The sequence below is a fragment of the Arachis stenosperma genome, chromosome 5 (genome assembly GCF_014773155.1).
Source record: "Arachis stenosperma cultivar V10309 chromosome 5, arast.V10309.gnm1.PFL2, whole genome shotgun sequence".
In the NCBI taxonomy this organism is placed as follows: domain Eukaryota; kingdom Viridiplantae; phylum Streptophyta; class Magnoliopsida; order Fabales; family Fabaceae; genus Arachis; species Arachis stenosperma.
Genome location: NC_080381.1, coordinates 71,590,653 through 71,662,741, shown reverse-complemented (window position 1 = coordinate 71,662,741; position 72,089 = coordinate 71,590,653). Strand labels below are relative to the sequence as shown.

The following is a 72,089-nucleotide window of genomic DNA, read 5'->3' as shown; positions in this document are numbered from 1 at the left end:
TCCCAGTATTCGAATTGGGGCAGTTCTGGGAGGGCTTCTTGTGCTCTCCTCTTGGTTGAATCATCTTGTTGCTATTGTCTGACCATTGATATTCCAGTAATGGGCTTTTCAATTAGGATATATTCAGTTATTCCCATCTTTACTCCAGCATCTTTGCAAAGCATAGAAATTAGGCTTGGATAAGCCAATTTGGCGTCCTTAGAATTCCTGTTTGCTATTTTATATAGCTCACAGGAGATCAGCTGATGGACTTCCACTTCTTTTCCCAACATGATGCAGTGAATCATTACTGCTCTTTTAATAGTGACTTCAGAACGGTTGCTGGTGGGCAATATGGAACGCCCTACGAAATCCAGCCAACCCCTGGCTACTGGTTTCAGATCTTCTCTTTTGAGTTGAACTGGGATGCCAGTCGTGCTGGTGGTCCACTTGGCTCCAGGGATGCATATGTCCTCCAGAACCTTGTCCAGCCCTTTATTGACCCTCATCATTCTCCTATTAAAGGAGTCTGGGTCATCTTTCAGTTGAGGAATCTTGAATATCTCCCTGATCTTGTCAGAATTGGTATGAATGATCTTTCCTCTGACTAAGGTCTTATGGTCAAAGAGAGCAGCTCCAATGATTCTTTGCCTTTCTGTCTGCCATAGATTAGCATAAAATTCCTGAACCATGTTCTTCTCCACTTTCGTTTCAGGATTGGTCAGAATTTCCCAATTCCTGTTTCGAATTTGCTCTTGGATCTCCGGATATTCATCTTCTTTCAGATCAAATCTAACTTCCGGGATCACTGATCTGTGACTCATTATCTTGTAGTAATGGTCTGAATGTTCTTTAGTTAAGAACTTCTCTTGATTCCAAAGTGGCTTTGGAGTGCTTTCTTTCTTGCCTCTTGGGTTGGGTTGTTTCCCTTTAGGAGCCATGATCTTGAGTGGGTATGTTTTTGTGATCACGGATAAAACACACCAAACTTAGAGCTTTGCTTGTCCTCAAGCAAAAGAGAAGAAAGAAGAGGGATAGAAGGAGAACAAATGTGGAATGGTGATGATGAGGAGGGCGCCGAATATAATATATAGGGAGGGGGGGTGGGAGTTTTTCGAAAAATAAGAAAGAGATAAGATAGAAGATATGATTTTAAAAGATATGATCAGAAAAAGATATAATTTAAAAAAGAAAAAGATATGAATCATAATTTAAAAGATAAATTTGAAATTTAATTTTGAAAAAGATTTTTAAAAAAATTAATTAAGTTTTGAAAACAAATTTGAAAAGATGATGGATTGGATTGGAAAGCCATTTGTTCTTTTGGGTTAAGATATATCTGAAACATTTGCAACATTGGATTTTAGAAATTAGGATAAAAACTTTTGGAATTGAAAGTGATAATTTGAAATATGTTTATGCAAGAAATCATGAATTGAAACATAAAAATTTTGAAAAATTATGAAGAAAAACGAATTGTACCTCCTCCCATCATCCTGGCGTTAAACGCCCACATGGTGCATGTTTTGGGCGTTTAACGCCCAAATGTTGCTTCTCCTGGGCGTTCAACGCCCATCTGGTGCTTCTTTCTGGCGTTGAACGCCAGAAAGTCCTTCGTCACTGGGCGTTTTTTCTGAACGCCCAGGATGCTAGCAGACTGGCGTTAAACGCCCAGAAGGTGCATCTTTCTGGCGTTTAACGCCCAGAAGATGCTCCTTTCTGGCGTTTAACGCCCACATGGCTACCCTTACTGGCGTTAAACGCCCAGTGGGAGCTTCTTTTGGGCGTTTAACGCCCAAAGTATTTCTTACTGGCTTTTTCACGCCAGTGAGCTTCCAAATTTCCCTGTAACTCTGTGATTTCAACCAATTGCTATTTCACCTTTGAAGATACTTGGACTCAAACCTGTAAAGAAAAGAAAATTTATTTGATTAGTAAATAAACTTTGTAAATGGCTGGGTTGCCTCCCAGCAAGCGCTTCTTTAATGTCATTAGCTGGACTGTCACTGATCTTCAATGAAGTCTCAGTCTTGAGCATTCTTGCTCGAAATTATCTTCAAGATAGTGTTTAACTCTTTGTCCATTAACAATGAACTTTTTGTTAGAGTCACTATCCTGAAGTTCTATGTATCCATATGGTGATACCCTTGTGATTACATACGGACCTCTCTACCGGGATTTTAATTTCCCAGGGAATAATTTGAGCCTAGAATTGAATAGCAGAACTTTCTACCCTGGTTTAAAGACTCTGGATGACAATTTGTTATCATGCCATCTTTTTGCTTTCTCCTTGTAGATTTTTGCATTCTCAAAAGCATTGAGTCTAAATTCCTCTAGCTCATTTAACTGGAGCAATCGTTTTTCTCCGGCTAACTTGGCATCAAGGTTTAAGAATCTGGTTGCCCAGTAGGCCTTGTGTTCCAGTTCCACTGGCAAGTGACATGCCTTTCCATACACAAGCTGGTATGGAGAGGTTCCTATAGGGGTCTTAAATGCTGTTCTGTATGCCCACAGAGCATCATCCAAGCTTCTTGCCCAATCCTTTCGACGGTTAATTACAGTCCGTTCCAGGATTCTTTTGAGTTCTCTATTTGAGACTTCAGCTTGCCCATTAGTTTGTGGGTGATATGGAGTAGCTACCCTGTGGCTAACTCCATAACGTACCAGAGCAGAGTAAAGCTGTTTATTGCAGAAATGAGTGCCCCCATCACAGATTAATACTCTAGGAATACCAAATCTGCTGAAGATATGTTTCTGGAGGAATTTTAACACTGTTTTAGTGTCATTAGTGGGCGTTGCAATAGCCTCCACCCATTTGGATACATAATCCACTGCCACCAGAATATAAGTGTTTGAGTATGATGGTGGGAAAGGTCCCATGAAGTCAATGCCCCATACATAAAACAACTCAATCTCCAAGATCCCTTGTTGAGGCATGGCATAACTGTGAGGTAGGTTGCCGGATCTTTGGCAACTGTCATAATTAAGCACAAACGCTCGGGAGTCTTTATAGAGAGTAGGCCAGTAGAAGCCACTTTGGAGGACTCTTGTGGCTGTCCGTTCACTTCCAAAATGTCCTCCATACTGTGATCCATGGCAATGCCAAAGGATCTTCTGTGCTTCTTCTTTAGGCACACATCTTCGGATTACTCCGTCTGCACATCTCTTGAAGAGATATGGTTCATCCCAAAGATAGTACTTTGCATCTGTGATTAATTTTTTTGATTGCACCCTGCTGTACTCTTTGGGTATGAATCTTACTGCCTTGTAGTTTGCAATGTCTGCAAACCATGACACTTCCTGGATGGCAAACAGTTGCTCATCCGGAAAGGTTTCAGAGATCTCAGTGAGAGGGAGGGACGCCCCTTCCACTGGTTCTATTCGGGACAGGTGATCTGCCACTTGATTCTCTGTCCCTTTTCTGTCCCTTATTTCTATATCAAACTCTTGCAGAAGCAACACCCATCTGATGAGTCTGGGTTTTGAATCCTGCTTTGTGAGTAGATATTTAAGAGCAGCATGATCAGTGTACACAATCACTTTTGATCCTACTAAATAGGATCTGAATTTGTCAATGGCGTAAACCACTGCAAGTAGCTCTTTTTCTGTGGTTGTGTAGTTCTTCTGTGCGTCATTTAGAACACGGCTAGCATAGTAAATGACGTGCAGAAGCTTGTCATGCCTTTGTCCTAATACTGCACCAATGGCATGGTCACTGGCATCACACATTAATTCAAATGGCAATGCCCAGTTTGGTGCAGAGATGATTGGTGCTGAGACCAATTTAGCTTTCAGGGTCTCAAATGCCTGCAGACACTCTTTATCAAAGATAAATGGCGTGTCAGCAGCTAGCAGGTTGCTTAGAGGTTTGGCGATTTTTGAAAAATCCTTTATGAACCTCCTATAGAATCCTGCATGCCCCAGAAAGCTTCTGATTGCCTTAACATTGGTGGGTGGTGGTAATTTTTCAATTACTTCAACTTTAGCTTGATCCACCTCTATTCCCTTGTTCGAGATTTTGTGCCCAAGGACAATTCCTTCAGTCACCATAAAGTGACACTTTTCCCAGTTTAAAACCAGGTTAGTCTCTTGGCATCTTTTCAGAACAAGTGCTAAATGGTTAAGGCAGGAGCTGAATGAGTCTCCAAATACTGAAAAGTCATCCATGAAGACTTCCAGGAATTTTTCCACCATATCAGAGAAAATTGAGAGCATACACCTCTGAAAGGTTGCAGGTGCATTACACAGGCCAAATGGCATCCTTCTGTATGCAAATACTCCAGATGGACATGTGAATGCCGTTTTCTCTTGATCCTGTGGATCTACTGCAATTTGATTATAACCTGAATATCCATCCAAGAAGCAGTAGTATTCATGACCTGCTAGTCTTTCTAGCATTTGGTCTATGAATGGTAAAGGAAAATGATCCTTTCTGGTGGCTGTATTGAGTCTTCTATAATCAATACACATACGCCACCCTGTAACTGTTCTTGTAGGAACCAGTTCATTTTTTTCATTATGAACCACTGTCATGCCTCCCTTCTTAGGGACAACTTGGACAGGGCTTACCCAGGGGCTGTCAGAAATAGGATAAATAATCCCAGCCTCTAGTAATTTAGTGACCTCTTTCTGCACCACTTCTTTCATAGCTGGATTCAGCCGCCTTTGTGGTTGAACCACTGGCTTGGCGTCATCCTCCAGTAAGATCTTGTGCATGCATCTGGCTGGGCTAATGCCCTTAAGATCACTGATGGACCACCCAAGAGCTGTCTTGTGTGTCCTTAGCACTTGAATTAGTGCTTCCTCTTCCTGTGGCTCTAAGGTAGAGCTTATAATTACAGGAAAGGTATCACCTTCTCCCAAAAATGCATATTTCAGGGATGGTGGTAATGGTTTGAGTTCGGTTTTTGGAGGTTTCTCCTCTTCTTGAGGGATTTTCAGAGGTTCTATTATCTTCTCTGATTCCTCCAATTCAGGCTGAACATCTTTAAAGATGTCCTCTAGCTCTGATTCGAGACTCTCAGCCATATTGACCTCTCTTACCAGAGAGTCAATAATATCAACACTCATGCAGTCATTTGGGGTGTCTGGATGTTGCATGGCTTTGACAACATTCAACTTGAACTCTTCCTCATTGACTCTCAAGGTTACGTCCCCTTTTTGGACATCAATGAGGGTTCGGCTAGTTGCTAGGAAAGGTCTTCCTAGAATGAGAGTTGCACTCTTGTGCTCCTCCATTTCCAGTACCACAAAGTCAGTAGGAAAGGCAAATGGCCCAACCTTGACAATCATGTCTTCAATCACACCTGATGGGTATTTAATGGAGCCATCAGCAAGTTGAAGACATATCCTGGTTGGTTTGATTTCTTCAGTCAAACCAAGCTTTCTGATAGTAGATGCAGGTATTAGGTTGATACTTGCCCCAAGATCACATAAAGCTTGCTTGGTACAAGTACCCTCTAATGTGCATGGTATCATAAAGCTCCCAGGATCTTTAAGCTTCTCAGGTAAGCTTTTCAGAATGATTGCACTGCATTCTTCAATGAGGTAAACTTTTTCAGTTTCCCTCCAATCCTTCTTATGGCTTAAGATCTCTTTCATGAACTTAGCATAAGAGGGTATTTGCTCAAGTGCTTCTGCAAACGGAATCTTTATTTCAAGAGTCCTGAGATAGTTTGCAAAGCGGGCAAATTGCTTATCCTGTTCCGCTTGGCGGAGTTTTTGAGGATAAGGCATTTTGGCTTTGTATTCCTCAACCTTAGTTGCTGCAGGTTTATTACCTACAGAAGTGGGTTGGAAAGCCTTTTTAGAAGGGTTGTTATCAGCACTTGTATGTGACTGATTCCCCACTGGTATTTGAATGCCAGTGGTGGGAGCTGGGGTGGCGTTAGACGCCACTTCCTTGTTTGTTACTGGCGTTTGAACGCCAGAACCATGCTCCCTTTGGGCGTTCAACGCCGGATTCATGCTTGTTTCTGGCGTTAAACGCCAGGAATGAGCATGGTCTGGGCGTTCAGCGCCAGCTTTATTCCTCTCTGGGCTCTGATTGTCCTCAAAGGGATTTTGAGTATCCACCTGTTCATTTCTTGGTTTCCTGCTACTTTGAAGTGAGGTATTTAGTGTTTTCCCACTTCTTAATTGAACTGCTTGGCATTCTTCTATTATTTGTTTTGACAGTTGCTTTTCTGTCTGCTTTAATTGTACTTCCATGTTCCTGTTAGCCATTCTTGTTTCCTGTAATATTTCCTTGAATTCGGCTAGCTGCTGAGTTAGAAAGTCTAATTGCTGATTGAATTCATTAGCCTGATCCACCGGACTGAGTTCAGCAGTTACTGTTTTAGCTTCTTCTTTCATGGAAGATTCACTGCTTAGGTACAGATGTTGATTTCTGGCAACTGTATCAATAAGCTCTTGAGCCTCTTCAATTGTTTTTCTCATGTGTATAGATCCACCAGCTGAGTGGTCTAGAGAAATCTGAGCTTTTTCTGTAAGCCCATAGTAGAAGATGTCTAATTGCACCCATTCTGAAAACATTTCAGAGGGGCATTTTCTTAGCATCTCTCTGTATCTCTCCCAGGCATCATAAAGGGATTCATTATCTCCTTGTTTGAAGCCTTGGATGTTTAGCCTTAGCTGTGTCATCCGTTTGGGAGGGAAATAGTGATTCAGGAATTTTTCTGACAGCTGTTTCCATGTTTTTATGCTGTTCTTAGGCTGGTTATTTAACCACCTCTTAGCTTGATTTTTTACATCAAATGGAAATAGTAATAATCTGTAGATATCCTGATCTACTTCCTTATCATGTACTGTATCAGCAATTTGCAGAAATTGTGCCAGAAACTCTGTAGGTTCTTCATGTGGAAGACCAGAATACTGACAGTTTTGCTGCACCATGATAATGAGCTGAGGATTCAGCTCAAAGCTACTAACTCCAATGGAGGGTATACAGATACTACTCCCATATGAAGCAGTAGTGGGGTTAGCATATGACCCCAGAGTCCTCTTGTCTTGTCCATTCATACTTATTGTTGTAATGGGATACAAGAGTAATGATATGTATGTTGATATTATTTATTTTATAGTAGTGGAATAAATAAAATGGGATATATAAAAAAAATATTTTGAAAATACTTTGTGAAAATTTTCCGAAAAATTTGAAATTGAAATTTGGATTTTATATTAAAAATTTCGAAAAAGTAGTTTTAAAATTGGTTAGAAAATAAATTTTTTTGAATTTTGAATTTTATGATGAAAGAGAAAAACACACAAAAGACACAAGATTTAAAATTTTTAGATCTAATGTTCCTTATTTTCGAAAATTTTTTTTGGAGGGAAAACACCAAGGAACACCAAACTTAAAAATTTTAAGATCAAGACACAAGAAAAACTCAAGAACACTTTGAAGATTCAAAAGAACACCAAGAACACAAGAAAGAACACCAAACTTAAAATTTTCTAGAAAACCAAAACAAATTTTCGAAAATTAAAGAAAGATCAACAAGAAAACACCAAACTTAGAGTTTGGCACAAGATTAAATCAAGAAAAATTATTTTTGAAAAAGGATTTTAAAAAGAAAATGCCCAATTGTTAAGAACATAAATCCTCGCTATAATCAACTGAGCCAAAAATGCAATGTATTTTAAAGATGTGTTATTTTTATGGATAAAAGTTTAATTCTTGAAAGTTAATGTTTTGAAAAAGCACAAGAAAAACAAGGGAAGACACAAAACAAGAAAAATTTGAGATCAAACAAGAAAAATAAACAAGAACAACTTGAAGATCAATGAAGAACAAAGAACACAAGTCGAAAATTTTAAAGAAAAATATAAAATATGCAATTGACACCAAACTTAGAACAAGACACTAAACTCACGAAAAATTAACAATTAATAAAGAAAAATAGTATTTTTGAAAAGAAATTTTTGAAAATAAACTATCCTATCAAAATTTGATGACTCTATAACAACAAAAATAAATTATTCATAATCTAAGAAATAAAATAAGCCTTCAATTGTTCAAACTCGAATAATCCCCGGCAACGGCGCCAAAAACTTGGTGCACGAATTTGTGATTCGCACAACTAACCAGCAAGTGCACTGGGTCGTCCAAGTAATACCTTACGTGAGTAAGGGTCGATCCCACGGAGATTATTGGTTTGAAGCAATCAATGTTTATTTTATTAATCTTAGTCAGGAGGCCAATAGGATTAAAAGTGAAATTACCAGATTTGATTATAAAAATAAAAGAGAATAACAGTGTTACTTGTTGTGCAGTAATGAGAAACATGTTGGAGTTTTGGAGATGCTTTGTCCTTTGAATTTCTACTTTTCCTTGAAATCCTCTTCCCACACGCAAGGTTCCTTCCATGGCAAGCTCTATGTAGGGTGTCACCGTTGTCAATGGCTACCTCCCATCCTCTCAGTGAAAACGTTCCTATGCTCTGTCACAGCACGGCTAATCATCTGTCAGTTCTCAATCAGGTTGGAATAGAATCTATTAATTCTTTTGCGTCTGTCACTAACGCCCAGCCTTCAGGAGTTTGAAGCTCGTCACAGTCATTCAATCCCAGAATCCTACTCGGAATACCACAGACAAGGTTTAGACTTTCCGGATTCTCATGAATGCCGCCATCAATCTGGCTTATACCACGAAGATTCTGTTGGGGAATCTAAGAGATATTCATTCAATCTGATGTAGAACGGAGGTGGTTGTCAGGCACACGTTCATGGATTGAGGAAGGTGATGAGTGTCACAGATCATCACCTTCTTCACAATTAAGCGCGAATAAACATCTTAGATAAGAACAAGCGTGTTTGAATGGAAAACAAAGGAATTGTATTAAATCATCGAGACGCTGCAGAGCTCCTCACCCCCAACAATGGAGTTTAGAGACTCATGCCGTCACAAAGTATGTAATTCAGATCTGAAAATGTCATCCGGTCCAAGAAATGTCTGTAAAAGTTGTTTAAATAGTAAACTAGTAACCTAGGTTTACAGAAAATGAATAAACTAAGATAATTGGTGCAGAAATCCACTTCTGGGGCCCACTTGGTGTGTGCTGGGGCTGAGATTAAAGCTATCCACGAGTAGAGGCCTTTCTTGGCGTTAAACTCCAGGTTATGACGTGTTTTGGGCGTTCAACTCCGGATCATGACGTTTTTCTGGCGTTTAACTCCAGACAGCAACATGAACTTGGCGTTCAACGCCAAGTTACGTCGTTTATTCTCGTGCAAAGTATGGACTATTATATATTGCTGGAAAGCCCTGGATGTCTACTTTCCAACGCCGTTGAGAGCGCGCCAATTGGACTCCTGTAGCTCCAGAAAATCCATTTCGAGTGCAGGGAGGTCAGGATCCAACAGCATCAGCAGTCCTTTTTCAGCCTAACTCAGATTTTTGCTCAGCTCCCTCAATTTCAGCCAGAAAATACCTGAAATCACAGAAAAACACACAAACTCATAGTAAAGTCCAGAAATATGATTTTTGCCTAAAAACTAATAATATTCTCCTAAAAACTAACTAAAACATGCTAAAATCTACATGAAATTACCCCCAAAAAGCGTATAAAATATCCGCTCATCTGGTCTACTTCAAAAGTGGAGAAGGTTGTTGGTGCTGGCGAGGTTAATCAACCAAAGTCGGCAAGAAAGAAAGTTATTCTGAAGAAGAGAAAAGCAGATGTTGTTGATTTGTCTGAGGGCTCCGAGGATGATAAAGGAGGAGTTCCTATGGAAAAAATGGAAGGGTATTTTGAAAACCAAAAGAAGTTACATGAAGTTGCCGATCATAGTGATGGGTCGTCACTGTGGGGGAAGGGTTTTCCTTATATGGTTGCGGCCGATGAAGTTTGTCAGTCGTCGGCTGATGTGACTTTGGAGGACGAGGTTAGTGATGTCGCTTTTGATCAGTATATGCAAGTAGCGTATGCTTTTCTGATTTATAAACTGATATATATATATAAGTGTGTTTCTTATGGTATTTTTGTGGGCTTTTAGGGTGATTGGTTTTTGGTTGGCAAGCTTAGGGCGCAACCAAGAGAAGAAACATTGTGAGGTTTCTGAGGTAAAGGAAGATCTGAAGTTAAAAGAGGAGTTGGATGTAAAAATTGCTAGGGTAGCTAAATTGGAGACTAAGTTGTCAGAAAGTGAGAAGGAGTTGAAGGTGACAAAGGAAAATTATGCAAAAGAAGTTGAGGATCTGAAGAGAAAAGAAGCTGACCTTTCTTCCATGAGTGCTCAGGTAATTAAGGTTATGGCAAAACTGAAAGGGGTGGAGAAACAAAAGGAAACTGAGATCCTTGATTCGTTTGTGGAAGGGTTTGAGCAGGCTTCTTAACAGGCCAAGTTTCTTACTCATGGGATTGATTTTTCTCTGATGGATCCGGCGAAGATTATCCAGGATGGAGCTATGGTGGAGGATGATGGCATTGCTAAAGAGGAAGATGAAAATGTTGAATAGTTTTCCTTTATTTGAAATGTTTTGTTTGTATTTTGTTTGATAAACTAGATTGCTCCTGAGGTGAGCTTATTTTTGTAACGTTATGTTGCTACTATTTCTGGTAGAAAGTAACTTATGATGCTTCTGACTTCATGCTTTTTGCATGTTATGATTAGTATATAAATATGTTATCAGTGTTACCTGCTTTTGTGACAGTGGCTTTTAGCCAAATTGCTTTGATATGGGTAAAACATATCATAGTGTTTGTTAATGTTGAGGAAAGGCCGAGTTGACAGAGTTTAGGGAGATGCCGAGGAATAGGGGTAGGGATTATTTGATTTTATAATATTTGACGTAATCATATTCTGTTTAATGATCTGCATTATTGTTGAAGTATTTTGAATGGTCGGTTTCCGAGTGTTGCTCGGCAATTTGTTTGAGTGATTAGTTCATAGTCTATTTTTGGATAGGATCGGTTGTTTGTTTGGCTGAGAAATTCTGAATTATCAGTTTTGGAATAAGATCGGATATTTGTTTGAATGATTGTTTCCGACGGGTCGGATTCAAATTACAATCGGCTTTTTGATTGAATGATTATTTCCGAATTGGTCGGATATGGATTAAGATCGGTATTTGATTGAATGATTGTGTCGGAGTGGTCGGATTCCGATTAAGATCGGCTGATTATTTCTGAATGGTCGGAATCGGAGTATAGATTGATGGTATAAATATTAAATAAATGAGAAGTATGAGATGCGTAAGATATTGAATGTATTAAATATGAAATTTATTTATTGTGGAACCTTTAAATTCAAAGGACTAGGTAGGCTAGCCTCGTTAAAACCTCTCGAAGCAAAATCCCTTGTGGGAAAATATCTTGGAAGTAGGAAAAAGAGTACTCGTCTGTCCCCGATTTTTAACTGTAATATAATTTTAAAGATGATACATTCCAAGTGTTAGGGAGATCTTTACCCTGTAAGGTTTGTAATCGGTAAGCTCCATTGCCAATGACTTCTGTGACTTGGTAAGGGCCTTCCCAATTAGCTGCTAGTTTGCCATGGGTTGATGGTCTTCTAGTTTGTTCTGTTTTCCTGAGCACAAGGTTGTTTACTTGGAAAGACCTTGGGTGAAGTCTTTGGTTATATCTTCGGGCTATATGCTATTGCATGGCCAAATGTTTGACTGCTGTCGACGATCTGAGTTCTTCTACGAGGTCAAGTTCGGATTGTCGAGCTATGTCTTTTGTAGTTTGGTCGGCGATTTCAGTGCTCAGTAAGGATTGGGAGATCTCCATTGGTATCATTTCGTCTGAACCGTAGACTAACTGGAAGGGTGTTTCCTTTGTGGTTGAGTGAATGGTGGTATTGTATCCCCATATGATCTATGTGATAAGCTCGGCCTAGAGGCCTTTTGTATCATCCAGTTTCTTTCTTAGTGCATGTAGTATTACTTTATTTACAGCTTCTGCTAAGCCGTTTGTTTGTGGGTGCTCCACTGACTAGAAATGTTGTTTGATTTTTAGTTCCTGGAAAAAGGATGTGAATTTTCGATCGGCAAACCGGCGACCATTATTTGTGATAATGTGATGAGGAATGCCGAATCGACAAATAATATATTTCCAGACAAAAGAAAGCATTTGTTGTGATGTGATCTTGGCTAGAGGTTGTGCCTCTATCCATTTAGAAAAATAATCAATTGCTACAACCAGGAATTTTACCTGCCCCATTGTTTGAACGGCCAACTTACCTCGGAACAGTGTAGGAGTTTGGCCGGGAGATGTGTGATCGGATTGTGTTTCTGGCAGTTGTTACAGCTTTTAACTTTTGCTTGGCAATCCTGTCGTATTGTCGGCCAGTATAATCCAGCTCTGAGAATTTTTGAAGACAGACTTCGGGCTTTGAGGTGTGTACCACAGATCCTTTCATGTGCCTTAGTAAGTCCAAGCTCGGCTTCTGTTCTGCAAAGACATTTTAGTAACCGACGAGAGAATCTTCGTCTATATAGACAGTTGTTATAAATTGTAAAAAAGAGGCTTGTCGGTGAAAGTGTCGAACATTTTTGACATCGCCTGGCAAGATCCATGTCCGAAGATAGTCTATGTATGGAGATCTCCAATCTGCTTCCTGTGTTACACTTAAGATTTCTATGAGTTCAATGCTTGGCTTAAGTAATGTTGACTGATAAAGGGATGACCCGTTTGGTTGAGTACTGGCGAGTTTAGACAGAATGTCTGCTCGACCATTACTCTCCCTAGGTATGTGCTGTATTTCGTATTTAAAAAATTTTGAAACTAAATTTTGTACGATGTCAAGGTATTTAGAAAGCAAAGGGTCATTTACTTGGTATAAGTTGTTTACTTGTTGGACGATGAGTAAGGAGTCGCAGTATACTTTAAGTTCGGTGATGTTTAGGTCGGCAGTGAGTCTAAGGCCGACAATTAGGGCTTCATACTCACTTTGATTGTTGCTTACTTTGAATGAAAAATGGAGGGAGTGTTCGATGATGTTGCCGTGCTTATCATCAAGTATGATACTTGCTCCACATCCTTGTGGGTTGGAGGACCCATCAACGTATAAAGACCATTCGATGTAGTCTTTGGTTGTGTTTGGTACTAAGAACTTGGCGATAAAGTCGGCCAAGAATTGGGACTTGATGGATGATCGGCCTTCGTACTTGATATCAAATTTCGAAAGTTCGACCGACTATTTTACTAGTCGGCCAGCCAGCGCTGGTTTCTGGAGGACTTGTCATAAAGGATTATCTGTCCGAACATGTATTTCATGGCTTTGAAAATATGGCCGAAGTCTTCGGGCCGTGAAAACAAGGGCTAGGGCCAGCTTCTCAATGCTCGGATATCGAAGCTCGGCATTCTGTAATGTTTTGGTGGTAAAATAGATCGGGAACTATTGCTTTTCCCTTTCTGCAACAAGAGCAGAGCTTACAGCCCAGTTAGTGACAGATAAATATAAGAATAATGGTTCCCCTTTAATGGGGTTTGTAAAGTTGGTGGTTTTGAAAGAGTTTCTTTGATTATTGCGAATGCTTGTTCGCAATCGTCAGTCCATTGAAAAGCTTTTTTCTTTTTTAAAGTTTGGAAAAAACATAAAGACTTAGAAGCTAGGCAGGGTAAAAATCTAGAGAGTGTAGCAAGTCTCCCTGTTAACCGCTGGACTTCTTTGATGGTTTGTGGACTTGTTATGTCTGAAACAGCTCGGCATTTTTCTAGATTTGCCTCGATACCTCGGCTAGTGAGCATGAAGCCGAGGAATTTGCCGCTCTGGTCGCCAAATGTGCACTTCTCGGGATTTAACCGCATGTTGTATTTTCTTAGTTGTCCGAAGAGTTCTGCGAGGTCATCAAGGTGATTGTTGCTGATCTTTGTCTTAGCGACCATATCGTCAACGTAGACCTCAATGTTCCTGCCGATCTGCTTGACGAAGACTTTGTCCATTAGACATTGAAATGTTGCACCTGCATTCTTAAGACCAAATGGCATGACTTTATAACAATAGTTTCCATACTCAGTAATAAAGGTTGTCTTATTTTGATCGGATGGATACATTTGGATCTGGTTATAGCCAGAATATGCATCCATAAAGCTAAGTTTTTCATAACCAGAGGCATTATCAACTAAGCAATCAATAGAGGGCAAATGATAGGAATTTTTTGGGGCATGCTTTGTTGAGATCGATGAAATCAACACACATGCGCCATTTACCATTATGTTTTTTCACCATGACGACATTTGCCAGCCATGTTGTGAATCTGATTTCTTGGATGAAGCCGGCGTGGATGAGCTTCTTGGTTTCTTCCAGGGAAGCTTGTTTCCAGTCATGGCCGAGGTTTCTCTTCTTCTGTGCTACAGGTCAGACAGATGGATCTAATGCCAACTTATGGGATATGATTGATGGATCGATGCTTGGCATATCAGCTGGGTCCAAGAAAACAGGTCGGCATTTTGTTGTTAACAAGCTCGGAATGAGGATTTCTCTTCTGGGGATAATATGGAGCCGACGTGAGTGAATTTATCTGAGTTTTCTGTGAAATAGATTTTATGCAGGTCTTCTGTTGGGGTCGGTCTTTCAAGGGTTCCTACTCTTGGATCAAGATCGGCCAGAGCTGGTAGGTCGTCCATGCTGCCGATGTTGTGAACATGGGCTTTTGTGTTTGAGTTAGGTCTTTTAAGACTGTTGTTGTAGCATTCCCTGGCTTCTCGGGCATCACTGTGAATGGTTGCGATTGTGTTGTCCTGCAAAGAAAACTTAACACAGAGATGAATTGTAGAGACTATGGTGCCGAACTTATTTAAGAAAGGTCGGCCAAGTATCAAATTGTAAGGACTAAAACAGCCAACCACTAAGTATTGAATATTTGAAGTTTTTGACGAGGGAAACTCACCAAGTATGGTTTGTAACCATATAGAGCCTATAACTGGGACTCTCTCACATGAGAAACCTACCAGGTCTCTAGTTGAAGGTTGGAGGATGTTACTGCTCAGTTTCATTTTCTGGCATGTGGAGTAAAAGAAAACATCGGCACTGCTCCCTGGGTCTAGTAACACCTTTTTAACTAGGAGATCTCCGAGCTGCAGGAAGATTACGACTGGGTCGTCTAGATTTGTCACATTCGTGTTATGGTCGTCTGTCTGGAATGTTATCTGAGGAAACTGTGGAAGTGTCCGTCGTTGAATTTGATCAGATTCTATGGAGAGCATAGCTCGGTAAGATCGCTTTCTTGCCAAGCTTGTGGTTCCTCTTCCTGCAAAACCTCCGGAAATATAGTTAATAATATGTCTTGGTTGGTCGGGATGGTTGGTGTTTGGCCGATCTTTATCTCGGCCATGCTGTGTCGCCGAGTTTTGGTCACCAGAGGGGGGTGATCATCGCTGTATGTGGCTGCCGATATACTTGTCTATGTGGCCTTGCCGAGCTAGTCGCTCCAGAAGGTCTTTCGCGATGACACAGTCATTGGTAGTGTGTCCGTGCTCTTGATGGAAAGAGCAGTATTTTGATCTGTCTGCGCCTTTTGAATCTGGGTAATTGCCAGCTTTTCTTGGTGGTTTCATTAATTTTGAATTCAAGATCTCCTTGATGATGTCATCGCGCTTGGTATTGAATTGAGTGTAGGACTCATATCGTGGAGTTGGTTTGAAATTCTTTTTATTGTCTCGCGTTTTGTCATCGTCTTTGTAGTGAGGTTTGTCTGTTTTCCGAGCTTGTCGGAGTTCTAACGTCGGGATTTTTGCTAGTAAAGAATTTTATAAAGTCGCGTTGCAAGTATAGATTCTGAACCAACAGAAATCCCTTCGTACAAACGTTTTGGTTGTCACAAGTAACAAATCCTTTTAAAATTGATAACCGAGTATTCAAACCTCGGATCGTCTTCTCAAGGAATTGCAGGGATGTATATTCATATTATTGGTTATGGGTTTTGTAAATTGGGATTTTGAAAGTGAGGAATAAGTAAATTAAATGACAAATAAAATAAATAATTAACTATAAAATAAACTCTTGGCAAGATATGAAAATTCGGAAGTCCTATCCTAGTTACTCCTATCAGAATGGAAGTTAATCCTACTTAGTTAACCTTTGCGTAAGCAAGGGAAAGTCAAGTGAACCAATTGGTTAGATCTCCCAAGTCCTAGCCAAATCCTAAGGAAAGACTAAAGTTAGTGGAATTCCAGTTAATTAGCCGACATAACAATCAATCATGAATAGTTGATAACTCAAGAGCTTCCAGTTAATCAATTAAAGCCAATAATATAAAAAAAACTAAATAAGAATCTTAGATCTGAAATACCTCAATTGCATTAATTAAGAAAATCCTAACATGAATGGCTTATAAGCCAAATAGGCAACATATGTAATACAAGCATTAAATTATCTGAGAGTAAAAGAGAAAATAAATAAAAATAGGAACATTGAACCTGATATGAAGATGAAATAATCCTGAAGTGAAAAGAAATTCTAATCCTAAAATAAATTCTAATCCTAATCCTAATCCTAAGAGAGAGGAGAGAGCCTCTCTCACTAAAAACTACATCTAAAAACTAAAATTGTGAGTCGTGAAAGCATAATTATGAATGGATGCATTCCCCCCACTTTATAGCCTCTAATCTGTGTTCTCTGGGCCAAAAACTGGGTCAGAAACAGCCCAGAAGTCGCTGATTGTGAAATCTCCGACAAAGTGACGCGGAGGCGTCGTCCACGCGTCCGCGCGAATTGAAGTTCGCAGATGCGATGCGTCCGCGTGGAGCGCGCGTTCGTGTCGCCTATCTGTACGGCCACTATGGCAAATTATATATCAATCGAAGTCCGGATGTTAGCTTTCCAATGCAAGTGGAACCGCATTATTTGGACCTCTGTACCTCAAGTTATGATCGTTTTAGTGTGAGAGGGTCAGGCTGACAGCTTTTCAGTTCCTTCAACTTCTTGTATTCCTTCCACTTTCGCATGCTTCATTTCCATCCTCTAAGCCATTCCTGCCCTGTAATTCCTAAAATCACTTAACACACATATCAAAGCATCTAATGGTAATAAGAGAGGATTAAAATAAAAGGAAATAAAACTCAAAGAAGCATGTTTTCAATCATAGCACAGAATCAAGAAGGAAAATATAAAACATGCAAAACATATGAATAAGTGGGTAAAGAGTTGATAAAATCCACTCAATTAAGCACAAGATAAACCATAAAATAGTGGTTTATCAAGTTTCTCGATGTCGATCTGACCTTTAGCCTTTTCACAGAATTTGGCCATAGTCTTAGGTTTGGCTACAGCAATGGTTTCCTGGAATTTCTTTGGTCGGAGTCCGCTTTTTATTGCATGCAGTTCTACCTCGAGGTGGAGGTCGGGTATACTCATGTCTATCTTTGTGAAGCGCGTCATGTAGTCCCTAAGGCTTTCGTGCTGGCCTTGCTTGATTGTATTCAGGTAATCGAAGTCGTGTAGGTAGATGGCCGATCCAGCAAAGTGCTCCTCAAAGGGCTTTGATAGGTCTCGAAAGCGAGAAATAGAACCTACAGGCAAAGAACAAAACCAATCAAGTGCAGGACCGTCTAAGTAAGATGGAAAGCAACGACATAAAACTTTATCAGATGCACCGTTTACTATCATTATGGAGGTGAACTTTTTGATGTATTTCTTCGGATCACCTAACCCATCATAGGGAGTTAGGGTGGTCGGCAAAGTGAACCTCCTGGGTAACACAAAATTCATCACCTCGGCCGTGAATGGCCCAGGGTAGCTTTCTTGATTATTTTCCTTGTCGTCTGACCGAGCTTCCTCATTATGCTCAGGTTGCTCCTCTTCATGCCGAGCAGTTTCAGAGACGTGTGTCGGCCCTGACGGATGCTCGGCTTCTTCTGTCCGTTCTTGCCGATCGTTGTTGTTTTCGATTCGGGTGTTATTCAAGTTGGCAATTTGATTTTCCATTCTTTGGTTCTCTTCGGCCATGCGCTGGTTAGCTTGCCGCAACTCAGTCACCATCTGAAGGAGTTCGGATGGTGTGGGTGGAAGTTGTTCAGCCATGACTTCAAGCGAGAACCTCGAGGCCGGTGATATATGGAAGGGATTATATTCTCGACCCCACGGTGGGTGCCAATTGTTCTTGTATGGATACCTGAAGGGAGAGCTCGGTCCCTGAGAGTTGACGCCGAGTTGTTATCTTCGGTGCCGACCTTCGAGCTTCATGGAAGTCCGAGCTTTACTCTGAGGGTATGTCCAATTACGCAAAGCATGAGTAAAGAGTAGGGGGAGTGTACCTGCAAAGGCACTCCGAAGTTTAAGTTAGTATTGAGAATTCAATGTATCTTTAAGGAGAAGATGTTATACCTTTATAGGCCGAGTAAAATAAGTTGGTTATGCTTTTGTTTCTTTGTCTGAATTGAAGAATAATAATAAGGCTTTAATGGGTGATGATGTCTGGTTTGACGTTTTGATTCTAGTATGTAGGCCGTTGAACTTGGTTTGTAACGTGTAACGCCGATCTATGTTTTATTTGGTCGAGTTATGAGTCATTATGCCGAGTTATGACTTGACATTTGTAACGGTCGGATCAAAAGGTAATTTTAGATATTTATTATTATATAAGATTTTGATAAGTACAAGCTAATTTTAAAAAGCTTTTTCTTAGATATTTTCAAAAGTACTCCTAACTTTGCAAGTAGAAGCACATCGACTTTTTGATTTACCAAACACAAAATGAAGTGCTTGTACATCTCTCCGAAAAATTACGTTTGTTTATAGACACGGGACACTGAAACAAGAACACATATATACAAAATTATCATTGATAGATATGACATGAATAGAGATATTGTGATCAGAAATACTAAATTAGTATATTTTATATCTATCTTGACAGAAAAAAACATAAAAATATTAACAAAAAATATAATTTATTTTTTATTTTTCTTTTATTATTTTTATTTATTTTTTATAATTTATTTTAATTTATTACCAAACAAAATATAAAAATAATAATTTTTGTGTTTATATCTTTTTGTATCTTATATTATTCTACTCTAAGAGCTAAATGCAACTTTAATGTCGCAAACAATTAGCAGCGGCGTTACGGTAAATTTTAGAAGGTTAGATTTAACAGTGTTTGTATAGTTTTTTGGAGTATTTGAGAATTTTCTAGATGGTTCTGGAACGTTCTAGAAGGTTCTAGAAGACTCTGAAAGGTCATAGAGTATTTTATAAGATTGTGGATGTACATAGAAGTATGAAGAGTAGTATGGAACAATATAGAAATATGTAGAAAAGTATGGAAGGATGGATATTTGTAATGAATGTTCTAGATGATTAATCTTGACCGTTGATTATATTTAATTCTAACCATCCATTGAGAAGGTGGATGACTATAAATAGGGAGTGAGAGTTAATGTGTGTGTCATGTGTGAGTCACTTGTAACAAACACTTGAGTAATAAAGTGTTCTTTCCACCAAAGCTTCCTTTCTCTTGTGTTCTTAGCTTTTTTTGCTAAGTATTGAGAGTTAGGCTAACCTGATCTTAATTCAAGAGGTTGAGTAAGTTCGAGTGACGGCACAGTAGCGTTAGAGTGTGTCTAAAGTCGTAACACGCGGTTCCCAACCCCAGCTAATCGAATTGGTCGTTTACGCCGCAACACGTCAAATGACGAAAATAGCCATTCACACGTGACAGTATGACACGATATTGTCATATTAAACGACTTCTTGGTTTGAAATTTTGAATCACCAATGATAAAGCATATTTAAATATTCAACCTCAATAACGTGTTAAACTTTTTCAAATTTTCTTATGTGATGGTTTTTAATTTTTAAGCCGTTACAAAATAAATAATTGGATATATAGAATATTAAATATAATGTAATAAATAATAAATAAAATACATTTTATCTATAGAATAATTGGATAAAGAACGAAGCTATTTCTTTTTAAAATATAATATTTAGGGTAAAAAACACAAATAAACCATGGGAGGAAAGTTTTTACATGAATAAGCCAAATTAAATATTGATTCACGAATGAGCCAAAGCATACTTATATGTAATTTGAATCTATTTGGTTCGAACTACATTTGCAGATAAATCGAATCTATTTGGTTCGAACTTCAAACACATAATTCGAACCTAATTGGTTCGAATTACACACGAATAGGTGCCATCACATAATTCGAACCTAATTGGTTCGAATTACTCAAAGTTGTAAATCGAACCAACATGGTTCGAATTACTAAGGAACAGACCTGAATATGTTACGTGCATGGGATCGTAATTGATGAATATGTTTCGTTTAAGGAGTTTTAAATGAAATGTCTGTTGAACACACATGGAAATAAATTAGTCTATAAATTAAATTAATCAAGACATGATGCGGAAATTAAATAACATCAAAACGCAAAGTACAGATGTTTTCATAATAACACACACATACATCTAAAGGTGGATACGAAGTAACACTGATAACAAAATACATAGACCAAGATAGGTAACATACAACTCGGCACAGAAATTATCTAAACAGGTGCGACCCCGTGAAGCAACGACGTGGAACCCGTGTCCTCTAATCTCTCCGGATAAGTGGCTCCTCATCCTCGATCTCGTCGTCCTCGTCCTCGTCCTGCGGAGCTGGCTGTGCAGGCGTCCTAGGCTGGACATGTACCGGTCGGGATGAGGAAAAGCGTACAAGCGTACATGAACATTAGCTATTTTAACTTGAAATAGAAAAGCCTGAGTAGCGTACTGGTGCACGAAATTGTGATCATCAATGGCGCCATCAACATGGTACGCTCAATTACAATCTCAACTCTTTATCACAACTTCGCACAACTAACCAGTAAGTGCACTGGGTCGTCACGGAGATTGTTGGTATGAAGCAAGCTATGGTCATCTTGTAAATCTCAGTCAGGCAAATTCAAATGGTTATGGAGGATTAATGATTAAAAGATGAATAAAACATAAAGTAAAGATAGAGATACTTATGTAATTCATTGGTGAGAATTTCAAATAAGCGTATGGAGATGCTTTATCCCTTCCGTCTCTCTGCTTTCCTACTGTCTTCATCCAATCCTTCTTAGTCCTTTCCATGGCAAGCTGTATGTTGGGCATCACCGTTGTCAATGGCTACAGTCCCGTCCTCTCAGTGAAAATGTTCAACGCGCTCTGTCACAGCACGGCTAATCATATGTCAGTTCTCAATCAGGTTGGAATAGAATCCAGTGATTCTTTTGCGTCTGTCACTAACGCCCAGCCTTCAGGAGTTTGAAGCTCGTCACAGTCATTTAATCCTTGAATCCTACTCAAAATACCACAGACAAGGTTTAGACCTTCCGGATTCTCTTGAATGCCGCCATCAATTCTAGCCTATACCACGAAGATTCCGATTAAGGGATCCAAGAGATATCCACTCAATCTAAGGTAGAACGGAGGTGGTTGTCAGGCACACGTTCATAGATGAGAATGATGATGAGTGTCACGGATCATCACATTCATCAAGTTGAGGAACAAGTGATATCTTAGAACAAGAATAAGCCGAATTGAATAGAAGAACAATAGTAATTGCATTGATACTCGAGGTACAGCAGAGCTCCACACCTTAATCTATGGTGTGTAGAAACTCCACCATTAAAAATACATAAGTGATAATAGTGATCATTGGCTTCGGCCCCAGAGAGGGATCCAGAAGAACCAAGATGAAAATACAATAGCAAAAGGTCTTATTTATAGAGAACTAGTAGCTTAGGGTTTACAGAAATGAGTAAATGATATAAAAATCCACTTCCGGGCCCACTTGGTGTGTGCTTGGGCTGAGCATTGAAGCTTCTATGTGTAGAGACTTTTCTTGGAGTTAAACGCCAGCTTTTGTGCCAGTTTGGGCGTTTAACTCCCACTTTTGTGCCAGTTCTGGCGTTTAACGCCGGGCAGTCTTGAGCTGATTTGGAACGCCGGTTTGGGCCATCAAATCTCAGGCAAAGTATGGACTATTATATATTGCTGGAAAGCCCAGAATGTCTACTTTTCAAGGCAATTGAGATCGCGCCAATTCGGTTTCTGTAGCTCCAGAAAATCCACTTCGAGTGCAGGAAGGTCATAATCCAACAGCATCTGCAGTCCTTTTCAGCCTCTGAATCAGATTTTTGCTCAGGTCCTCAATTTCAGCCAGAAAATACCTGAAATCACAGAAAAACACACAAACTCGTAGTAAAGTCCAGAAAAGTGAATTTTAAATAAAAACTAATAAAAATATAATAAAAACTAACTAAAACATACTAAAAACATACTAAAAACAATGCCAAAAAGCGTATAAATTATCCGCTCATCACAACACCAAACTTGAATTGTTGCTTGACCCCAAGCAACTGAAAATCAAATAAGATAAAAAGAAGAGAATATGCAATGAATTCCAAAAACATCTATGAAGATCAATATTAATTAGATGAGCGGGGCTTTTAGCTTTTTGCCTCTAAACAGTTTTGGCATCTCACTCTATCCTTTGAAATTCAGAATGATTGGCTTCTATAGGAACTCAGAATCCAGATAGTGTTATTGATTCTCCTAGTTAAGTATGATGATTCTTGAACACAGCTACTTTATGAGTCTTGGCCGTGGCCCAAAGCACTCTGTCTTCCAGTATTACCACCGGATACATACATGCCACAGACACATAACTGGGTGAACCTTTTCAGATTGTGATTCAGCTTTGCTAGAGTCCCCAATTAGAGGTGTCCAGGGTTCTTAAGCACACTCTTTTTGCCTTGGATCACGACTTTTTTTTTACCCTTGCCTTTTGGTTTAAAGGGTTATTGACTTTTTCTGCTTGCTTTCTCTCTTTTTTTTTTTCGCACATCTCTCTTTTTTTTTTTTTGTATTCACTGCTTTTTCTTACTTCAAGAATTGTTTTTATGATTTTTCAGATCCTCAGTAACATGTCTCCTTTTTTCATCATTCTTTCAAGAGCCAACATTCATGAACAACAAATTCAAAAGACATATGCACTGTTCAAGCATACATTCAGAAGTCAAAGTATTGCCACCACATCAAAATAATTAATCAGTTATAAAATTCAAAATTCATGCAATTCTTCTCTTTTTCAATTAAGAACAATTTTTTATTTAAGAAAGGTGATCGATTTATAGGACATTCATAACTTTAAGGTATAGACACTAAGACACTAATGATCACAAGACACAAACATAAATAAAACATAAAGCATAATTTTCGAAGAAAATAGAAAAATAAAGAACAAGGAGATTAAAGAACGGGTCCACCTTAATGATGGCGGCTTGTTCTTCCTCTTGAAGATCTTTTGGAGTGCTTGAGCTCCTCAATGTCTCTTCCTTGCCTTTGTTGCTCCTCTCTCATGATTATTTGATCTTCTCTAATTTCATGGAGGAGGATGGAATGTTCTTGGTGCTCCACCCTTAGTTGTCTCATGTTGGAACTCAATTCTCCTAGAGAGGTGTTGATTTGATCCCAATAGTTTTGTGGAGGAAAGTGCATCCCTTGAGGCATCTCAGGGATTTCATGATGAGTGGGATCTCTTGTTTGCTCCATCCTTTTCTTAGTGATGGGCTTGTCCTCATCAATGAGGATGTCTCCCTCTATGTTAACTCCAACTGAATTACAGGGGTGACAAATGAGATGAGGGAAGGCTAACCTTGCCAAGGTAGAGGACTTGTCCACCACCTTATAAAGTTCTTGGGATATAACCTGATGAACTTCTACTTCCTCTCCAATCATGATGCTATGAATCATGATAGCCCGGTCTATAGTAACTTCAGACCAGTTGCTAGTGGGAATGATTGAGCGTTGGATAAACTCCAACCATCCCCTAGCCACGGGCTTGAGGTCATGCCTTCTCAGTTGAACCGGCTTCCCTCTTGAATCTCTTTTCCATTGAGCGCCCTCTTCACAAATGTCTATGAGGACTTGGTCCAACCTTTGATCAAAGTTGACCCTTCTAGTGTAGGGGTGTTCATCTCCTTGCATCATGGGCAAGTTGAATGCCAACCTTACATTTTCCGGACTAAAATCTAAGCATTTTCCCCGAACCATTGTAAGCTAATTCTTTGGATCCGGGTTCACACTTTGATCATGGTTCTTGGTAATCCATGCATTGGCATAGAACTCTTGAACCATTAAGATTCCGACTTTTTGAATGGGGTTGGTAAGAACTTCCCAACCTCTTCTTTGGATCTCATGTCGGATCTCCGGATATTCACTCTTTTTGAGTTTGAAAGGGACCTCGGGGATCACCTTCTTCATGGCCACAATTTCATAGAAGTGGTCTTGATGCACCCTTGAGATGAATCTCTCCATCTCCCATGACTCGGAGGTGGAAGCTTTTGCCTTCCCTTTCCTCTTTCTAGAGGTTTCTCCGGCCTTAGGTGCCATAAATGGTTATGGAAAAACAAAAAGCAATGCTTTTACCACACCAAACTTAGAAGGTTTGCTCGTCCTCGAGCAAAAGATGGAAGAAGAGAGTAGAAGAAGAAGAAATAGAGGAGATGGAGGTGGCTATATAGTTCGGCCAAGGGGGAGAAGTAGTGTTTAGGTTGTGTGAAAATGAAGGAGTGAAGATGGGTTTATATAGAAATGGAGAGAGGGTGTATGGTTCGGCCATTATGGGTGGATTTGGGAGGGAAAGTGGTTTGAATTTGAATGGTGAGGTAGGTAGGGTTTTATGAAGGATGGATGTGAGTGGTGAAGAGAATAGTGGGATTTGATAGGTGAGGGGTTTTTGGGGAAGAGGTGTTGAGTTGATTGGTGAATGGGTGAAGAAGAGAGAGAGTGGTGGGGTAGGTGGGGATCCTGTGGGGTCCACAGATCCTGAGGTGTCAAGGAAAATTCATCCCTGCACCAGTAGCGAGCAAAAATGCTCTTTATGCCAATTCTGGCGTTAAACGCCGGGCTGGTGCCCATTTCTGGCGTTTAACGCCAGCTTCTTGCCCTTTCCTGGCGTTTAACGCCAGTCTGGTGCCCCTTTCTGGCGTTAAACGCCCAGAATGGTGCCAGACTGGGCGTTAAACGCCCATTTGTTGCCTTTACTGAACGCCAGTAAGGTTTTCCTCCAGGGTGTGCTGTTTTTCTTTCTGTTTTTGCTTTTTCAATTGATTTTGTGACTTTCCATGATCATCAACCTACAGAAAACATAAAATAACAAAGGAAAATAGATAAATATAACATTGGGTTGCCTTCCAACAAGCGCTTCTTTAATGTCAGTAGCTTGACAGTGGGCTCTCATGGAGCCTTACAGATACTCAGAGCAATGTTGGAACCTCCCAACACCAAACTTAGAGTTTGAATGTGGGGGTTCAACACCAAACTTAGAAGTTGGTTGTGGCCTCCCAACACCAAACTTAGAGTTTGACTGTGGGGGCTCTATTTGACTCTGTTTTAAGAGAAACTCTTCATGCTTCCTCTCCATGGTAATAGAGGGATATCCTTGAGCCTTAAACACAAGGGATTCTTCATTCACTTGAATGATTAATTCTCCTCTGTCAACATCAATCACAGCCTTTGCTGTGGCTAGGAAGGGTCTGCCAAGGATGATGGATTCATCCATGCACTTCCCAGTCTCTAGGACTATGAAATCAGCAAGGATGTAATGGTCTTCAACCTTCACCAAAACATCCTCTACAAGTCCATAAGCTTGTTTTCTTGAATTGTCTGCCATCTCTAGTGAGATTCTTGCAGCTTGCACCTCAAAGATCCCTAGCTTCTCCATTACAGAGAGAGGCATGAGGTTTATGCTTGACCCTAGGTCACACAGAGCCTTCTCAAAGGTCATGGTGCCTATGGTACAAGGTATTGAAAACTTCCCAGGATCCTGTCTCTTTTGAGGTAATCTCTGCCTAGTCAAGTCATCCAGTTCTTTGGTGAGCAAAGGAGGTTCGTTCTCCCAAGTCTCATGACCAAATAACTTATCATTTAGCTTCATGATTGCTCCAAGGTACTTGGTAACTTGCTCTTCAGTGACATCTTCATCCTCTTCAGAGGAAGAATACTCATCAGAGCTCATGAATGGCAGAAGTAAATCCAATGGAATCTCTATGGTCTCATTATGAGCCTCAGATTCCCATGGTTCCTCATTAGGGAACTCATTGGAGGCCAGTGGACGTCCATTGAGGTCTTCCTCAGTGGCGATCACTGCCTCTTCCTCCTCTCCAAGTTCGGCCATGTGGGTCATGTTAATGGCCTTGCATTCTCCTTTTGGATTCTCTTCTGTATTGCTTGGAAGAGTACTAGGAGGGAGTTCAGTAATTTTCTTGCTCAGCTGTCCCACTTGTGCCTCCAAATTCCTAATGGAGGACTTTGTTTCAGTCATGAAACTTTGAGTGGTTTTGATTAGATTAGAGACAATGGTTGCTAAGTCAGAATGGCTCTGCTTAGAATTCTCTGTCTGTTGCTGAGAAGATGATGGAAAAGGCTTGCCATTGCTAAACCTGTTTCTTCCACCATTATTGTTGTTGAAACCTTGTTGAGGTCTTTATTGATCCTTCCATGAGAGATTTGGATGATTTCTCCATGAAGGATTATAGGTGTTTCCATAGGGTTCTCCCATGTAATTCACCTCTTCCATTGAAGGGTTCTCAGGATCATAAGCTTCTTCTTCAGATGAAGCGTCCTTAGTATTGCCTGGTGCAGCTTGCATTCCAGACAGACTTTGAGAAATCATATTGACTTGCTGAGTCAATATTTTGTTCTGAGCCAGTATGGCATTCAGAGTATCAATCTCAAGAACTCCTTTCTTCTGATTCGTCCCATTGTTCACAGGATTCCTTTCAGAAGTGTACATGAATTGGTTATTTGCAACCATTTCAATGAGTTCTTGAGCTTCTGCAGGCGTCTTCTTCAGATGAAGAGATCCTCCAGCAGAGCTATCCAATGACATCTTGGACAGTTCAGACAGACCATCATAGAAGATACCTATGATGCTCCATTCAGAAAGCATGTCAGAAGGATACTTTCTGATCAATTGTTTGTATCTTTCCCAAGCTTCATAGAGGGATTTACCTTCCTTCTGTCTGAATGTTTGGACTTCCACTCTAAGCTTACTCAATTTTTGAGGTGGAAAGAACTTTGCCAAGAAGGCATTGACTAGCTTTTCCCAAGAGTTCAGGATTTCTTTAGGTTGTGAGTCCAACCAAATCCTAGCTCTGTCTCTTACTGCAAAAGGGAATAGCATAAGTCTGTAGACCTCAGGGTCAACCCCATTAGTCTTGACAGTGTCACAGATTTACAAGAATTCAGCTAAAAACTGATGAGGATCTTCCAATGGAAGTCCATGGAACTTGCAATTCTGTTGCATTAGAGAAACTAATTGAGACTTAAGCTCAAAGTTGTTTGCTCCAATGGCAGGGATAGAGATGCTTCTCCCATAGAAGTCGGGAGTAGGTGCAGTAAAGTCACCCAGCACCTTTCTTGCATTGTTGGCATTGTTGTTGTTTTCGGCTGCCATGGTTTCTTTTTCTTTGAAGATTTCTGTTAGGTCCTCTACAGAGAGTTGTGCCCTAGCTTCTCTTAGCTTTCGCTTCAAGGTCCTTTCAGGTTTAGGGTCAGCCTCAACAAGAATGCTTTTGTCTTTGCTCCTGCTCATATGAAAGAGAAGAGAACAAGAAAATATGGAATCCTCTATGTCACAGTATAGAGATTCCTTGAGGTGTCAGAGGAAAAGAAAAATAGAAGGAAGAGGTAGAAAATTCAAACTTATCAAGGAAAGATAAAGTTCGAATTGTGCATTGAGGAGTAGTGTTAGTCCATAAATAGAAGGATGTGAGAAGAGGGGAAGAATAAATTAAAAAGATTTTAAAAACATTATGAAAAATACTAATTGATTTTCGAAAACTAAGAGTGGAAAAGAAATTAAGTGATTTTTGAAAAAGATTTTGAAATTAGAAATCAAAAAGATATGATTGAAAACTATTTTGAAAAAGATGTGATTAAGAAGATATGATTTGAAAAACAATTTAAAAAGATTTGATTTTAAAAATTAATGACTTGGCTAACAAGAAAAGATATGATTCAAACATTAAACCTTTCTCAACAGAAAAGGCAATCATACTTGAAATGTTGAATCAAATCATTAATTGTTAGCAAGTATCTTTGAAAAAGAAAGAAATTGATTTTGAAAATATATGATTGAAAAGATATGATTTTGAAAAATTTTGAAAACTTGAAAAAATTTTGAATTAAAAACAAAATCTTCCCTCTTGTGCCATCCTGGCGTTAAACGCCCAGAATGGTATCCATTCTGGCATTTAACGCCCAAAACACTACCCTTTTGGGCGTTAAACGCCCAGCCAGGTGCCCTGGCTGGCGTTTAAACGCCAGTTTTCCTTCCTCACTGGGCGTTTTGAACGCCCAGCTTTTTCTGTGTAATTCCTCTGCTGTATGTTCTGAATCTTCAATTCTCTGTATTATTGACTTGAAAAGACACAAATAAATTTTTTTTTTTTGGATTTTTAATAGTCAAAATGAAACTAAGATCAAATAAACAATGCATGCAAGACACCAAACTTAGAAGTTTGTATACTATTGACACTAACAAATTGAGAATGCATATGAGAAACAACAAAACACTCAAGACAAGAGAATTTAAAGATCAGAGCAAGAAAATCATCAAGAACAACTTGAAGATCAATGAAGAACATAATGCATGTAATTTTTTTCGAAAATTAGAAGAATAAAGACATGCAATTGACACCAAACTTAAAATTAGACACTAGACTCAAACAAGAAACATAAAATTTTTTTTTTTGGTTTTAAGATTTTATAATTTTTTTGGATTTTTTCGAAAATTATATGGAAAAGAAAATAAAGAGATCCAAAATTTTTAATAAGAATTCCAGGAATCATGCAATGTTAGTCTAAAGTTTTAGTCTAAAGAAATTAGACATGGCTAGCCAAGCTTCAGCAGGACATTGCTTTCAAGAGCTAAATTGATGAGAATCAATCAGCTTTGGTGATGATGAAAACATCACCTTGAAACTCTAGAATTCATTCTTAAAAATTCTGAAGAAAAATACCTAATCTAAGCAACAATATGAACCGTCAGTTGTCTAAACTCGAACAATCCCCGGCAACGGTGCCAAAAACTTGGTGTTATTGCCGGATCAAAACTTGGCACTGTTATTGCAGGGAACAAATGCGAAACTGTAGTTAGGACATTTAATTCCCCGGCAACGGCGCCAAAAACTTGGTGCACAAAATTGTGATCATCAATGACGCCATCAACATGGTACGCTCAATTGCAATCTCAACTCTTTATCACAACTTCGCACAACTAACCAGCAAGTGCACTGGGTCGTCCAAGTAATAAACCTTACGCGAGTAAGGGTCGATCCCACGGAGATTGTTGGTATGAAGCAAGCTATGGTCATCTTGTAAATCTCAGTCAGGCAGATTCAAATGGTTATGGAGGATTAATGATTAAAAGATGAATAAAACATAAAGTAAAGATAGAGATACGTATGTAATTCATTGGTGAGAATTTCAGATAAGCGTATGGAGATGCTTTGTCCCTTCCGTCTCTCTGCTTTCCTACTGTCTTCATCCAATCCTTCTTAGTCCTTTCCATGACAAGCTGTATGTTAGGCATCACCGTTGTCAATGGCTACAGTCCCGTCCTCTCAGTGAAAATGTTCAACGCGCTCTGTCACAGCACGGCTAATCATCTGTCGGTTCTCAATCAGGTTGGAATAGAATCCAGTGATTCTTTTGCGTCTGTCACTAATGCCCATCCTTCAGGAGTTTAAAGCTCGTCACAGTCATTCAATCCTTGAATCCTACTCAGAATACCACAGACAAGGTTTAGACCTTTCGGATTCTCTTGAATGCCGCCATCAATTCTAGCTTATACCACGAAGATTCCGATTAAGGGATCCAAGAGATATCCACTCAATCTAAGGTAGAACGGAGGTGGTTGTCAGGCACACGTTCATAGGTGAGAATGATGATGAGTGTCACGGATAATCACATTCATCAAGTTGAGGAACAAGTGATATCTTAGAACAAGAATAAGCCGAATTGAATAGAAGAACAATAGTAATTGCATTGATACTCGAGGTACAGCAGAGCTCCACACCTTAATCTATGGTGTGTAGAAACTCCACCGTTGAAAATACATAAGTGATAATAGTGATCATTGGCTTCGGCCACAAAGAGGGAACCAGAAGAACCAAGATGAAAATACAATAGCAAAAGGTCTTATTTATAGAGAACTAGTAGCTTAGGGTTTACAGAAATGAGTAAATGACATAAAAATCCACTTCCGGGCCCACTTGGTGTGTGCTTGGGCTGAGCATTAAAGCTTCTATGTGTAGAGACTTTTCTTGGAGTTAAACGCTAGTTTTTGTGCCAGTTTGGGCGTTTAACTCCCACTTTTGTGCCAGTTCCGGCGTTTAACGTCGGGCAATCTTGAGCTGATTTGGAACGCCGGTCTGGGCCATTAAATCTCGGGCAAAGTATGGACTATTATATATTGCTGGAAAGCCCAGGATGTCTACTTTCCAACGCAATTAAGAACGCGCCAATTGGGTTTCTGTAGCTCAAGAAAATCCACTTCGAGTGCAGGGAGGTCAGAATCCAACAGCATCTGCAGTCCTTTTTAGCCTCTGAATCAGATTTTTGCTCAAGTCCCTCAATTTCAGCCAGAAAATACCTAAAATCACAGAAAAACACACAAACTTATAGTAAAGTCCAGAAAAGTGAATTTTAAATAAAAACTAATAAAAATATAATAAAAACTAACTAAAACATACTAAAAACATTGCCAAAAAGCATATAAATTATCCGCTCATCACGTACCTAGATGCCAAAGGCCAGCTGCACGTATCATACCCAGCAGGCCTAAACCTGGGAAAGCGCCAGAAGATCCAGGACTGAAGTAGCTGAAGTGGGCCCGCTAACTTCACCACATGTCTGTTTGCCACTCGGCACATGCACCAGTACAACCATGCCAATGCTGCAGACCCCCAACTGTAGGAACCCATCTCCTCAAGCCTAGCTACATAGGGAAGCCATCTGATGTGAATGCGGTTGCCGGACTTGTCGGCAAACAGCTGAGTGTCCAACAACATCATGATATAGGCACGAGCAAAGCGCCACACAGTCTCCTCATCGGCTCCCTCGGGGCACTCTCCGAAAGTCTCATGGAACCAGGTGCAGTTTACTGCGAACTTCTGAACTTGGCTCGGAGGAGGAATCACTCCAAGCAACTCCTCGAACCACACCCAAGCTGGACGTTCACCCTCGATATACATATGAAAATCTGTAAGGCAACCGCTGACATAACGCCTGTCCACTGCCAACCCCAAATGGTATGCCATGTCCTGAAGCGTGATCGTGCACTCTCCGAAGGACATATGGAAGGTGTGCGTCTCAGGACGCCACCGCTCGACGATGGCGCTGACAAGGGGCTCATCCAACCGGAACCATCTATCGTTCAGCCTAGCCAGATCGTATAACCCGGCCATCTGCAGGTAGGGAACATAACGCTCATCGAGTGGCATGCCTTGTTGCCGCCGCATGCTCCTGATGCATCGCTGTGGCTGCGCATTAAATGGACCACATTATTAGAACCACATACAATACTGGTAACAAAAATAAAACTAACACAATAAACCACTTAGATAAACCACTTACATAAACCATCAACATAACCGCATATAAAACCACTAACATAAGCCACTTACATAAACCACCAACACAACCGCATATAAAACCACTTACAAAAAACCACTTACCCCAAACCACCAACTAAACCGCATGCAAAACCACTAAAATAAACCATTTGCAATACCACTACAATAAACCACTAACAATACCACCTAACATAAACCACTTACATAAACCATTAACACAACCGCATATAAAACCACTTACAAAAAATCACTTAACATAAACCACCAACTAAACCGCATGCAAAACCTCTAATATAAACCATTTGCAATACCACCACGATAAACCACTAACATAAACTGCCACTAAAACCACAGGCAAAACCACTAACTCAAGTAAACCATGTGCACAAAGTTTTCTATGTACTAACCTCGTTGTTGATGACCCCGGCTATATGACCAACCCCGTCCAACCGGTACAGCCTTGCAGGATCGTCCCCCATCAGCTGAGTCTTCGGTTCTACTATTTCTTAGATCGAATCTGGGTCGTTTTCTCTGCGATTTGGTGGGGTATGGGAAATGAGAAGTGGTTCGAATTTGCTTGATTCGAACTCCTTATATAGCCCAATTGTTTGTAATTCGAACCAATTTGGTTCGAATTAGGAGTGGAGCTTAATAATGAGTAATTCGAACCAATTAGGTTCGAATTATGTGATGGCACCTATTCGTGTGTAATTCGAACCAATTAGGTTTGAATTATGTGTTTGAAGTTCGAACCAAATAAGTTCGATTCATGTACAAATGTAGTTCGAACCAAATAGGTTCGAATTACATATAAATATGCTTTGGCTCATTCGTGAATCAATTTTCAATTTGACTTATTCATGTAATAATTTTTCTCCCATAATTTATTTGTGTTTTTTACCCTAATATTTAAGTTAATCAAATGATACTCAATTTTTTTCGTGGGTATTCAACTTCTTTTAAAATAATTTTATTTAATGTACGAATAAAATTCGTAATCAAGTCCTAGGGAAAAAAAAGTGGTTCTTGAAACTATTAATCAAAGATTGGATTAAGCAACCAATAATGGCTTTAAAAGTGGTTACAGAAAGAAGATATAACAGTTAAGTAACAGCATTGAAATAAAATTGATTTTGTTGATTTCAGTATTCAGACTAGATTACAGACAGATTTAATAACAATTTTTTTAAAAATATATATTTATTTGTTATACACAATAAAAAATTACAATAAATAAAAAAGAGATTATATAAATGACCCACCACTTTTCTTTATCCACTTTTAAAGCAAACTTCAAAATTTCCAAAAGATATATTAAATTAAATTCTAAATTAAAATCCAAAACTCAAATAAAAACAGAGAAGAAGAAGTACGCACACTGTTTTCAATCGCGTTTCTCTTATCTCTCTTTCTCTCTCAACATTCTCTCTCTAGAATTTCCGGCTTCTTGGTAAGACGTTTCTCGGGAAAACCCTTTGAATCCACCGATCCATACTGCGTTCGATTCGTTTCTTGTTCTGTTGAGTTTGCTGTTTCGATCTCGAATTTGATTCTCCTTTTCTTTTGTTTTGTTCTTGTTTCGGTCAATTAGGGTTTTTAATTTCTGATATTCTTTGAAGTTCAACGGCAATGAGCGATCACTTGGTACTATTCGTCGACCGTCTCGGGCGTCCCGCCGATCCCGTCGCGCAGCCCGCTCAGCTCCCAGTTGATCCCTCGCCGCCGGTGGCGGAAGTGGTCCACGGATCTTCTGGATCCGCTCCGGCAGCGGATCGCGACGTTGAGTTGGAACACGGCGGCGATGATGACGAGGAGCCGCTGATCCAGATGGCGGAGTGCCGCATTTGCCAGGAGGAGGACGGTGTCTCCAATTTGGAGAGCCCCTGCGCCTGCAGCGGAAGTCTGAAGGTATCGAATAATTTTTTTTTGTTAGGCCTTGTGTGATTGGAGAGGAAAAGACGTACCTGTTTCGGTTATTTAGGTGTTTATCTTTCAGAAAAGTCTTTTTGCTTTTCGCGTTTTCTATACGGTACTCTTTAGGAAAATGTATATGTAAACAGAAAACTGCCGAAACTACTCTTGTTTTTCTATATATAAAAAAAATTTGTTTGGTCCATTTAATCTCTTATGGCTAGTGTTGAAGCTTAATTGTAATTACTGACCGGATGTATACTTACAGTAGGAGTTCAGATTTTGACATAAGTGCTCTTTTGTATTTTATTAGCTTATTATTCAACGTTAATATAAATGTGTTATGCATTATTTCAAGGTTATATAAATGAGTTAATTTATGTTTTGCCATTATGTTGGGAATTGTGAACTAAATGTTCTTGGAGAAACCCAAGTTTGGAGCAAGCTGAACTGCTTCATTGTGTTCATGCTGATTTCCTTGGTTGCTATTTTAGTCTATCCATCATTTGAACTGTTGTTATTTGGTTTTGCACAGTATGCACACAGAAAGTGTGTCCAGCATTGGTGCAATGAGAAGGGAGACATAACTTGTGAGATATGCCATCAGGTATGTTTCCTTGTTTTGTTTGTGTCTATTCTTTTGTATTCCATTATTTTTCTTTCTTCTTGTTTGGTTATGATGTTGAAAGATTGGTATTGCTTAGCCTTATGAACCTCGTTATGCTGTTTTTTTTATGCCAATGATTCTTCCTTTGTGTGTATGTCACTCTTAGCCTTACCAACCTGGTTATACTGCTCCACCACCACGCCCTCAGCCTGAAGAAACCACCATTGACATAGGGTAAGCTGAAATATTCTATTTTCAAATATTATTTGATTGATTGGGCTATGTTAGTTGTGTGTAAACATTTTTAGTTATATAGAGACTGCTTTGCTTTTTAGAGACATCTGAAAGGCCTGTCTTACTAATTCATTCTCACCTTTCTTGCAGAGGAGGCTGGACAATATCTGGCACGCCTTTGGACTTGCGCGATCCTCGACTATTGGCAATTGCAGAGGCTGAACGCCAATTTTTGGATGCGGAATATGATGAATATGCTGCTTCTAATGCCAGTGGAGCTGCATTTTGCCGCTCTGCAGCTCTAATTGTAAGCTATTACCCTGCATTCCTTTTTCTTATTTATTTGTTTTGACCAAATCATCTTTAGTAGGTGATAATTTTTCTTTTCGCTGTTCATTCACAATTGGTGTACAGACATTCTTGTTTGAGGTCTTGCTACTGCACATCTAATATATAGGCATATATAGCCAGGAAACCAGGCCTTAGTCACATTTATACTCATATTTGAATTTCTTAAGAATCAATTTTACTTGCCATGGGCAACTGTGATGCAGCATTCCATGTTTTAGATGGTTACATTGCAATTTATTTCATTTGTGCTATAGAACATGATTTCAAGTCTAATTCTTTCTACTTGGTGCAGTTAATGGCCCTTTTACTCTTGCGGCATGCACTTTCTGTCACTGATGGTGATGCTTCTGATGATGACCCATCCAATTTTTTCTCCGTAAGTGATTAGGGTTCTCCTAGTTACTTGTAATTTTACTGCTCTTTGCATTATTTCCGAGTGTGTTGTGTAGCCAATCTAATTAGCTCATCATTCTATGTAGCTTTTCTTGCTACGTGCTGCTGGATTTCTTTTACCTTGCTATATAATGGCTTGGGCAATTAGTATTCTGCAACGTCGGCGACAGAGACAGGTCAGTTTTCATTTATTGCCTGCTATACTTGCTGTTTTGCCATTGATCGTTTTTAAAAGATGATTCCATAATGCGTTTGTCTGCATAAAAAGTGTAAATCAATCTCTTTCTGCAAATCTCATCGTTGTGTGTTTAAACAGGAAGCTGCAGCACTAGCAGCAACCCAAGTTGCTTTTGTCCTACAGTCTGGGCAGCACAGGGGGCTACAATTTGCCATAGCCCCAGGACCACCACCCACTGTTCCGCAGGAACAAGTGTGATTCCTTTGTCTATTAGTTAAAATGTATCGATCCCCGGAAAAACAAAATTGCAAAAGTTAATGGCCTCTGCGCCATGAAGATGGCTTGTTGAAATTCCAATGCATAGCTCTTGATTTTTCCGAGGTCTCATGTATGTACATATTGGGGTGGTAAAAAAATTGCATGAGTACATTATCTTTTATCTCGGTTCGTTTCTATTCATCCATCTAAAGATGTATCCATCCTAATATGTTTGAGGCGCTACTATCGTCGGGGTCTATTTGTAATTAACATGAGCCTTGGAAAGGGATATTTATTTTGTTTCTGAATATTTGTTTTCATTGTTGATAAAAGACAGGTATAACGCATTGAAGTAGGTATTATAATAAAGTGTAATAATATGCTGAATTATATACATTTCGCACATGCTATAGCTTGAGTAATTTATAATATGCATTGCTTCTAACTGCCAGCATTTTGGTTTCCACCAATAATAGTCGTTGAGATAATAACAGAATCAATTAGTAGTGTCTTTTATTGCAACAAGGAAGATTGCGAGTGCACATATATTTATTGTTATATACTTTAGGAAAATTATCCCGTACACCGGTCAAAATGTGCGGAGCAACGCAGAGGGATTCTTTGCGGCTGGATCCGTTGATTTTTCTTCTTTATTCTTCCTTGTCCTTGTACTCTCCTGATTACTTCTCTTCACGACAAACCTTAAGTGTGGAATAGAATCTGCCATGAGAAGAACCTTAAGTGTGGAATAGAATCTGCCATGATCTTCTCAGCTTCAAAAGAAGATATGGGTAAAGAGACACAAACAACATATGGTCAATGGAACTTTTTTCAAACCGAAAAAGATTGAATCATAAATAAATACAACAAACTCCAAAATAAAAAAAATTAGGGATCTGGAGAGAAGGACAATGAAGAATGGATTTACAGATTCTTTTTAGGTTATTCAGAATCAACATAAATAAAATTTTTTTATTAAGATCCTTTGATGAGTTGAACTCAAAATGGCAGTGATCTTTTCAGACATACACACAATTATAGCAGCTAGACTATCTATTCAATTTATATTTTTTTATTTTATTTATTTATTTAAAGTTTCTGCCTTGCGTCTTCTTTAAGCAAACAACAAAATAGGCATTGCTTTTTTTTTTGTTACCTTTTAGAATCTCAGGTTCCATGCTATTTATTATTTATTGCTACTTTCACTTTGCATATTGGTAGATGACAACACTAAACTAAGGTCTATTATTACAGCTTCTTATTTTATGAACTTTTCTTTACGGTAATAATAGTTCACTTGGTTAGAGACTTTTTTCAGTTTTCCTATAATAATATAAAATTTAGAATAAATTATTACTTTAAATTCTTTAAAATGTTATTGTATTTTGGTGACAAACTAAAAGGCAATATATGTAATATAATAAGGTAGCTAGTTGTATGAGTTGCTAAAATTGTCGAGGTTGCTCAAGGTTTTATTTGGGATAAAAGGGATGGCCAATTGGCCATAAAATGATTATGTGTACTACATCTAAATGTGGAATCCGGATCTGAAAAAGTAAAAACCTATTTGAGGACCTTTTGAATAAATCATAAGTCCAGTTGAAAAATTCATATTAAAAGGAATAATGATGAGAGGAATGTATTCACATTGCTTAACTTGAGGTGTGACACGCAGTTGCTAAAGAATTGTAATTTTGAGCATAGGGTAGGGTTGAGTGCTCAATCAGAAAATTGGTTCGGCAATTGATAAGGTAAGCCAACTTATCCAGTTGAAGTGCTCATCGATGAAGACATTATGGATGAAATAACATCCTTGTTCAATTCCGAAGCAAGTTCAGGCCACAATTCTAATGAAGATGACGATAGAACACGACTGCCGATTGGTGTATAATGGGTGCAAGCTGCAAAGTGGTGCCCCTTATTCTTTGATTATCAAACACAAATATTGGATGATTGATAATTAAAAATTGACAATAATAGTCCAACCTTAAGCCACCAAAAAAGGTTATCTCTACATTGGCTCAACTCGGCTACAACACAAAGTGAGATTAAGAAAAGGAGTTAGTCTAAAGTAATTTAGCCAGACCTGACATCAACTCTCCTACAATACAGCTAAAAACAATTCAACCGATTGCAGGCCCAACTTAGCCTCAGCTCTTTCTGTCCACTGTAATCAGTACATGTGAATCTACACCATTTATATAATTTATTTTAAATCTCAATGATGCAAATGTGCAGAATACCAAATTCCTCTCCGATAGCGTGCCCTATGGGAACCGCTTCCTATACTTTATTAGAAAGAATCACAAAGTGAATCTTGTTTTGCCCTCTCTCTAAGTCTTTTCAATTGTGTGTTTGCTTCTGACTAGGTGTACGCTAGGTATGAGGCAGTGCGGAGAGGTTGGAGGTATTAAACAATTGTGTGTCAGGCATTGTCCCTGAGTGACAGCATGGGTGTACATGGTAATGGCACTACATAGGGTTAAACGGCTTAAGCCGAGCCCTTGTTTATGTGGGCTCGTTTCCCACTTATTTGGGCCAGTTATGGATCTTAGCTTGATCCTATTAGTTTATGCATGTCTAATCTGATTGCAATTTTTTAGCCCTTTGTATAAGGTCCAGAAGGATAGACAGGCTGGTACACGAAAAAAATTGTTGTGTTTAATATGTTGTTGTTAAACTGAGTAAATTAGTGGTGTCATATTATTTGTTTGGTAGTCGATGGGGCAAATATGTTATTTGTGATGAAAGAAGTAATGTTTTTTTATTACTATTTGTTAGAGGCATGAAGATTTATAGATTTTAGGTTTGTTTATCTCATAAGTGATTATGTCATTGCACATTTGCACCTCCACGCTGGAGAGAGCGGGTTAGAAGACCTGCATTTGGTTTTAACTTTTGTGGTTAGCTTATACATGATTCATGCAGCGTGTTATGGGAAGCATTATATTAATGGCGCGAAATATTTAATAGAACAGAGGCGTGGCGTTGAGGTTGCGAAAGGTAGTATTGTGCATGGAGAAGGGAAACATAAAAGAAACGAAGTTCCACATGCTGACATACATAAGTATTTACATGATGGTAAGCAGTGACTGTTATTTTTAATTGTTCTGGAAGACGAGGTGGTGCGTAAGAACGCAATTTAAAATCGACCATCTAGATAATATAAATTAATAAATTAATTGTTTGAAATAGGTTCAAAATTTAGAAGTCTTAATTTGGAATTTTAATGGTGAGATTTGAATTCAATGATTTTTTTTGAGTGAGAAGATGTGATTTTCTGCAAAAAATTGCGTAAAAATGTGTACTGGTTAATTAGCCAGTAGTACCGGTTTAAGTATGTCCAGTACTGCATGAGAATAATAAAAACTGTAGAACAACTTAAGAAAATAGTTAAAGTTAAAAACCGGTGCTAATTCTAAAGGTTTGGCTAAAAGTTAGGTCAAACAAGCCAAAAACGCTAACAGATTGGATTGGGCCTAAGTTGAGCCCAAGGCCCAACATATATATATACACCCTTTAATGAGCTTTTCAGCTCATTTCACCAACAAAGAAAGGAAGACACGCTGGTTTGAGAAGAGAAGGGAGAAGAGGGCTTGGCACTATTCACCTCCATCTTCCTTATGCCATAACTTGAACTCCAGTGTTTCGATTGACGAGCCGTTTGCGGCCACACGAAACTCTCGTTGAGCTATTCATTTTTATCCAAACAAAATTGGTAAGAACTCAAAACTCACATCCCAGTTCTCATCCCTATATAATTTCGTGTTTCAGGTTTGGTTTTTGAGTGAATTTTTGTGATTTGGTTTGGTTTCATTCCTATTTGCCATGAGTAAGGTAAGGAATCTACAACAAACAAGAGTTTTTGCAACTGTCAAAAACCGTTGCCGTAGATTGAAAAACCGTTCCCTAAATTTTAGGCAACGCTTTGGCAACGATTTTTGACCTATGGTATATGCGGCCGTTGCCAATGCTAAAAGGCAACGGTTTTTTGTACCTAAGGCAACGGTAATAAAAAAACCATTGCCAAAGTTACTGGTATAGGCAACGGTTTTGAAAAAAAAAATTTAAACAACGGTTTCGAACCGTTACTCGATAAGTAACGATTTTAAACCGTTCTCTTTCATGATACAACGGTTTAAAACCATAACTGGATAGGCAACGATTTTTAACTGTGGTAGTTTTATTATTCACAAGACCAACGGTAACGATTTAAAACCATTTTAAAGCATTACCGTTGGTGTCATTTTTTGGCAACGGTTTTAATACCATTGCCATTTTATAGTCATCTAAGACAATGGTTTTAAAGCGTTACCATTGTTTTTTTGGCAATGGTTTCAAAACCCTTGCCATTTTATAGTCATCTAAGACAACAGTTTTAAGGCATTACCGTTGGTGTCGTATTTTGGCAACGGTTTTAACACTGTTGTCCTTTGTAACTTTTGACAACGATTTTTTGCAATATATAATTCTTATTTACAATAGTAGTTTTCTCGTGAATGAAATTAATTTTAATTTTTTTAATTATTTAGTGTCAATAAATAATCTAAACTATTTGAATAAAGTCACTAAAGAAAAATAATTAAATATTTCTCATCAAATTTGACTTATAAAAATGGTTATAAGATCCACAATCACATTATATTATCATTGCAAAATAACATAATACTAGTCTAGGTCATAACTAATTGTACTTATATCATCATCTTTTTTCAAAATACCATAATACTATCATGACAATCTCGAACTATATCATCTAATTTTGCAAAAAATATAACAAAGAAAGAGTTGAAATAGCTAAGTAGCAAATAGATTTATCATTGTCCACAAGTTCATGACTTTTACTCTGTAACATTTGCTCTTAAAAATTTGACCTTAATCAAGTTCGATTTTTCCTACAACATAGTTTTCCTGTAAAAAAAAAAATCAAATATAAAACTACACATCTTTAATACTAATAATGTCTACTAAAAATGTTTGAGAGAGAGAGGACAAACATATATATCATAACATTCTTCTATTTAGATATACAAAACAATTGAATCAACATCAACATAATCAACCATTATTTAAGATATGATAACATATAGAAACTTTAACAATAAATAATACCTCTTCATGCACATCAATGTTTGGATTGCCTAAAGTGTTTCCTAGTTGAGTAGCTAACATCTCAAGGTCCTCTCCTGAGCTTTTTTGTTGCAGCATCATCTTAACAAGCGATTTTAGTTCATCTACTTCTTTTTGCATCACATCAACTTTACCCTCTAATGTTGCTTTCTCAGCTGCACGTTGCTGCTTAAAGGTGGCAATTTCTTCATTTTTCTTCAACAAAGTTGGTGTGATAACTCTTCCGTGACATCGCACTCTCCCTGCCTTCCCTTTCCCAAATATGAATTGGAAAGCTCTAATTGCTGATTCTTTAGACTTATTATTCTCAGCTTGCAGATGTGCCTATATTATTGTGAAGAAAAATAATAATAATAAAAAAAGAGTAACTACACAATTGGACTAAAAACATATATCATTTGACAATATAAAAACAAATAATAGCAATTAAGAATAGTATCAATATTCTTTAACTCAATTACAAGCATAAAGGTAACCACAAATGATGGACAAATTACCAAGACACAAGAAATTCATAACCTATTTTAATCAAATTAACTCCCAATACTTACAATAACATCCAAAGTGTCTTCATCCAATGATTTTTCCTTTGTGCTTTGGCAAGTCTCAACAAACATTTCTGCTTGAGTAGGTTGTTCATTATTTTCCTTAGAACCAGCCTATAAGTTCAGTTCAAATAGCATTTATATAGAGTTAAAATAAATTTATTTTCTAAAATCAACACATACTTGATACTCAAAGACACACACCACACATACACATACAAATGCATAACGAATAAAAAATTGTACCAACCTTGTACGTATTCTTGCAAAATTTATTGGTCCCTTTTGATGGCTAAATTTCTGTTGTGCCCTATTTTTCTTATTTTGTGTAGACATTTTCTACATAACAAGAGACAAGTATTATAAAAAAAATCATCATATTTTACTCATAAATGTATATAACTCATAATTGCTTAAACAGACTACAATAAGTTTCACATGTCTTACCTTAACTTTCTCAGTGCTCCAATATGAAATTAACTTTCGAAAATGACTCTCAAGTATGCTTTTAGGATGATTTTTTAGCATCTCATTAACACATTTGTATGGCAGAAAATGAGTTTACTTGATTATGGTCTTATACCGTCTCCAGTTGTCATTGATACGAGCAAAGACTATCCTCTTTCCTTCAGTTGGAATAATGAATTTAGCCTATAAAACACAAATATTATTTGCTAGTAAGAATAAAATACATGTGTACATTTTCAAATAGTTTCTAAAAGAAACAAGACTAATATTCTCACTTGAACATATTTCCAAATGGCTTCTTTATCTTTAATCCCCTTCCAGTTTGTGTAAATTAATGGACAAAAATCTGAATTCCTTGCCACTGTGCCAAAAAATTTGCTCAAGTTGTTTACAGCTTCATTAGTAGGACCAATTGCCTCTCCTTCAATATCTAGAGTAATTTCTTCTCTATATTCCAACTATCTTGCATGAATCTTCAAGCATTGTGTAGGTCCTCGTGTTTTCTTCACTATTGTCTCTATACAATGATACTAATTATATACCATCCCTCTTTTATATATATATATATATATATAAAATTGAAAAAAAAACAGCTTCATCAATTTAGCCAAATGAATAAAATTCTACCTTCTCACTATTGCTAATGATTTATTCCAGCCGTGTAGGAAACTAGGAGTCGCTTCTAAAATTAAAGTCAAAGTGTAAAAAAGAGTTACAGACCAAGACAGAATTTTATTTTTCCTATTCAAATATTGTTTCTATTCAAACATAAAAGGGCATTTGTTTTCATAAAAATAAATCTAGTTAAGCTATAATATAATCAAATTAATTTTCAGTTGATAATGAACTAATTAAATAGTCAAATTAATACAATATTTCAGTAATTAATTAGTTTTAAATAATAAAATATGAGTATTTTTAAAATAGTTGAAATGATTCGTTATTTTATTTATGAAATTACACAAGCATATCATATGTGAGCAGTAGTCATGCATCTCTTTCTGTATCTTTAATTAGAACCCTGCTTTTGGATGAACACTACTAGTAACTAGTAAGGTACACACTACTTTTTATTTGGAGGTCAAGTGGTCAATATTTGAATGAGTAGTGTATTATGTGATTTGATTTTAGGTACATGCTAAATATGATTTAGTGTTCATATATGGAAAAAAGAATATGTTGATATCAAAGTAAACAGTACATATATTGCTATGCATGCTAATAGCTCTGAATTTTTATTTATGTGCCCATCATGTGTGGCGATTAAGGAAATTGCCAAAATGTAATGCTCTCTTTTTATCTTAACTCCATTTATCTACATCCTCCAAATTAAAAAACACCACTGCACCAATAATTAAAAAACACCACTGCACCTGCACCACTTATTTTTGTTAAATAAATTTTTAAAATAAAAAATAAAAAATTCATATTTAAATATCTCATTTAAATGACAGATACTTGATAAAATATAAAAAACTACTAAAAAATACATTACAACCTGCACCAACAATGGGTATAGCACATTCAATCTAACCCTAATTTGACTCCTCCAATCCTTGCCTCTATTATACAAAGAAGTCATCATATATAAATCTTTCACAGTAGTCAATTTAAAAAAGAAATGATGTCATAAAATATTTTTCAAGAAGACAAAAAATTTACCTTTTAAAGTATTGTCTATGTCCTCAACCTCAGTTGGATTAATATAAGTAATTCATAACCATAACTTTAATACTAATGTTACTATCACTTTCATGACTTAAATAAATTGATTTCTCAAAATAAGCAACAATCCATTCAAAGTGAACAAAGTATATAAATAAATCACTCAGAGTTGTAATGAATAATATATAAATGCATGTTTTGAAACTTTAAATAAACTATTCTAACTAAGTGTAAACTGACAAAGACCAAATAATGGATAGCTTTTCTTGAAAATATTGAATGTGTGAGTTTGTGATGTAATATATAAAATTAGAATCTATTTAATTTATCTGAACAAAAAAAGTACTTAAATAAGATCATTCTTTGTAGAGAAATTATGAATTAAAATTATTAATTTATTATAATAAATATATTAAAGAAAATTAAAATTTCCAGTAATAGTAATCTTAGTCAATATTCTTAAAATACTTGTTAGAAAAAATCAAAATCAATATTAAAAAGAACACAAAATGAGAATAGCATTTTGAGATAACAAATTACCAAATTAAAATTAGAATAGCACTGTTCCAAATAAATATTAAAATCAAAATAAAATCAAAATAGCTCTTCCAGAGAACCAATTTCCAAATCAAAATTAAACAGCATTATACTAAATCAATATAGAATTAATATTAAAATCAAAACAAAACCAGAACAATATTGAAAGTTTAGCGTCATTGTCTTATCATATGGAGATGAGTTCCTCTATTATCCCAGATGAAACCAACCAATATGAAAATCAATCCACAACCGACTGAAATAATAATATTATACAACAAGGCTAAAATAAATAAAGCAGATAAATAAAATAAAAAATAAACAATTGAGAAACAGTGATATAGAAATCACTCTATAATCCTCAATAAAGATTTATTGGGAATCCACCATAAAAAATCTCACAGAAAGTAGAGAAATAGAACTATAATGCCACCGAACACACTACTTGCAGATAATAAAACTTTTGCTACCTTAAATAATAGACTAACCTAAGCCCCAAGCTCATTTCACAAGTACACAATACAAATTCAAACCAGAACAGAAACTCAGTTAACATTCAACACCCATCTTGCTCATGTTCACAAACATCACCACTTTTCTTTCTTCTTCTTAACTCCGACAAAAATAGCCAACAGCCAAACAAGCCCTAACTAAGCAACAGAAAATTAGAGAAGAAGACCATTTCCACAGATGACAACCTATAAACGGCCAATGCAGCGAAGCAGCAGCAGCAAAGCAAAAGCAGCGAAGCATAACCCACAATTAGCCAAGATAGTGAAGTAGAAGCAGCAAAGCAGAGCGGGGGAGAAGCAGTGAAGTAGAAGTATAAAAGGGGAGAAGCAATGGAGAAGCAGTGAAGCCGCGAAGAGGGGAGAAGCAGCGACGCCGCAGAGAGGAGAGACTCAGCGACGCCGAAAAGAAGGAGGCAGCGACGATTTCGAGAAGAAGGACGTAGCGACGATGATGGTGCGACGATGGTGAGTTGCGATTTAGGGCTTCATGGTGACTTGCGATAATGGTGCGATTTAGGGCTTCATGGTGAGATGCGGTGTGATGACGTCTCTGATTCTAATGGCCTAGGTTAGGGTTGATGGTACGGTGGAGGGAGGAAGAGCACTCTTCGCCCTTTGGTTTCGAATAGGAGATGAGAGCTTTGCCTTATTTGTTGTATGCTCATCTTAATTAGGGTGAAATTAATAATCAATAGATATATAATATTTATTCTAAAATTATTTTAATTTTATTTCTTTATATTAATATTTGTAATATATTTATAATAAAAATATATAATATTTATAATAAATTTATTTTAACTTTATGTTTTCAAAATATAATATTTTTTATATATTTATAATAATAATATATAATATTTATTAGAAATTTATTTCAATTTTATTTTTTTAAAATAATATTTGTTATTTATTTATAACAATAGTTTTTGAGTATTTTATAAATTCAGTATTTATAGAAAAATAGTTTAAATTTATATAATTATTTGAATTTATTTTTATTGGTATTATTTAATTTGTATAATTATTTAAATAATATTAGAAAATGGTTGTTTCATAAACAATTGTTGTAATGGTTGTAAAAACGTTCTTTAAAATAGTCAAAGAGAACAGTTTTATTTTGTTACTATAGCGTAATGAAAAAATGAGCTTCAACAGCAACACTGTAAAACCGTTGTCTAAGACCATCCAATAGAACGGTTTTAAAGTGTAGCATTTCGGCAACGGTTTTAATGTGTTTCTTTTGTACAATTCTTTAAACAACAATAAAAAACCGTTTCTTAAATGCAAATCATGGTAACGGTTATAAAACCATTCTTTAAAATAGTCAAGGAGAACAGTTTTAATTAGTTGCTATAAATTGATGAAAAATTGAAATCAACAGTAACACTTTAAAAAACCGTTGTCTAAACCTATCTAAGAGAATGATTTTAAGGTGTTACAAAATTTGGCATTGCTAAAGGCCATATTTGTTGTAGTGTACGAACTCGTTTTCCTTATAGATTTATGACTATTGATGAAATCTAGATTTCATTTTGGGTGTATTGCTTGTAGTATAGCTTGAAATTGAGATTATTGGTGTTGATTTAGAGCATTGGTCTTGCATTTGGTTGATTGTTGGTGATTTAAGACTTGTTGGAATCGATTTAGTAGTTTGTGCATATTGAGAATTGGCCAAGGTATGGTTTCGGTTGCCTTTATGTAATATGTAATGTTTCGTGAAACTTAGGCTAGTGGACCATAGGATAGGATTGAATTGAATATATGGTTGTTTGGGTTGTGTTTATGGTATATGTATGTTGTGGAGATTGGATAAAATGCATGTGTTGAGATATGATTGTGGTGGATTCTAATATGATTATGAATGATAATTTATGAAGATAAATAGTGTTGATTATGATTTGTTGATGTTGATGATTAATTATGTGTGGAAGGGAATTGATGGTAGTTATGAATGATTAAGGCTGAGTATTGATAATAAAAGGTTGCTCCAGCTGAATGAGTTGGATGAATTCCGACAAGCTGCGTTTAACAATGCTAAAATTTACAAGGAAAGGGCCAAGAAATGGCATTATCAAAAGATCTCCTCCAGAGTCTTCGAGCCGAGCTAGAAGGTTTTACTCTTCAATTCCAAACTCAAACTTTTCCCCAAAAAGCTCAAATCACAATGGACGGGACCTTTTGTGGTCCCTAACGTATCACCTTATGGTCATATAGAGCTCTAAGACAGACACTCTGACAAAAGATTTACAGTGATTAGACAGAGAGTCAAGAATTACCTGGGGTACAATCTGGAGTAAGAGAGCTCTACACCGCTGCTAACATGACAACAGTAAGGTCAAGCTAATGACAGTAAAGAAGCGCTTGTTGGGAGGCAACCTAACCATAATTAGCGTATTCCTATTTTAGTTCTTTTAATTATCCTCATTAATATTCATTTACAGTTCATTTCTTATTAGTTTTCATAGTTTCTCTCTACTTTTTTTATGTTTGTGATCATGTGCAGCACTTAGAACAGTGACAGAGACATTCAGAACTGAAAACAAAACACCTTGGGGAGAAACCCTTGCTGGCATTGAACGCCAGACAAGGAGAAAGCTGCGCGTTCAATGCCCAAAAAGGAGAGAAAGGCTGGTGTTGAACGCCAGAGAGGAGGTATTCTGGTCATCCAACGCCCATTGAGGAATGAAGAGTTGGCGTTGAACACCGGAAAGGGAGTTCCCTAGGTGTTCAACGCCCACATAGGGACAGGCCTAGGACCATTTTATGGTCCCCTAGTGGCGTTCAATGCCCATTCTTGGCGTTGAACGCTCAGAAGGGAGTGAGCCACATTTCAAAATCGCAAAGAAATGAGGGAAGGGTTGACTTTTTCAAACCATATCTTTTCAAAACCTTATCTTTTAATTAATCATATCTCCAAATCACACTTTTTTTATTTTAATTTCAAAAAGAGTAAACCAATTCAATTAATATCTTTTGCAATAACTTATTTTCCAATCTTATCTTTCAAAATCAAATCTCTTTCAAACCAAATCTTTTTCAATCCATATCTTCCTATTTCAAACCTTTTCATAATTATCTTCTCTTTTAACATAATCTTTTTCAAAAATTTTTTATTTAAAGAAATTTCATTCATACCTTTCTTATCTTTTATACTATCTTTTCAATTTAAATCTGACTATCTTCTCCAACCTCCTTTCCCTTTAAAAATTTGAACCCACACCCCTCCCTCTACTTAAACATTCGAAGCTCTCTCTCCCTCACACACCCTTCCTCACTACTCACATGCTTCTCTCTTCTTTTTCTTCTTGCTCGGGACGAGCAAACCTTTTAAGTTTGGTGTGGCAAAAGCGTTTTTCCTTCGCTTATTTACAATCCATGGATCCAGGAAGTGGAAGATCTACATCAAGAAATAAGAAAGAAAGTGCCCCAAGAACAAGTACCTATAAACTTTACAGATTCTACTCCAAGCTTCATGAGGAACATTACTATAATGTAATGTGCAAGAAGACAGTGATTCCGGAAGTCAAGTTTGACTTAAAAGAAGATGAATACCTGGAAATCCAGGAGCAGATTCGAATGAGGGGTTGGAAAGTTCTGGCCAACCCTAGAACTAATGTTGGAATAGTAATGATCAATGGATTTTATACAAATCTATGGATGACAGAAAATAAAAGAAAGAAGGACAAGGATTCCATACCTGGCACACCATGGTCCGAGGAAGGATTCTGCCTTTCAATCTAGATAAGGTGAGGGAGATATTTTTAAATTACCCCCGTAAAAGGATGACCCTGACTCCTTTAATAGAAGGGTACAAGCTAATCCGAAGATGGATCAAGTCCTTATGGACATATGTCTGTCTGGAACTCAGTGGATCAATGACAAGAAAGGTAAACCAAACCAACTAAGGAGAATGGATCTCAAGCCAGTTGCTAGGGATTGGCTGGACTTCATTGGGCGTTCCATACTTCCCACTAGCAACCGTTCTGAGGTTAATATTAGGCGAGCTATAATGATCCATTGCATCATGATGGGTAATGAGGTGGAAGTTTACCAACTAATCCCTTGTGGGTTGTATAAATTCACAAACAAGACCTCAACTTAGGCCAAGCTGGCCTTCCCACACCCCATCTCTCGCTTGTGTAATGAGGCAGGAGTCCTGATTGACAGAGACACGTGCATCCCAGTAGAAACCCCAATCACCAAGGAAGTTATGGAGGGCACCAGGAAGCCAACACCAGATAAGATTCAGCAATCAGTTGACCCTCCTAAGAGGAAGACGCCCGAGCCACCTCAAGAGCAGAGTATGCCTCCAATTGAATATTGGACTCAACTGGTAGCATCCGTTGAATAGTTGCAAGCTACTATGGACCAATTGAGAGAGGAGCAAAAGAACCAGTCTTGCATGCTACTGAAGCTGGTTGAAGATCATGAAAAGCAGGGGCAAGCATTAGAAGAGAAGAAGCGCTAGAAAGTGGCTCCTGAAGAAGACAATGACCACCATGACTAAGGTGGTTGAGTTTCACCCTTGTTCTGTGCCTATTCTAATTCCTGTTTCTCACATCTAAGATTACATGATCACTAGTAGGATTTTTTTTATTTTTTCAGTAATTAATTTTTAGTTTCTGTCAATTAAGTATGAGGTATTCCACTTGTCATTCCATTAAATTTAAATAAAATTTCTTTTCTTTTAAGAAGCAGTAAAATACAAGACTTCTTGAGTTGATTATAATGAGTTCGTTCTAATTCAAAAGTGGTGGCATTGCATTTACTTTCTGAGTGTATGAATTAACTGTGCACATTTATCTTGAAGTTGAAGGTGTTAGCTCTTGGAAGAACAGTGAACCTGGAGAAGTATTATTGGTTCTCAGAAAAATCTAAATTATTTATATTCTTGAAGAAAAAGAAACAACATTCCTATTAAAAAAATGATATTATATTTTGTTTGTATGAAGAAAACCAATAAAAGGATCCAAGACTTTGAGCATCAATGGTTAGGAGGGTTAAAAATTAGCCTAAAAAGCTCAATTGAGCTGCTACCCCTAACTAAATGCTTGTGGTGTGAAGGTGTCAAGTAAAAAGCTTGAGACTGAGCAGTTAAAGTTGTGATCTAAAGCAAAAGAGCACGCTTAAGAACTATGGGCACCACTGACTGGGAATTTAAGCAAAGCTAAATTCGAATCCTAAGGGTTCCTACAGTTAAAGTGCCTGTGGCGTTTATGTATCCAGTGGTAATACGAGAAAACATAACGCTTAGGGTTATGGCTAGGCTCAGAAAGGTGCAAAGCACCTAAAGGAAGCTATGTTCAAGAATTAAGAAGAGATTAAGGAAGAGAACCAATAATATCATCCAGATTCTAATTCTGAGAGATGCCAATGCCTCTGAAATTGAAAGAAAAGCGAGATGTCAAAACTGTTCCAAAGTAAAAGAACTAGTAGCCCCACTCAGTATCAGAATTGAGCTTGATTGACAACTCTGAGATTTACTGTATCTTTCTCTTCTTTTTAGTCCCACTTGTTTTTGGTTGCTTGAGGACAAGCAACAGTTTAAGTTTGGTGTTCTGATGAGTGGATATTTTATACGCTTTTTGGCATTATTTTCTTTCTGTTTTCAGTATATTTTGTTAAGTTTTATTATGTCATAGTAGGTTTTATTGCGAAATTCACTTTTTAGATACTACTTTGAGTCGTTTTGTTTTTCCTATGATTTTAGGTGAATTTTGGGTGAAATTGGCAAGTTTTGGCAAAGTCTGATTCAGAGGCAAGGAAAGCATAGCAGATGCTGTCAGATTCCGACCTCCATGCATTCAAACGAGCATTTATGGAGGTATAGATGTTCAAATGGCACATTCTTAACGCCTTTGGAAAGCTAACTTGCCGGGCTTTCTAACGATATATAATGATTTAAAACTTTTCTTGGATTGGACTGCTTAAAATGGGCGTCGAACGTTCAAACTATACCCTTTCTGACATTCAACGCCCCAAGAGGACTGAAGCCAGTGTTGAACGCCCAAGACTGGCACTCAACGCCCCAAGGGGAGCAAGGAAGCAGCAAATCTACCCCCTAGTAGGCGTCCAACACCCAGTCCTTCAAGTTAGACGCCAAGTTCAGCCCAAACACTCATCAAGTGGGCCCAAAAGTGGATTTTTGCACCTTTCTGCTTAGTTTATTTCACTTTTGTAATTTTTAATTATTAGATAGTACATATAGGTGAAGATCACCCATGTTTAGGATCTTCAGCCCCTCAGAACATATCACAAGTTACTTTCTGTATAGTATGAGCAACTAAACCTCCTAGGTTAAGGTTAGGAGCTCTGCTGATTCCTATGGATTAATACAATTACTTTTCTACTTCAATCTATGTTTGATTCTATTCTATGATGCATTGTCGTTCTTCATCCTTATGAACTTGGGGTAGAACAAAAGTATGACTCCCTGTTCTACATGAGTTCTTTATGAGTCCTGACCCGGATAGTATTGAGCTATAGCTTAAGAGTGCATCACGGGATCCAACAAGTTACTTGGGCTAATTGGGATATGTGACATGAAATCCCATTAGTCAGGGGTAATTGAGGTTTCTGTGGCTTTAAGGGTGTTGCACGAAAATTACACTCACACTATGTAATTCCGCACAACTAACCAGCAAGTGCACTGGGTCGTCCAAGTAATACCTTACGTGAGTAAGGGTCAATCCCACGGAGATTGCTGGCTTGAAGCAAGCTATGGTTATCTTATTATTCTTAGTCAGGATACCGATAGGGTTCTTTAGTTTCAGTTGTAAAAAGTAAAAGAGCATAAAATTAGTAATTGTTACACAGTAATGGAGAATATGTTGGAGTTTTGGAGATGCTTTGTCTTCTGAATCTTTACTTTCCTACTGTCATCTTCTTCACGCACGCAAGGTTCCTTCTATGGCAAGCTGTGTGTTGGTAGATCACCGTTGTCAGTGGCTACCATCCATCCTCTCAGTGAAAATGGTCCAAATGCGCTGTCACCGCACGGCTAATCATCTGTCGTTTCTCGATCATGTCGGAATAGGATCCATTGATCCTTTTGTGTCTGTCACTACGTCCAACACTCGCGAGTTTGAAGCTCGTCACAGTCATCCAATCCTTGAATCCTACTCGGAATACCACAGACAAGGTTTAGACTTTCCGGATTCTCAAGGATGCTACCAATGGATTCTAGCTTATACCACGAAGACTCTGATTAAGGAATCCAAGAGATACTCATTCATTCGAATGTAGAACAGAGGTGGTTGTCAGGCACGCGTTCATAGATTGAGAATGGTGATGAGTGTCACGGATCATCACATTCATTAGTGAAGTGTGAATGAACATCTTAGATAGAAACAAGCGTGTTTGAATAGAAAACAGAAATAATTGCATTAATTCATCGAGACGCTGCAGAGCTCCTCACCCCCAAAAATGGAGTTTAGAGACGTATGCCGTCAAAGAGTACAAAGTTCAGATCTAAAATATCATGAGATACAAAATAAGTCTCTAAAAGTTGTTTAAATACTAAACTAGCAACCTAGGTTTACAGAAAATGAGTAAACTAAGATAGATAGTGCAGAAATCCACTTCTGGGGCCCACTTGGTGTGTGCTGGGGCTGAGACTTGAGCTTCTCACGTGCCTGGGCTGTTTCTGGAGTTAAACTTCAGGTTGTAACCTGATTCTGGCGTTTAACTCCAACTTGCAACCTGTTTCTGGCATTCAACGCCAGAATGCAACATGGAACTGGCGTTAAACACCAGTTTACGTCGTTTATTTTCGAGCAAAGTATGGACTATTATATATTGCTGGAAAGCCCTGGATGTCTACTTTCCAACCCAATTAAGAGCGTGACAATTGGACTTTTGTAGCTCCAAAAAATCTATTCCGAGTGCAGGGAGGTCAGAATCTAACAACCTCAGTAGTCCTTTTTCAGCCTGAATCAGATTTTTGCTCAGCTCCCTCAATTTCAGCCAGAAAATACCTGAAATCATAGAAAAATATACAAACTCATAGTAAATTCTATAAATATGATTTTTGCCTAAAAACAAATAAAAACATACTAAAAACTAACTAAAACATACTAAAAATTACATGAAATTACCCCCAAAAAGCGTATAAAATATCCGCTCATCACAACACCAAACATAAACTGTTGCTTGTCCCCAAGCAACTCGATAAACAAAATAGGATAAAAAGAAATCAAGAAGCAATAATATCTCAGAGTTTTAAGTGAAGCTCAGATTCTAATTAGATGAGCGGGACTAGTAGCTTTTTGCTTCCGAACAGTTTTGGCATCTCACTTTATCCTTTGAAATTCAGAATGATTGGCATCCATAGGAACTCAGAATTCAGATAGTATTATTGATTCTCCTAGTTTAGTATGTTGATTCTTGAACACAGCTACTTTATGAGTCTTGGCCGTGGCCCTAAGCATTTTGTTTTCCAGTATTACCACCGGATACATAAATGACACAGACACATAATTGGGTGAACTTTTTCAGATTGTGACTTAGCTTTGCTAGAGTCCCCAATTAGAGGTGTCCAGAGTTCTTAAGCACACTCTTTTTCTTTGGATCACGACTTTAACCACTCAGTCTCAAGCTTTTCACTTGGACTTACATGCCACAAGCACATGGTTAGGGACAACTTGATTTAGCAGCTTAGGCTTGGATTTATTTCCTTGGGCCCTCTTATCCATTAATGCTCAAAGCCTTGGATCCTTTTTACCCTTGCCTTTTGGTTTTAAGGGCTATTGGCTTTTTCTACTACTCCTTTTCTTTTTTTTTTCACTGCTTTTTCTTGCTTCAAGAATCAATTTCATGATTTTTCAGATCATCAACAACATTTCTCTTGTTCATCATTCTTTCAGGAGCCAACAATTTTTAACATTCATAAAATTCAATATAAAAAATATGCACTGTTCAGGCATTCATTCAGAAGACAAAAAGTATTGCCACCATATCTAAATAATTAGATTTTTCCTTATTAAAAACTCGAAAAAAATATTACATCTTTATTCTAAAAATCTACTATTTTATTCATGTTTGATGATGATGAGAAAAATAAATTATAGCTTAATTGGAGATAAAATCAAAATAGAGACACTAATTACTGCTACTCATATATAACTTCTAAGGTATATTCCTAATAAGAACAACTATCACAGAGTTAAGGCTAAGATTAGGACTCAACAACCTTTATTTTGGGAGGTGGATGCTCCTTTAATTTGTGGGATGCTTGGCCCTTCAAGAGACAGCTTCTGACGCTTCAGTTGTTTCAGTTCACGCCCTTGCTCTTCTTGTTCCCTAAGCAGTTTGCAAAGCATGCTATTTTGATTTTGCTGTTCTTCCTTTAGTTGCTCCATAGCTTCTTGCAACTTGGTGACAGATGCTTCAAGACGCTCCCAGTATTCAATTTGAGGGATTTCTGGGAGGAACTCCTGTGCTCTCCTCTTGATGGGGTCGTCCTACACTTGTTGTCTTTCCATTGACTTTTTGGTGATTGGTCGCTCAACTGAGATATACTCAGTTACTCCAATTTTTACCCCAGCATCTTTACATAGCATAGAGATTAAGCTTGGATAAGCCAATTTGGCATCTTTGGAGTTCTTGTTTGCAATTATGTAAAGTTCACAAGAAATCAGCTGATGAACTTCTACTTCTTTTCCCAACATAATACAATGGATCATTACTGCTCTTTTGATGGTGACTTTAGAGAGGTTCCAAGTGGGCAGTATAGAACGCCCAATAAAGTCCAACTAGCCTCTAGCAACTGGGTTGAGATATTCTCTCTTGAGTTGATTTGTGTTGGTTGTCCACTTGGTTCCAGGGAGGCATATATCCTCTAGAATTTCGTCCAAGCCCTTATTTATTCTCATCATTCTCCTATTAAAGGAGTCTAGGTCATCTTTCAGCTGAGGTAGCTTAAAGATCTCCCTGATTTTGTCAAGGTGGAGGTGAACAATCTTCCCTCTGACCAAAGTCTGATAGTCATAGAAGCCGGTTCCAGCTATTCTCTGTCTGTCTGTTTGTCACATATTAGAGTAGAATTCCTGAACCATGTTTCTTCCCACCTTTGTTTCAGGATTACCTAGGATTTCCCAGCTCCTGTTTCAAATTTTCTCTTAGATCTCCGGATATTCATCTTCTTTCAGATCGAATTTAACTTACAGGATCACTGACCTTAGACCCATTATTTTGTAGTAATGGTCTGAATGTTCTTTGGTTAAGAACTTCCCTTGATTCCAAAGTGGTTTTGGAATATTCTCTTTCTTGCCTCTTGGAGTGGTTTATTTTCCCTTAGGAGCCATGATCTTAGTGGGTATTGGTTTAGTGATCACGGGTAAACACGCCAAACTTAGAAGTTTGCTTGTCCTCAAGCAAAAGAAAGGAAAGGAGAGGGATAGAAGGAGAGCCAATTTTGAATTATGGAGGAGAGGAGGGAGGCCGAACGTGGATTTAAAGGGAAGGGGGGTTGGGTTTTCGAAAATTTTGAAAAAGATAAGATAGAATATATGATTTGTAAAAGATAAGTATGATAGGAAAAAGATGTAATTTTAAATTGAAAAGTTATGAAAGATATTTGTAAAAAGATAAATCTAAATTTTGAAAAGAAGATATGATGAGTTTAAAAAGATTTGAGAAGAATTTAAAAAGATTTGAAAGGAATTCAAAAAGATAATTGAGTTTTGAAAAAGTTTTGAAAAGATTTTGAAGAAAAATTAAGAAACATGTGTAGGATTAAAAATTTTTGGAATTGAAGTTGAAAGATGAGAGTTTGTAAGATGTTTAGGCAAGAAATCATGAATTAAAATATGAAAAATGGAAAAAATTTGAAGTGAAAACGAATTTACTTCCTCCCCACAATCCTGGCGTTAAACACCCAAACGCTGCATGTTTTGGGTGTTTAACGCCCATTTGTAGCTTCTCCTGGGCGTTTAACGCCCAACTGTAGCATCTGGCTGGCGCTAAACGCCAGAAAATCCTTTATCTCTGGGCGTTTTTCTGAACGCCCAAGATGCTGTAAATCTGGCGTTAAACTCCCAGAAGTTGCTTCTTTCTGGCGTTTAACGCCCAGATGGCTATCTCTATTGGCGTTAAACGCCCAGTAGATGCTTCTTTTGGGTGTTTAACATCCAAAACAGCTCTTACTTGTTTTTTCGCACCAGTGAGCTTCTTTTTGCTGTTTTATCCTCTGAATCCTTCTGTAACTCTGTGAACTCATGCAATTGCTATTTTACCTTGAAGATAATTAGTATGAACCTGTAAAATTCAATTAATTAACAAAATGACTGGGTTGCCTCCCAGCAAACGCTTCTTTATTGTCTTTAGCTGAACTATTACTGAGCTTTAATCAAGTCTCAATTTTGAGCATTCTTGCTCAAAATTGCTTTCAAGATAATGTTTGACTCTCTGTCCATTAATAATGAACTTTTTGTTAGAATCATTATCCTGAAGCTCTACGTATCCATATGGTGACACACCTGTAATCACATATGGTCCCCTCCACCGGGATTTCGATTTCCCGGGGAATAATCTGAGCCTAGAATTAAATAGCAGAACTTTTTGCCCTTGCTCAAAGACTCTGGATGACAGCTTCTTATCATGCCACCTTTTTGCTTTCTCTTTGTAAATTTTTGCATTTTCGAAAGCATTGAGTCTGAATTCCTCTAGCTCATTTAACTGGAGCAATCGTTTTTCTCCAGCTAACTTAGCATCAAGGTTTAGGAATCTGGTTGCCCAGTAGGCCTTATGTTCCAGTTCCACTGGCAAGTGACAGAATTTTCCATACACAAGCTGGTATGGAGAGGTCCCTATAGGAGTCTTGAATGCTGTTCTGTATGCCCACAGAGCATCACCAATCCCTTCTACGGTTAATCACAGTCCGTTCCATGATTCTTTTAAGTTCTCTATTAGAGATTTCAGTTTGCCCATTTGTCTGTGGATGATATGGAGTTGCCACCCTATGGCTAACTCCATATCAAACCATAGCAGAGTAAAGCTGTTTATTGCAGAAATGGGCGCCCCCATCACTGATTAGTACTCTAGGGACACCAAATCTGCTGAAGATATGTTTCTAGAGGAATTTCAGCACTGTCTTAGTATCATTAGTGGGTGTTGCAATAGCTTCCACCCATTTGGATACATAATCCACTGCCACCAAAATATATGTGTTTGAGTATGATGGTGGGAAAGGCCCCATGAAGTCAATACCCCATACATCAAACAACTCAATCTCCAAGATCCCTTGTTGAGGCATGGCATAACTGTGAGACAGATTGCCAGATCTTTGGCAACTGTTACAATTAAGTACAAACTCTCGGGAATCTTTATAGAGAGTAGGCCAATAGAAGCCACATTGGAGGACTCTTGTGGCTGTTCGCTCACTTCCAAAATGTCCTCCATATTGTGATCCATGGCAATGCCAAAGGATCTTCTTTGCTTCTTTTTTAGGCACACATCTACGGATTACTCCGTTTGCACATCTCTTGAAGAGACATGGTTCATCCCAAAGATAATACTTTGCATCCGTGATCAATTTCTTTGATTGCTGCCTACTATACTCTTTGGGTATGAATCTCACTGCCTTGTAGTTTGCAATATCTGCAAACCATGGCACTTCCTAGATGGCAAAGAGTTGCTCATCCAGAAAGTTTTCAGAGATCTCAGTAAGAGGGAAGGACGCCCTTTCTACTGGTTATATTCGGGACAGGTGATCTGCTACTTGGTTCTCTGTCCCTTTTCTGTCTTTTATTTCTATATCAAACTCTTGCAAGAGCAACACCCATCTGATGAGTCTGGGTTTTGAATCCTGCTTTGTGAGTAGATATTTAAGAGCAACATGGTCAGTGTACACAATCATTTTTGATCCTACTAAATAAGATCTGAACTTGTCAATGGCGTAAACCACTGCAAGTAACTCTTTTTCTGTGGTTGTGCAGTTCTTCTGTTCATTATTTAAAACACGACTGGTATAGTAAATGATGTGCAGAAGCTTGTCATGCCTTTGTCCCAACACTGCACCAATGGCATGGTCATTGACATCACACATTAGTTCAAATGGTAATGTCCAGTTTGGTGCAGAGATGACTGGTGCTGTGACCAGCTTAGCTTTCAGAGTCTCAAATGCCTGTAGACACTCCTTATCAAAGATAAATGGCGTGTCAGCAGCTAACAGATTACTCAGAGGTTTGGCGATTTTTGAAAAATCTTTTATAAACCTCCTATAGAATCCTGCATGTCCCAGAAAGCTTCTGATTGCCTTAACATTGGCAGATGGTGGTAATTTTTCAATTACCTCTACCTTAGCTTGATCCACCTCTATTCCCTTGTTCGAAATTTTGTGCCCAAGGACAATTCCTTCAGTCACCATAAAGTGACATTTCTCCCAGTTTAAAACCAGGTTAGTCTCTTGGCACCTCTTTAGAACAAGTGCTAGATGGTCAAGACAGGAGCTGAATGAGTCTCTAAATACTGAAAAGTCATCCATGAAGACTTCCAGAAATTTTTCCACCATATCAGAGAAAATAGAGAGCATACACCTTTGAAAGGTTGCAGGTGCATTGCACAGACCAAATGGTATCCTTCTGTATGCAAATACTCCGAATGGACATGTGAATGATGTTTTCTCTTGATCCTGGGGATCTACTGCAATTTGATTATAACCTGAATATCCATCCAGGAAGCAGTAGTATTCATGACCTGCTAGTCTTTCTAGCATCTAGTCTATGAATGGTAAAGGAAAATGATCATTTCTGGTAGCTGTATTCTGCCTTCGATAATCAATACACATACGCCACCCTATAACTGTTCTTGTGGGAACCAGTTCATTTTTTTCATTATGAACCACTGTCATGCCACCCTTCTTAGGGATGACTTGGACAGGGCTTACCCAGGGGCTATCAGAAATAGGATAAATAATCCCAGCCTCTAGTAATTTAGTGACCTCCTTCTGCACCACCTCCTTCATGGCTGGATTCAGCCGCCTCTGTGGTTGAACCACTGGCTTAGCGTCATCCTCCAATAGGATCTTGTGCATGCATCTGGCTGGGCTAATGCCCTTAAGATCACTGATGGACCACCCAAGAGTTGTCTTGTGTGTCCTTAGCACTTGAATTAGTGCTTCCTCTTCCTGTGGCTCTAAGGTAGAGCTTATGATTACAGGAAAGGTATCACCTTCTCCCAGAAATGCATATTCCAGGGATGGTGGTAATGGTTTGAGCTCGGGTGTGGGAGGTTTTTCCTCTTCCTGAGGGATTTTCAGAGGTTCTCTTATTCTCTCTGGTTCCTCCAGATCAGGCTGAACATCTTTAAAGATATCCTCTAGCTCTGATTCGAGACTCTCAGTCATATTGACCTCTTTTACTAGAGAGTCAATAATATCAATGCTCATGCAGTCGTTTGGGGTGTCTGGATGCTGCATAGCTTTGACAACATTCAACTTAAACTCGTCCTCATTGACTCTCAGGGTTACTTCCCCTTTTTGGACGTCAATGAGGGTTCATCTAGTTACTAGGAAATGTCTTCCTAGAATGAGAGTTGCACTCTTGTGCTCCTCCATTTCCAGTACCACAAAGTCAGTGGGAAAGGCAAATGGCCCAACCTTGACAATCATGTCTTCAATCACGCCTGATGGGTATTTAATGGAGCCATCAGCAAGTTGGAGACATATCCGGGTTGGTTTGACTTCTTCAGTCAAACCAAGCTTTCTGATAGTAGATGCAGGTATTAGGTTGATACTTGCCCCAAGATCACATAGAGCTTGCTTGGTACAAGTACCCTCTAATGTGCATGGTATCATAAAGCTTCTGGGATCTTTAAGCTTTTCTGGTAAGCTTTTCAGAATGACTGCACTACATTCTTCAGTGAGGTACACTTTTTCAGTTTCTCTCCAATCCTTCTTATGACTTAAGATCTCTTTCATGAACTTAGCATAAGAGGGTATTTGCTCAAGTGCCTCTGCAAATGGAATCTTTATTTCAAGAGTCCTGAGATAGTCTGCAAAGCGGGCAAATTGCTTATCCTGTTCCACTTGGCAGAGTTTCTGACGATAAGGCATTTTGGCTTTGTATTCCTCAACCTTAGTTACTGCAGGTTTATTGCCTACAGATGTGGGTTGAGAAGCCTTTTTAGAGGGGTTGCTATCAGCACTTGTATGTGTCTGATCCCTCACTGGCATTTGAATGCCATGGGTGGAAGCTGGAGTGGCGTTAGATGCCAACTCCTTACCTGTTTCTGGTGTCTGAATGCCAGAACTGAGCTTTCTTTGGGCGTTCAATGCCAACTCCTTGCTTGTTTCTGGCGTTTGAACTCCAGAACTAAGCTTGGGTTGGGCGTTTAATGCCAGATCTCCACTTTTTTCTGGCGTTTGAGCGCCAAAATTATTCCTCTCTGGGCTTTTACTGTCCTCAAAGGGATTTTGGGTAGTAGTTTGTTCATTTCTTGGCTTCCTGCTGCCTTGAAGTGAGGTATTTAATGTTTTTCCACTTCTTAATTGAACTGCTTGGCTCTCTTCTGTTATTTGTTTTGATAACTGCTGTTCAGTTTGCTTCAACTGCACTTTCATATTCATATTAGCCATTCTTGTGTCTTGTAGTATCTCCTTGAATTCGGCTAGCTGTTTTGTTAGAAAATCTAATTGCTGATTGAATTTAGTAACTTGTTCTGCAGGACTGAGTTCAACAGTTACTGTTTTAGCCTCTTCTTTCATGGAAGGTTCACTGCTTAGGTACAGATGCTGATTTTTGGCAACTGTATCAATGAGCTCTTGAGCTTCTTCAATTGTCTTTCTCATGTGGATAGATCCACCAGCTGAGTGGTCTAGAGAAATCTGAGCTTTCTCTGTAAGCCCATAATAGAAGATGTCTAACTGCACCCACTCTAAAAACATTTCAGAGGGGCATTTTCTTAGCATCTCTCTGTATCTCTCCCAGGCATCATAAAGGGATTCATTATCTCCTTGTTTAAAGCCTTGGATGCTCAGCCTTACCTGTGTCATCCGTTTTGGAGGAATATATTAATTCAGGAATTTTTCTGATACCTGTTTCCATGTCCTTATGCTAGCCTTAGGTTGGTTATTTAACCACCTCTTAGCTTGGTCTTTTACAGCAAATGGAAACAGTAACAATCTGTAGACATCCTGATCTACTTCCTTATCATGTACTGTGTTAGCAATTTGTAAAAACTGTGCCAGAAACTCTGTAGGTTCTTTCTGTGGAAGACCGGAATACTGGCAACTTTGCTGCACCATGATAATGAGCTGAGGATTCAACTCAAAACTTCTGACTCCGATGGAGGGTATACAGATACTACTCCCATATGAAGCAGTAGTGGGGTTAGCATATAACCCCAGAGTCCTTCTGGACTGTTCTTTTTCACTTAGGTCCATGATGGAGAAAGGGAGATGATGTGGATTTATTTTATTATATAAAAAATAATTTTTGAAATAATAAAATAAAATAAAATAAAAACTAAAATAAAAAAATAAAATTTAAAAAATATTTTAAAAAAATTTTCGAAAAAGTGAGGAGAGAGAAAGTGGTTAGGATATTTTTGAAAAAGATATGATTTTTTAAAAATTTTAAAAGGATAAGATTTGAAAAATTTTGAAATTGAAATATGAATTTTTATGAAAAATTTCGAAATATTTGCTTAAAAATAGTTAGAAAATATATTTTTTTTATTTTTGAATTTTATTATGAAAGAGAAAAAGATACAAAAGACACAAGTCTTAAAATTTTTAAATCCAATACTCCTTGTTTTCGAAAATTTTGGAGGGAAAACACCAAGGCACACCAAACTTAAAAATTTTAAGATCAAAACACAAAGAAGACTCAAGAACACCTTGAAGACTCACAAGAACAACAAGAACAAAAGAAAGAACACCAAACTTAAAATTTTTTAGAAAACCAAATTAAAATTTTCGAAAACTAAAGAAAATAAACAAGAGAACACCAAACTTAAAGTTTGGCACAAGATTTAATCAAAGAAAAATTATTTTTGAAAAAGTTTTTGAAAACTAAAAATTTGAAAATGCACAAGAAAAACAAGAAAAGACACAAAACAAGACAAACTAAAGATCAAACAAGAAAAATTTGAAGATCAAGGAAGAACAAAGAACATGCAATTCAAAAATTGAAAGACAAAGAAAAGCATGCAATTGACACCAAACTTAAAACATGACACTAAACTCACAGAAAAACTAAAAATTAATAAAGAAAAATAATATTTTTGAAAAATTTTTGAAAAGAAAATAAAAGACTATGACCTAAAAGACAAAATTTTCCTAATCTAAGCAACAAGATTCACCTTCAGTTGTTCAAACTCAAACAATCCCCGGCAACGGCGCCAAAAACTTGGTGCACGAAAATTACACTCACGCTATATAATTTCACACAACTAACCAGCAAGTGCACTGGGTCGTCCAAGTAATACCTTACGTGAGTAAGGGTCGATCCCACGGAGATTGTTGGCTTGAAGCAAGCTATGGTTATCTTATTATTCTTAGTCAGGATACCGATAGGGTTCTTTAGTTTCAGTTGTAAAAAGTAAAAGAGCATGAAATTAGTAATTGTTATGCAGTAATGGAGAATATGTTAGAGTTTTGGAGATGCTTTGTCTTCTGAATCTCTGCTTTCCTACTGTCATCTTCTTCACGCACGCAAGGTTCCTTCTATGGCAAGCTGTGTGTTGGTGGATCACCATTGTCAATGGCTACTATCCGTCCTCTCAGTGAAAATGGTTGAAATGCACTGTCACCGCACGGCTAATCATCTGTTGGTTCTCGATCATGTCGGAATAGGATTCATTGATCCTTTTGCGTCTGTCACTACGCCCAACACTCGCGAGTTTGAAGCTCATCACAATCATCCAATCCCTGAATCCTACTCGGAATACCACAGACAAGGTTTAGACTTTCCGGATTCTGAAGGATTCTGCCAATGGATTCTAGCTTATACCACGAAGACTCTGATTAAAGAATCCAAGAGATACTCATTCATTCGAATGTATAACAGAGGTGGTTGTCAGGAACGCGTTCATAGATTGAGAATGGTGATGATTGTCACAGATCATCACATTCATCATAGTGAAGTGCAAATGAACATCTTAGATAGAAACAAGCGTGTTTGAATAGAAAACAGAAATAATTGCATTAATTCATCGAGACGCTGCAGAGCTCCTCACCCCTAACAATGGAGTTTAGAGACTCATGCCGTCAAAGAGTACAAAGTTCAGATCTAAAATGTCATGAGATACAAAATAAGTCTCTAAAAGTTGTTTAAATACTAAACTAGTAACCTAGGTTTACAGAAAATGGGTAAACTAAGATAGATAGTGCAGAAATCCACTTCTGGGGCCCACTTGGTGTGTGCTGGGGCTGAGACTTGAGCTTCTCACATGCCTGGGCTGTTTCTGGAGTTAAACGTCAGGTTGTAACCTGTTTCTGGTGTTTAACTCCAACTTGCAACCTGTTTCTGGCGTTCAACGCCAGAATGCAACATGGAACTGGCGTTAAACGCCAGTTTACGTCATTTATCTTCGAGCAAAGTATGGACTATTATATATTGCTGGAAAGCCCTGGATGTCTACTTTCCAACCCAATTGAGAGCGTGCCTTTGGACACATGTAGCTCCAAAAAATCCATTCCGAGTGCAGGGAGGTCAGAATCCAACAACATCAACGGTCCTTTTTCAGCCTGAATCAGATTTTTGCTCAGCTCCCTCAATTTCAGCCAGAAAATACCTGAAATCATAGAAAAACACACAAACTCATAGTAAAGTCTAGAAAGATGAATTTGCCTAAAAACTAATAAAAATATACTAAAAACTAACTAAAACCTACTAAAAACTACATGAAATTACCCCCCAAAAAGCGTATAAAATATCCGCTCATCAAAGGGCTAGAATTATAGAGTGTCATTCTCTGATCCGGAAGATCCAACCTTGTCTGTGGTGTTTTGAGTAGGATCATCAAGAGATTGAATTGCGTGCGCTTCACCCTCTCCCAGATTGATCTAGCCTGTTCGAGTATTTGGTTTGGACCTAAGGAGATTAAGGACCACGACCAATGGCTTAATCACTTACAGCCTTGCCATTGAAGGAATCATTCATCATTGGAGTAGTTAGCATGACGTGTTGATCCAGAAGAATAAGCATCTCCGAAGCCTTAACTGCTTTCTCACTACTGTTTCTACGTTTTATTGTTATTGCTTGTTTATGCGCCTACAACAAACAACAACTATCCTTCTAGTCACCTGACTAAGATCTGTAGGATAACCATAACTTGCTCAATCTGGAAATCCTCGTGGGATTCGACCCTCACTCACCTGAGGTATTACTTGGACGACCCGGTGTACTTGTCGGTTCAGTTGTGCGAGTCACAAATTCGTGCACCAGAAGGGCACTTTTGCATTAGCAATTTGGCACACTGGCAAAGTCAAACAATTTATTCTTATAAATAATTATCTGTTTTCAATTATCTCATTTATTCATGGTCTCTCATTTTCTCTCTTTCATCATGCCTCCACATCAGCTTATAAATACACATACCTCTGTATCACCACATAACTAAGGGTACCTCCACATCACCATATTACTAAACATATCTCTGCATCACTTTTTAACTTTAAACCTTCCTAGGGACAACCTACATTATTATTCATTTTCCTGACTTGTTTATCCTATTACCTTCTTGGTGACCAGTCTTCTATTTAATAATTAATATAATAAATGAACTCATATTTGCGCAAACTTTATGTCCACGTGTTTGGATCGAACTCAAGTTTCATTTGGTTTAAGTTTCAGAGTATTCTCATTTCTAAAAGAAAAGTTATGCAGATTCTATTTTGAGAGGTTTCTATTTGGTTGACCAGTGAACAAGTTAACTTCCAAAGTGCATAACTAATTTTCTAAAATGGCCATGGCTCTGAAATTTGAATTAAATAAAGTAGACACCATAGGATTTCATTTGGTTTTAGTTTCATCACAAAATCTTTTCTGCATTAGGAGATATTAAATAAGGAATTCACTACTCTAAGTTTGTAAATCCCGTTTAGCTATTAGTGAGCAGTAAAATGTTAAAGTCTATAACTTTGAATCCATAGCTTGTAAAATTTTGAACTTTTGAGGGAATGAACTATACATCATAAGGGTTCTATAAAAAATTCTTGCACTCAATTGGAGTTAAAGATCAATACCTGTAATTCAAAAAATTCATTTGAATTACTAAACAAGTTTCAGATTTGCATGTCAATAAAACAATGAACCTTCTTTTTTGTAAATTGTGTATTTAATTCTATAAAAAAGGATTACCCCTGAAATTTGGACACACAGTTATTCACATGCCAATATTTCGACTCTCTTTAGTTGCAACTCAAAAACTCACCAGAATAAAACATTGTGTAGGTTGGAAATTGCTACTGGATGAATTTAAAAGCAAATTTTCCAACAGAAACTATTTACTTTCAAAGATTTTTACCATGCAACCTATTCATCAAAATATTCTAAAATTTTGAGAGGATTGATGCATGGAAACTTGTCTCTCAACAAATTTCCCTTCGACAAGTATACTGAATTGTCGTCAAGTAAAACTCACAGTAGAGTGAGGTCGAATCCCACAGGGATTGATTGGTCAAGCAATTTTAGTTAGAAGAAAGTGCTAGTTGAGCTGAGAACAAATTGGATTTGGAATTTACAGAAAATTAAATGACTGGTGGTGCGCGAAATTGTGATCACTACAACTTCGCACAACTAACCAGCAAGTGCACTGGGTCGTCCAAGTAATACCTTACGTGAGTAAGGGTCGATCCCACGGAGATTGTTGGTATGAAGCAAGCTATGGTCACCTTGTAAATCTCAGTCAGGCAGACTCAATTGGGTATAGTGATAAACGAATAAAGCATAAAGATAAAGATAGAGATACTTATGTAATTCATTGGTAGGAACTTCAGATAAGCGTATGAAGATGCCTTCCCTTCCGTCTCTCTGCTTTCCTACTGTCTTCATCCAATCCTTCTTACTCCTTTCCATGGCAAGCTTATGCAAGGGTTTCACCGTTGTCAGTGGCTACCTCCCATCCTCTCATTGGAAATGTTCAACGCACCCTGTCACGGCACGGCTATCCATCTGTCGGTTCTCAATCAGGCCGGAATAGAATCCAGTGATTCTTTTGCGTCTGTCACTAACGCCCCGCCCTCAGGAGTTTGAAGCACGTCACAGTCATTCAATCATTGAATCCTACTCAGAATACCACAGACAAGGTTAGACCTTCCGGATTCTCTTGAATGCCACCATCAGTTCTCGCCTATACCACGAAGATTCCGGTTAAAGAATCCAAGAGATATTCACTAGAGCCTTGTTGCTTGTAGAACAGAGTGGTTGTCAGTCACTTTGTTCATAAGTGAGAATGATAATGAGTGTCACGGATCATCACATTCATCAAGTTGAAGAACAAGTGATATCTTGGACAAAGAACAAGCGGAATTGAATAGAAGAACAATAGTAATTGCATTAATACTCGAGGTACAGCAGAGCTCCACACCTTGATCTATGGTGTGTAGAAACTCCACCGTTGAAAATACATAAGAACAAGGTCTAGGCATGGCCGAATGGCCAGCCTCCCAAAGAGGGTTCAATCATCAAAACATGATCAAAAGATGAAAATACAATAGTAAAAGGTCCTATTTATAGGAAACTAGTAGCCTAGGGTGTACAGAGATGAGTAAATGACATAAAAATCCACTTCCGGGCCCACTTGGTGTGTGCTTGGGCTGAGCAATGAAGCATTTTCGTGTAGAGACTCTCCTTGGAGTTAAACGCCAGCTTTTATGCCAGTTTGGGCGTTTAACTCCCAATTAGGTGCCAGTTCCGGCGTTTAACGCTGGAATTTCTTGAGGTGACTTTGAACGCCGGTTTGGGCCATCAAATCTTGGGCAAAGTATGGACTATCATATATTGCTGGAAAGCCCAGGATGTCTACTTTCCAACGCCGTTGAGAGCGCGCCAATTGGGCTTCTGTAGCTCCAGAAAATCCACTTCGAGTGCAGGGAGGTCAGAATCCAACAGCATCTGCAGTCCTTTTGAGTCTCTGGATCAGATTTTTGCTCAGATCCCTCAATTTCAGCCAGAAAATACCTGAAATCACAGAAAAACACACAAACTCATAGTAAAGTCCATAAAAGTGAATTTTAACTAAAAACTAATAAAAATATAAAAACTCAACTAAAACTACCAAAAACATACTAAAAACAATGCCAAAAAGCGTACAAATTATCCGCTCATCACAACACCAAACTTAAATTGTTGCTTGTCCTCAAGCAACTGAAAATCAAATAAGATAAAAAGAAGAGAATATACTATAGACTCCAAATTATCAATGAAACTAAGCTCCAAATTAGATGAGCGGGACTAGTAGCTTTTTGCCTCCGAACAGTTTTGGCATCTCACTTTATCCTTTGAAATTCAGAATGATTGGCTTCTTTAGGAACTCCGAATCCAGATAGTGTTATTGATTCTCCTAGTTAAGTATGATGATTCTTGAACACAGCTACTTATTGAGTCTTGGCCGTGGCCCAAAGCACTCTGTCTTCCAGTATTACCACCGGATACATACATGCCACAGACACATAATTGGGTGAACCTTTTCAGATTGTGACTCAGCTTTGCTAAAGTCCCCAATTAGAGGTGTCCAGGGTTCTTAAGCACACTCTTTTTTGCCTTGGATCACAACTTTATTTCTTTCTTTTTCTTTCTTTTTCTCTTTCTCCCCTTTTTTTTTCGTTTTTCTCCTTCTTTTTTTTCCTTTTTTTTTGTATTCACTGCTTTTTCTTGCTTCAAGAATCATTTTTTATGATTTTTCAGATCCTCAGTAACATGTCTCCTTTTTCATCATTCTTTCAAGAGCCAACAATTTTAACATTCATGAACCACAAATTCAAAAGACATATGCACTGTTTAAGCATACATTCAGAAAACAACAAGTATTGTCACCACATCAAACTAATTAAGCTAGTTTTAAAGATGAATTTGAAATCCTGTACTTCTTGTTCTTTTTGTGATAAAAACAGTTTTCATTTAAGAGAGGTGATGGATTCATAGGACATTCATAACTTTAAGGCATAGGCACTAAGACACTAATGATCATAAGACACAAACATGGATAAGCATAAAGCATAATTTTCGAAAAACAGAAAAATAAAGAACAAGGAGATTAAAGAACGGGTCCACCTTAGTGATGGCGGCTCTTTCTTTCTCTTGAAGATCCTATGGAGTGCTTGAGCTCCTCACTGTCTCTTCCTTGTCTTTGTTGCTCCTCTCTCATGATTCTTTGATCTTTTCTAATTTCATGGAGGAGGATGGAATGTTCTTGGTGCTCCACCCTTAGTTGTCCCATGTTGGAACTCAATTCTCCTAGGGAGGTGTTGATTTGCTCCCAATAGTCTTGTGGAGGAAAGTGCATCCCTTGAGGCATCTCAGGGATCTCTTGATGAGAGGGGTCTCTTGTTTGCTCCATCCTTTTCTTAGTGATGGGCTTGAGGTCATGCCTTCTCAGTTGTACCGGCTTTGAATGCCATAAATGGTTATGGAAAAACAAAAAGCAATGCTTTTACCACACCAAACTTAAAAGGTTTGCTCGTCCTCGAGCAAAAGAAGAAAGAAGAGAGTAGAAGAAGAAGAAATGAGGAAGAAGGGAATGGCTTTGTGTTTCGGCCATTAGGGGAAGAAGTAGTGTTTAGGGTGTGTGAAAATGAAGGAGTGATGATGATAGTGGGATTTGATAGGTGGGGGTTTTTGGAAGGATGGATGTGAGTGGTAAAGAGAAAGATGGGTGGTGGGTTGGTGGGGATCCTGTGGGGTCCACAGATCCTTAGGTGTCAAGGAAAAGTCATCCCTGTACCAAATGGCATTCAAAAACACGTTTTGAGCCATTTCTGGCGTTAAACGCCGGGCTGGTGCCCATTTCTGGCGTTTAACGCCAGGTTCTTGCCCCTTCCTGGCGTTTAACGCCAGTCTGGTGCCCCTTTCTGGCGTTAAACGCCCAGAATGGTGCCAGACTGGGCGTTAAACGCCCAACTGCTAGCCTCACTGGCGTTTAAACGCCAGTGAGTTCTTCCTCCAGGGTGTGCTGTTTTTCCTCCTGTTTTTCATTCTGTTTTTGCTTTTTCAATTGATTTTGTGACTTCTTATGATCATCAACCTACAAAAAACATAAAATAACAAAGGAAAATAGATTAAATATATCATTGGGTTGCCTCCCAACAAGCGCTTCTTTAATGTCAGTAGCTTGACAGAGGGCTCTCATGGAGCCTCACAGATACTCAGAGCAATGTTGGAACCTCCCAACACCAAACTTAGAGTTTGAATGTGGGGGTTCAACACCAAACTTAGAGTTTGGCTGTGGCCTTCCAACACCAAACTTAGAGTTTGACTGTGGGGGCTCTGCTTGACTCTGATTTGAGAGAAGCTTTTCATGCTTCTTCTCCATGGTGACAGAGGGATATCCTTGAGCCTTAAACACAAAGGATTCTTCATTCACTTGAATGATCAGTTCACCTCCATCAACATCAATTACAGCCTTTGCTGTGGCTAGGAAGGGTCTGCCAAGGATAATGGTTTCATCCATGCACTTCCCAGTCTCTAGGACTATGAAATCAGTAGGGATGTAATGGTCTTCAACTTTTACCAAAACATTCTCTACAAGTCCATGAGCTTGTTTCTTTGAATAGTCTGCCATCTCTAGTGAGATTCTTGCAGCTTGTACCTCAAAGATCCCTAGCTTCTCCATTACAGAGAGAGGCATGAGGTTTACACTTGACCCTAAGTCACACAGAGCCTTCTTGAAGGTCATGGTGCCTATGGTACAAGGTATTAAAAACTTCCCAGGATCTTGTTTCTTTTGAGGTAATTTCTGCCTAGACAAGTCATCCAGCTCCTTGGTGAGCAAAGGAGGTTCGTCTTCCCAAGTCTCATTTCCAAATAACTTGTCATTTAGCTTCATGATTGCTCCAAGATATTTAGCAACTTGCTCTTCAGTGACATACTCATCCTCTTCAGAGGAAGAATACTCATCAGAGCTCATGAATAGCAGAAGTAAGTCCAATGGAATCTCTATGGTCTCATTTTGAGCCTCAGATTCCCATGGTTCCTCATTAGGGAACCCATTGGAGGCCAGTGGACGTCCAGTGAGGTCTTCCTCAGTGGCGTTCACTGCCTCTTCTTCCTCCCAGAATTCGGCCATGTTAATGGCTTTGCACTCTCCTTTTGGATTTTCTTCAGTATTGCTTGGGAGAGTACTAGGAGGGAGTTCAGTAATTTTCTTGCTCAGCTGACCCACTTGTCCTTCCAAATTTCTAATGGAGGACCTTGTTTCAGTCATGAAACTTTGAGTGGTTTTGATCAGATCAGAGACCATTGTTGCTAAGTCAGAGGTATTCTGTTTAGAACTCTCTGTCTGTTGCTGAGAAGATGATGGAAAAGGTTTGCCATTGCTAAACCTGTTTCTTCCACCATTATTGTTGTTGAAACCTTGTTGAGGTCTCTCTTGAATCTTCCATGAGAAATTTGGGTGATTTCTCCATGAAGAATTATAGGTGTTTCCATAGGGTTCTCCCATGTAATTCACCTCTTCCATTGAAGGGTTCTCAGGATCATAAGCTTCTTCTTCATGTGAAGCATCCTTAGTACTGCTTGGTACATTTTGCATTCCAGACAGACTTTGAGAAATCAAATTGACTTGTTGAGTCAATATCTTGTTCTGAGCCAGTATGGCATTCAGAGTATCAATCTCAAGAACTCCTTTCTTCTGATTTGTCCCATTGTTCACAGGATTCCTTTCAGAAGTGTACATGAATTGGTTATTTGCAACCATTTCAATTAGTTCTTGAGCTTCTGTAGGCGTCTTCTTCAGATGAAGAGATCGTCCCGCAGAGCTATCCAAAGACATCTTGGATAGTTCAGAGAGACCATCATAGAAAATACCTATGATGGTCCATTTAGAAAGCATGTCTGAAGGACATTTTCTGATTAATTGTTTGTATCTTTCCCAAGCTTCATAGAGGGATTCTCCATCCTTCTGTCTGAAGGTTTGGACTTCCACTCTAAGCTTACTCAATTTTTGAGGTGGAAAGAACTTTGCCAAGAAGGCATTGACTAGCTTTTCCCAAGAGTCCAGGCTTTCTTTAGGTTGTGAGTCCAACCATATCCTAGCTCTGTCTCTTACAGCAAAAGGGAATAGCATAAGTCTATAGACTTCAGGGTCTACCCCATTAGTCTTGACAGTGTCACAGATTTGCAAGAATTCAGCTAAGAACTGATGAGGATCTTCCAATGGAAGTCCATGGAACTTGCAATTCTGTTGCATTAGAGAAACTAATTGAGGCTTAAGCTCAAAGTTGTTTGCTCCAATGGCAGGGATAGAGATGCTTCTCCCATAGAAATCGGGAGTAGGTGCAGTAAAGTCACCCAGCACCTTCCTTGCATAAAGCATTGTTGTTGTTTTCGGCTGCCATGGCTTCTTCTTCCTTGAAGATTTCTGTTAGGTCCTCAACTATGAACGTGTGCCTGACAACCACCTCCGTTCATAGAGATTTGTGCCTTAGCTTCTCTTAGCTTTTGCTTCAAGGTTCTTTCAGGTTCAGGGTCAGCTTCAACAGGAATGCCTTTGTCTCTGCTCCTGCTCATATGAAAGAGAAGAGAACAAGAAAATATGGAATCCTCTATGTCACAGTATAGAGATTCCTTGAGGTGTCAGAGGAAAAGAAATTTAGAAGGCAGAAGTAGAAATTCGAACTTATCAAAGAAGATGGAGTTCGAATTTTGCATTAAGGGATAGTGTTAGTCCATAAATGGAAGGATGTAAGAAGAAGGGAAGTAATTTTCGAAAATTAAGTAAAAGATTTTGAAAATATTTTTGAAAAACACTAATTGATTTTCGAAAATAAAAGTGGGAAAGAAATCAAATGATTTTTGAAAAAGATTTTGAAATTAGAAATTAAAAAGATTTGATTGAAAATTATTTTGAAAAAGATGTGATTAAAAAGATTTGATTGAAAAGTTATGGTTTTAAAAAGATATGATTGAAAAGATGTGATTTGAAAACAATTTTAAAAAGATTTGATTTTTTTAAAAATTAATGACTTGCCTAACAAGAAAAGATATGATTCAAACATTAAACCTTCCTCAACAGAAAAGGCAACATACTTGAAATGTTCAATCAAATCATTAATTGTTAGTAAGTATCCTTGAAAAAGGAAAGAAATTGATTTTGAAAACATTTGATTGAAAAGATTTGATTTGAAAAAGATTTGATTTTGAAAAACTTTGAAAACTTGAAAAAAAATTGATTTGAAAAACAAAATCTTCCCCCTTGTGCCATCCTGGCGTTAAACGCCCCGAATGGTGCACATTCTGGCGTTTAACGCCCAAAACTCTACCCTTTTGGGCGTTAAACGCCCAACCAGGTACCCTGGCTGGCGTTTAAACGCCAGTCTGTCTTCTTCACTGGGCATTTTTGAATGCCCAGCTTTTTCTGTGTGATTCCTCTGCAGTATGTTCTAAATCTTCAATTCTCTGTGTTATTGACTTGAAAAGACACAAATTAAAAATATTTTTGGATTTTTAATAATGAGGAATAATCAAAATGCAAATAAAATCAAATAACAATGCATGCAAGACACCAAACTTAGCAGTTTGTATACTACTGACACTAACAAAATGAGAATGCATATGAGAAACAACAAAACACTCAAGTCAATAGAATTCAAAG

The 72,089-nt window shown here is 38.1% G+C and overlaps 2 protein-coding genes and 1 non-coding gene across 5 annotated transcripts; 2 read left to right on the top strand and 1 right to left on the bottom strand.

The window, feature by feature from the left end:
- Positions 1 to 30,692: 30,692 nt before the first annotated feature.
- LOC130980887 (protein MAIN-LIKE 2-like) lies at positions 30,693 to 32,026 on the bottom strand. Its single transcript, XM_057904532.1, has 2 exons — positions 31,955 to 32,026; positions 30,693 to 31,454 (listed from the first exon to the last, which is right to left on the bottom strand). Exons 1-2 carry the CDS (start codon positions 32,024 to 32,026, stop codon positions 30,693 to 30,695), a joined length of 834 nt encoding a protein of 277 aa, XP_057760515.1.
- Positions 32,027 to 32,841: 815 nt separating this feature from the next.
- Positions 32,842 to 35,781, top strand: LOC130982758 (uncharacterized). Of its 3 annotated transcripts, none has more exons than XM_057906839.1 (8): positions 32,842 to 32,997; positions 33,139 to 33,455; positions 33,994 to 34,065; positions 34,232 to 34,299; positions 34,450 to 34,606; positions 34,943 to 35,026; positions 35,130 to 35,219; positions 35,360 to 35,781. In XM_057906839.1, the coding sequence occupies exons 2-8, from the start codon at positions 33,177 to 33,179 to the stop codon at positions 35,477 to 35,479; spliced, it is 870 nt and encodes a 289-aa protein (XP_057762822.1). In that variant the 5' UTR covers positions 32,842 to 32,997; positions 33,139 to 33,176; the 3' UTR covers positions 35,480 to 35,781. The 3 variants fall into 3 exon arrangements, with proteins under 3 accessions (XP_057762822.1, XP_057762823.1, XP_057762824.1); XM_057906840.1 differs by having other exon boundaries at positions 32,910 to 32,997; positions 33,167 to 33,455; XM_057906841.1 differs by having other exon boundaries at positions 32,940 to 33,066; positions 33,167 to 33,455.
- A 34,541-nt stretch (positions 35,782 to 70,322) lies between these two features.
- Positions 70,323 to 70,430, top strand: LOC130983511 (small nucleolar RNA R71). The gene has a single exon (XR_009087496.1). It is a non-coding gene; the product is annotated as a small nucleolar RNA R71 (small nucleolar RNA).
- The last annotated feature ends 1,659 nt before the right edge of the window (positions 70,431 to 72,089 follow it).

Bases quoted from the DNA above. Each gene is read 5' to 3' on its own strand.
- LOC130980887 (XM_057904532.1), bottom strand. From the start codon at position 32,026: ATGGGGGACGATCCTGCAAGGCTGTACCGGTTGGACGGGGTTGGTCAT. The intron at 31,455-31,954 runs GTTAGTACATAG...TTTAATGCGCAG, and splicing joins CCGGGGTCATCAACAACGAG to CCACAGCGATGCATCAGGAG.
- LOC130982758 (XM_057906839.1), top strand. From the start codon at position 33,177: ATGAGCGATCACTTGGTACTATTCGTCGACCGTCTCGGGCGTCCCGCC. The intron at 33,456-33,993 runs GTATCGAATAAT...GGTTTTGCACAG, and splicing joins CCTGCAGCGGAAGTCTGAAG to TATGCACACAGAAAGTGTGT. The intron at 34,300-34,449 runs GTAAGCTGAAAT...CCTTTCTTGCAG, and splicing joins GAAACCACCATTGACATAGG to AGGAGGCTGGACAATATCTG.